Consider the following 72,089-nt stretch of genomic DNA (forward strand, 5'->3'; position numbering starts at 1 on the left):
GAGCACCGCAAGATTGAACCCAAAGCTAAGCACTTCTCCCATTGCAAGAAAGATCAATTTAGTAGGCCAAACCAAACTGATAATTCGAAGAGACTTGCAAAGATAATAAATCATACATGTAAGAATTCAGAGGAGAACCAAATATTGTTCATAGATAAACTTGATCATAAACTCACAATTCATCGGATCTCGACAAACACACCGCAAAAGAAGATTGCATCGAATAGATCTCCAAGAGAATCGAGGACAACTTTGTATTGAGATCCAAAGAGAGAGAAGAAGCCATCTAGCTAATAACTATGGACCCGAAGGTCTGAGGTAAACTACTCACACATCATCTGAGAGGTTATGGTGTTGATGTAGAAGCCCTCCATGATCGACTCCCCCTCCGACGGAGCGCCGGAAAATGCCCCAAGATGGGATCTCACGGATACAGAGAGTTGCGGCGGTGGAAATAGGGTTTCGTGGTGCTCCTGGATGTTTTCGGGGTATATGAGTATATATAGGCGAAGGAAGTAGGTCGTCGGTGGAGCTATGAGGGGCCCATGAGGGTGAGGGCGCGCCTACCCCCTAGGCGCGCCCTCCTACCTCGTGGCCGCCTCGTTGCTTCCTTGACGTCCACTCCAAGTCTCGTGGATTGCGTTTATTCCAAAAATAACTCTCCCGAAGGTTTCATTCCGTTTGGTTCCGTTTGATATTTTCCTTTTCTGCGAAACACTGAAATAGGCAAAAAAACAGCAATTTGCACTGGGCCTTCGGTTAATAGGTTAGTCCCAAAAATAATATAAAATTATATAATAAAGCCCATTAAACATCCAAAACAGATAATATAATAGCATGGAACAATAAAAAATTATAGATACGTTGGAGACGTATCAAGCATCCCCAAGCTTAATTCCTGCTCGTCCTCGAGTAGGTAAATGATAAAAACAGAATTTTTGATGTGGAATGCTACCTAACATAATTTTCAATGTAATTTTCTTTATTGTGGCATGAATGTTCAGATCCGAAAGATTCAAGATAAAAGTTTAATATTGACATAAAAATAATAATACTTCAAGCATACTAACTAAGCAATCATGTCTTCTCAAAATAACATGGCCAAAGAAAGTACATCCCTACAAAATCATATAGTTTGGTCATACTTCATTTTCGTCACACAAGAATGCTCAAATCATGCACAACCCCGATGACAAGCCAAGCAATTGTTTCATACTTTAGTAGTCTCGAACTTTTTCAACCTCCACGCAATACATGAGCGTGAGCCATGGATATAGCACTATGGGTGGAATAGAATATAATGATGGGGGTCGTGTGGAGAAGACAAAAAAGGAGAAAGTCTCACATCAACGGGCTATGGAGATGCCCATCAGTTGATGTTAATGTGAGGAGTAGGGATTGCCATGCAACGGATGCACTAGAGCTATAAATGTATGAAAGCTCAACAAAAGAAACTAAGTGGGTGTGCATCCAACTTGCTTGCTCATGAAGACCTAGGGCATTTGAGGAAGCCCATTGTTGGAATATACAAGCCAAGTTCTATAATGAAAAATTCCCACTAGTATATGAAAGTGACAAAATAAGAGACTCTCTATCATAAAGATCATGGTGCTACTTTGAAGCACAAGTGTGGAAAAGGATAGTAGCATTGTCCCTTTTATTTTTCTTTTTTTCTTCTTTTTTTGGCCTTTCTCTTTTTTTATCTGGCCTTTCTTCCCTTTTTTTGGGACAATGCTCTAATAATGATGATCATCACACTTCTGTTTATTTACAACTTGAAGATTACAACTCGATACTAGAACAAAATATGACTCTATATGAATGCCTCCGACGGTGTACCGGTATGGCAATGAATCAAGAGTGACATGTATGATGAATTATGCATGGTGGCTTTGCCACAAATGCGATGTCAACTACATGATCATGCGAGGCAATATGAAATGATGAAACGTGTTATAATAAATGAAACGGTGGTAAGTTGCATGGTAATATATCTCGGAATGGCTGTGGAAATGCCATGATAGGTAGGTATGGTGGCTGTTTTGAGGAAGATATAAGGAGGTTTATGTGTGATAGAGCGTATCGTATCACGGAGTTTGGATGCACCGGCGAAGTTTGCACCAACTCTCAAGGTGAGAAAGGGCAATGCACGGTACCGAAGAGGCTAGCAATGATGGAAGGGTGAGAGTGCGTATAATCCATGGACTCAACATTAGTCATAAATAACTCACATACTTATTGCAAAAAATCTACAAGTCATCAAAAACCAAGTATTACGCGCATGCTCCTAGGGGGGTAGATTGGTAGGAAAAGACCATCGCTCGTCCCCGATCGCCACTGATAAGGAAGACAATCAAATAAACATCTCATGCTTCAAATTTGTTACACAATGGTTACCATATGTGCATGCTACGGGACTTGCAAACTTTAACACAAGTATTTCTCAAATTCACAATTACTCAACTAGCACAACTTTGATATCACCATCTTCATATCTCAAAACGATCATCAAGTATCAAACTTCTCATAGTATTCAATGCACTTTTTATGGAAGTTTTTATTATACCCATCTTGGATGCCTATCATATTAGGACTATTTTTATAACCAAAGCAAATTACCATGCTGTTTAAGACTCTCAAAATAATATAAGTGAAGTATGAGAGATCAATATTTTCCATAAAATAAAACCACCACTGTGCTCTAAAAAGATATAAGCGAAGCACTAGAGCAAAAATTATTTATCTCAAAAGATATAAGTGAAGCACATAGAGTATTCTAATAAATTCCGATTCATGCATGTCTCTCCAAAAGGTGTATTCAGCGAGGATGATTTTGGTAAATTAAAAAGCAAAGACTCAAATCATACAAGACGCTCCAAGCAAAACACATATCATGTGGTGAATAAAAATATAGCCTCAAGTAAAGTTACCAATGGACGAAGACGAAAGAGGGGATGCCTTCCGGGGCATCCCCAAGCTTAGGCTTTTGGTTGTCCTTGAATTTTACCTTGGGGTGCCTTGGGAATCCCCAAGCTTAGGCTCTTGCCACTCCTTATTCCAAAATCCATCAAATCTTTACCCAAAAACTTGAAAACTTCACAACACAAAACTCAAACAGAAAATCTCGTGAGCTCCGTTAGTATAAGAAAACAAAGTACCACTTTAAGGTACTGTATTGAACTCATTCTTTATTTATATAGGTGTTAAACTTGCTGTATTCCAACTTTTCTATGATTCATACCCCCCAATACTACTCATAGGTTCATCAAAATAAGCAAACAACACACGAAAAACAGAAACTGTCAAAAACAGAACAGTCTGTAGTAATCTGTAACTTTCGAATACTTATGTAACTCCAAAAATTATGAAATAAATTGGTGGACGTGAGGAATTTGTCTATTAATCAGGTGCAAAAATAATTAACTCAAAATAACTCTCTGGTAAAATATGGCAGCTAATCTCGTGAGCGCAAAAGTTTCTGTTTTTTACAGCAAGGTCGTATAGACTTTAGCCAAGTCTTCCCAAAGGTTCTACTTGGCACAAACACTAGCTAAAATATAAAATCACATCTAATCAGAGGCTATTTTAATTATTTATTCAAAAACATAAAGGAAATATATTGGGTTGTCTCCCAACAAGCGCTTTTCTTTAAAGCCTTTTAGCTAGGCATTGATAATTTTAATGATGCTCACATGAAAGACAAGAATTGAAGCACAAAAGGAGCATCATATAGCATGTGACAAACACATCTAAGTCTAACATACTTCCTATGAATAGGCATTTTATAAGCAAACAAATTATCATAGCAAGCAAAAATTAGCATATGCAAGGAAGGAGAAAGAGACGATAGCAATCTCAACATGACGAGAGTTAATTTAGTAACATGAAAATTTCTACAACCATATTTTCCTCTCTCATAATAATTACATGTAGGATCATCGGCAAATTCAACAAAATAGCTATCACATAACATATTCTCAACACGATCCACATGCATGCGAAGTTGACACTCTTCCAAAATAGTGGGAGTAACATAAACTAAAGTCATGACCTCTCCAAACCCACTTTTATCAAAAACTTCATAAGATTGATCAAAATCCAAATATGTGGGATCTAAAGTTGACACTCTTCCAAACCCACTTTCAATATTATTGCAAACATTATTATCAATCTCATATTCATCATGGGGCTTAAATAAATTTTCAAGATCATAAGAAGAATCACCCCAATCATGATCATTGCAATAAGTAGTAGACATAGCAAAATTAGCATGCCCAAGCTTAGGGTTTTGCATATCATTAACACAATTTACATTAATATAATTTGTAGTAACATCATTGCAATCATGCTTTTTATTCAAAGATCTGTCATGAATCACTTCATAAGGTACTTCATCACAATTTTCAGATTCACGAATTTCAAGCAAAACTTCATAAAGATAATCTAGTGCACAAAACTCACTAGCAATTGGTTCATCATAATTGGATCTCTTAAAAAGATTAGCAAGCGGATGAGGATCCATAGATCTTAGGTTCTCTGTTTAGCAATAAATAAACAATTATTCCAACCAAACGAGCAAACGAGCCAAGTAAGACATCAAGACAAACGAAAAGACGAACAGAAGAAGGGCGAAGAAAAGGCAAGGGTGAAGTGGGGGAGAGGAAAACGAGAGGCAAATGGCAAATAATGTAATGCGAGGGATAAGAGTTTGTGATGGGTACTTGGTATGACTTGGCTTAGCGTAAGCCTCCCCGGCAACGGCGCCGGAAATCCTTCTTGCTACCTCTTGAGCATGCGTTAGTTTTCCCTTGAAGAGGAAAGGGTGATGCAGCAAAGTAGGGTAAGTATTTCCATCAGTTTTGAGAACCAAGGTATCAATCCAGTAGGAGGTTACACGCAAGTCGCCTTGTACCTAGACAAACAAATAAGAACCTTGCAACCAACGCGATAAAGGGGTTGTCAATCCCTTCACGGCCACTTGCAAAAGTGAGATCTGATAGAGATAATAAAATAAATATTTTTGGTATTTTTATGATATAGATTGGAAAGTAAAGATTGCAAAATAAAATAGATTGGAAACTTATAATGGAAAATAGACCTGGGGGCCATAGGTTTCACTAGTGGCTTCTCTCAAGATAGCATATTCTACGGTGGGTGAACAAATTACTGTCGAGCAATTGATAGAAAAGCGCATAGTTATGAGAATATCTAGGCATGATCATGTATATAGGCATCACGTCCGCAACAAGTAGACTGAAACGATTCTCCATCTACTACTATTACTCCACACATCGACCGCTATCCAGCATGCATCTAGAGTATTAAGGGATAATTGATTTTATGCCCCTAGTTGGGTCACACTCGGCAGGTTTACCACTAGTTTCTGAAAACCCTTGTTCTTGCCCAAACCACTTTGCTCCTCTTATGCTTTGCCCTTTGACTGTTTGACCATCACTTTGAAAACTTCATAAAAAATTCATACTAACTCAGAAAAATTCAAATAAGATATCAAAATGTTGAGAAAAGCATCACCTATATGTGCATGTCATTGGCATTCATGAAAAAAGTGCTGGCCAGTACCCATCTTAGTTTTAGCTCATATGATCTTAGCATCAACAGTAAAATCTAAAACAATTCTAAAAATGCTAAAAAAGTTGGTGGCAAACTTTGACCAATGTTTTGAGTGCTTGCCAAGTTTCATAAGGGAATGACATTCGTGGAAGTCGTGGCAAAAAAACAAAAATCAATGCTCCAAAATTTCATTTCTTTACCACGGCTTCCACGAATGCCATTCCCATATGAAACTTGGCAAGCACTCAAAATATTGGTCAAAGTTTGCCACCAGTTTTTTTAGAATTTTTTGAATTGTTTTAGATTTTACTGTTCATGCTAAGATCGTATGAGCTAAAACTGAGATGGGGACTGGCCAACACTTTTTTCTTGAATGAAAATGACATGCACATATAGGTGATGCTTTTCTGAACATTTTGATATCTTATTTGAATTTTTCTGAGTTAGTATGAATTTTTTATGAAGTTTTCAAAGTTATGGTCAAACGGTTAAAGGGCAAAAGCATAAGAGGAGCAAAGTGGTTTGGGCAGGAACAAGTGTTTTCAGAAACTAGGGGTAAACCTGCCGAGTGGGACACAACTAAGGGCACCAAATTAATTATCCCTATTAAGTTCATAAGAATAGAGTAACGCATTAGGCAAGATGACATGATGTAGAGGGATAAACTCAAGCAATATGATATAAACCCCATCTTTTTATCCTCGATGGAAACAATACAATACGTGTCGTTTCCCCTTCTGTCACTTGGATTGAGCACCGCAAGATTGAACCCAAAGCTAAGCACTTCTCCCATTGCAAGAAAGATCAATCTAGTAGGCCAAACCAAAATGATAATTCGAAGAGACTTGCAAAGATATATTAAATCATACATATAAGAATTCAGAGGAGAACCAAATATTGTTCATAGATAAACTTGATCATAAACCCACAATTCATCGGATCTCGACAAACACACTGCAAAAGAAGATTACATCGAATAGATCTCCAAGAGAATCGAGGAGAACTTTGTATTGTGATCCAAAGAGAGAGAAGAAGCCATCTAGCTAATAACTATGGAGGTCTTAGGTAAACTACTCACACATCATCCGAGAGGTTATGGTGTTGATGTAGAAGCCCTCCATGATCGATTCCCCCTCCGGCGGAGCGCCGGAAAAGGCCCCAAGATGGGATCTCACGGATACGAGAGTTGCGGCAGTGGAAATAGGGTTTCGTGGTGCTCCTGGATGTTTTCGGGGTATATGAGTTTATATAGGCGAAGGAAGTAGGTCGGTGGAGCTACGAGGGCCCCACGAGGGTGGGGGCGCGCCTACCCCCCTGGGCGCGCCCTCCTACCTCGTGGCCGCCTCGTTGCTTCCTTGGCGTCCACTCCAAGTCTCCTGGATTGCGTTTGTTCCAAAAATAACTCGCCCGAAGGTTTCATTCCGTTCGGATTCCGTCTGATATTCCTTTTCTGCGAAACACTGAAATAGGCCAAAAAACAGCAATTTGCACTGGGCCTTCGGTTAATAAAGCCCATTAAACATCCAAAACAGATAATATAATAGCATGGAACAATCAAAATTATAGATACGTTGGAGACGTATCAGATGTCAAAACTGCATTCCTTAATGGATATCTTAAAGAAGAGTTATATATGATGCAACCAGAAGGTTTTGTCAATCCAGAAGGTGCTAACAAAGTGTGCAAACTCCAGCGATCCATTTATGGACTGGTGCAAGCATCTCGGAGTTGGAATATACGCTTTGATAGTGTGATCAAAGCATATGGTTTTATACAGACTTTTGGAGAAGCCTGTATTTACAAGAAAGTGAGTGGGAGCTCTGTAGCATTTCTGATATTATATGTGGATGACATGTTGTTGATTGAAAATGATACGGAATTTCTGAATAGCATAAAAGGATACTTGAATAAGAATTTTCAATGAAAGACCTCGGTGAAGCTGCTTATATATTGGGCATCAAGATCTATAGAGATAGATCAAGGCGCTTAATTGGACTTTCACAAAGCACATACCTTGATAAAGTTTTGAAGAAGTTCAAAATGGATCAAGCAAAGAAAGGGTTCTTGCCTGTGTTACAAGGTGTGAAGTCGAGTCAGACTCAATGCCCGACCACTGCAGAAGATAGAGAGAAAATGAAAGTCATTGCCTATGCTTCAGCAATAGGTTCTATCATGTATGCAATGCTGTGTACCAGACCTGATGTGTGCCTTGCTATTAGTTTAGTAGGGAGGTACCAAAGTAATCCAGGAGTGGATCACTGGACAACAGTCAAGAACATCCTGAAATACCTGAAGAGGACTAAGGATATGTTTCTCGTCTATGGAGGTGACAAAGAGCTCGTCGTAAATGGTTACGTCGATGCAAGCTTTGACACTGATCCGGATGACTCTAAGTCACAAACCGGATACGTATTTATATTGAACGGTGGAGCTGTTAGTTGGTGCAGTTCTAAGCAAAGCGTCATGGTGGGATCTACGTGTGAAGTGGAGTACATAGCTGCTTCGGAAGCAGCAAATGAAGGAGTCTGGATGAAGGAGTTCATATCCGATCTAGGTGTCATACCTAGTGCATCGGGTCCAATGAGAATCTTTTGTGACAATACTGGAGAAATAACCTTGGCAAAGGAATCCAGATTTCACAAGAGAACCAAAGACATCAAGAGACGCTTCAATTCCATCCGCGATCAAGTCAAGGAGGGAGACATAGAGATTTGCAAAATACATACGGATCTGAATATTGCAGACCCATTGCCTAAGCCTCTCTCACGAGCAAAACATGATCAGCACCAAGACTCCATGGGTGTTAGAATCATTACTATGCAATCTAGATTATTGACTCTAGTGCAAGTGGGAGACTGAAGGAAATATGCCCTAGAGGCAATAATAAAGTTGTTATTTATATTTCCTTATATCATGATAAATATTTATTATTCATGCTAGAATTGTATTAACCGGAAACTTAGTACATGTGTGGATACATAGACAAACAGAGTGTCCCTAGTATGCCTCTACTTGACTAGCTCGTTAATCAAAGATGGTTAAGTTTCCTAGCCATAGATATGTGTTGTCATTTGATGAACAGGATCACATCATTAGAGAATGATGTGATGGACAAGACCAATCCGTTAGCTTAGCACTATGATCGTTTAGTTTGTTGCTATTGCTTTCTTCATGACTTATACATGTTCCTATTACTATGAGATTATGCAACTCCCGAATACCGGAGGAACACTTAGTGTGCTATCAAACGTCACAACGTAACTGGGTGATTATAAAGATGCTCTACAGGTGTCTCTGATGGTGTTTGTTGAGTTGGCATAGATCGAGATTAGGATTTGTCACTCCGAGTATCGGAGAGGTATCTCTGGGCCCTCTCGGTAATGCACATCCCTATAAGCCTTGCAAGCAATGTGACTAATGAGTTAGTTGCGGGATGATGCATTACGGAACGAGTAAAGAGACTTGCCGGTAACGATATTGAACTAGGTATGAGGATACCGACGATCGAATCTCGGGCAAGTAACACACCAATGACAAAGGGAACAACGTATGTTGTTGTGCGGTTTCACCGATAAAGATCTTCGTAGAATATGTAGGAGCCAATATGAGCATCCAGGTTCCTCTATTGGTTATTGACCGGAGATGTGTCTCGGTCATGTCTACATAGTTCTCGAACCCGTAGGGTCCGCACGCTTAACGTTCGATGACAATTTGTATTATGAGTTATGTGATTTGATGACCGAAGGTTGTTCGGAGTCCCGGATAAGATCACGGACATGACGAGGAGTCTGGAAATGGTCGAGACGTAAAGATTCATATGTTGTACGATGTTACTCGGACACCGGATGAGTTCCGGGGGTTACCGGATAAATATCGGAGTGCTGGAGGGTTATCGGAACCCCCGGGGGAACTAATGGGCCTCTATGGGCCTTAGTGGGAAGAGAGGAAGGGCCAGGAGGGGCTGGCCGTGCGCCCTCCCCTTGGGTCCGAATTGGACTAGGGGAAGGGGGCGGCACCCCCGTTTCCTTCCCTCCCCCCTCTTCCTTCCTTCTTCCCCCTCTTCCTTAGGTGGAAACCTACTACGACTTGGAGTCCTAGTAGGATTCCCCTCTCCTGGCGCGCCCTAGGAGGGTCGGCCGGCCTCCCCCTCCCTCTTTTATATACGTGGGAAGGGGGCACCCTAGAACACACAAGTTGATCTTTTAGCCGTGTGCGGTGCCCCCCTCCACAGTTACACACCTCGGTCATATCATCGTAGTGCTTAGGCGAAGCCCTGCGCCGGTAACTTCATCATCACCGTCGCCACGCCATTGTGCTGACGGAACTCTCCCTCGGCCTCAACTGGATCAAGAGTACGAGGGACGTCATCGAGCTGAACGTGTGCTGAACACGGAGGTGCCGTACGTTTGGTGCTAGGATCGGTCTGATCGTGAAGACGTACGACTACATCAACCGTGTTGATAAAACGCTTCTGCTTTCGGTCTACGAGGGTATGTGGAGACACTCTCCCCGCTCATTGCTATGCATCTCCTAGTGATAGATCTTGCGTGATCGTAGGATTTTTTTTTTGAAATACTGCGTTCCCCAACATCGTCAGAGTTAACGGTCAAGTCATTGACCCAACGGCAACGTCCGTTGTGACCTGTTCTGAGGGTTTCGGGCAAGGGAGTGGGGAAAACTGAGCAAAAGTTAAGGGCGCGGGGATGAATGAGTAGAGGTAAGGAACCAGGGGGCACAGCTGTAAAAATCCCTATTTTACAACTTTGGGGATAATTTTCATGACGTACCGCAAGAAGCAATAGCCCTTTAATTACTAGGTATAGATTTAGGGCATATAAATAAGGTAACTTTCGGCTCCTGCCATTGCAATGGCATACCAGTGCAATATGGCATGATTTCTTGCTTGGATAGACAATATAATGCTTGACCTACCTAGAACATAATTGGTTTGATGCCAACATTTGGCATTGCCAATATTTGGCAAAATCAAAAGTTGCCAAATGTTGACTACTTTTTGTGAGGTTGAGAAGAAAAATTGATAGCCAACCAATCACTAGCCAATATTTGGCATTTGCCAAATATTGGCATGCCAACTTTTGGCATCGAACCAATCATGCGGTTGGCCACAATGCACTTTTGACATATCTAGCCCACGCTTAGGCACGCCTAGGCAATGGCCAACTCGTGAACATATTCAAAAATATGAACATTTTTTAAATTCATGAACACATTTACAAATTTTAGAACCTTTTTTAAATGATTTTTGAAATTCATCAACAATTTCATTATTTGCAAACATTTGGTAAATTTTTGAAAACTTTTTTAACAATTTTCGTGAATCAGCGAACATCTCTAGAATGGGCGAATACTATTTCGGAAATTGGTGGAACAATTTTGGAAATTCAAGAACATTTTTTGATTTAACGAATAATTTTTGAAATGCATGATAATTTCTTGAATCAGCAACAAATTTATGAATGAATAAACTATTTTGTAAGTCTTGAACAGTGTTTGAAATTTTTCTAGGATATTTTCCCATTCATTAACATTTTTTGAATTGGCGAAATTTTGTTTAATTCATTAAAAGTTTTTAAAACATGAGCTTTTTTTAAAAATAATGAACATTTTTTAATTTCCTAAACATTTGCTGTCCAATTTCGAACATTTACTGAATAAGAAAATTGTTTTTATGAACTCATGAACAGTTTTAAATCCTCAATTATTTATGAAATAATTTATTTCATATTTCTCATTTTAATTTCGGAAATTTTTTAAGTCCTAAATTATTTAAAGTAAAAATCAAAATAAAAATTATAAAACAGACCGCCCGAACATGGGCCGGCCCAAACGGGCGCACTGTGTCTTCTGCCAGCCGTAGAGCGCAGTATAGGAGGTCCCTACTGCATTTGCCGGCCCATGCGGGAGATTGCCCTGTGTGAATCATTTTTTTGTCATTTATAGGTGGCATTGGTATGCAATATTTTACAACTTTGGGGACAATTTTCATGATGTACCGCAAGAAGCAATAGCCCTTTAATTACTAGGTATAGATTTAGGGCATATAAATAAGTTAACTTCCCGCTACTACCATTGCAATATGGCTCGTTTGGCATATCAATGCAATATGGTATGCATGATTTCCTGCTTGGATAGACAATATCTTGCTTGACCTGCCTAGACTTCCACTTATGCCCTAGGCGATGCGTTTGGTTGTTGCCTAGTGCCTAGGCATGCCTAAGCGCCTCCTAGGCACTGCCTTTTTCCAACAGAGGTGGGAGGCTCCCACTGACTTATATTACTATTATTACTATGAGTTAAAATAAGTTACAATTGTACATATGGATGGAGGAGGGAGAGGAGAGTAGCAAATCTAATATACAAACTAAGCGTAGTCAAAAAATTGCTAGCAAGACAATCACAGAGACGCTACAAAATTATTAACGAAGGGATGGAGGCTATCCTTTGTCCCTTACACCATCATGGACAAATCATCCTTGAATCTTTGCTACCGGTTCACTTGGACGACCTCATGGAGCCATCCATGACGGGCGAGAGATCTCACTGGACAGAGGACAAAGAGAGTGAAGAAAGAAGATAGTTTGGTCGGGGAGAGCCCACGAAAAGGGAAGACAGTGTGTGGACAGGTGTCAAACGCCGGATGCGGTTGTCGTCGCGAGCGTCTAAATCCGGCTGCAAGGAATCACTTTCCTTTTTTTTTAAATTGTCACAAACATTCTGTTGAATGGTATGAACCATTGTTAAAGTTGTGCAAAGAAATTATCACATTTCATGAATGTTTTTTAAAACTGAGTAAATTATTTTTTGGAAAATACGCGCTAACGTACGCCATCAATTGCAGATTTTTTTTGGAATGTTTCTTGTAAATAATATATAATTATATGAAATATAAAAATAGAAATGAAACTAACGCACGCTGTCGATCGAAGAAAAAAAATCAAACGAAATAACAGAAGCGATATCGACCGAAAGAAGAAGCAAACAAGATAGGCCAACTTGAGCGACTTTTGAGGCAAGATGTCCTTCTATTTCGCTGCAAGCGAGACATAAACCTGTATGGAGTTTAGCCAAACCCTGTATAACGCTTATGACGCTTGAAACAGTGTTAGCATTACGCAACGCGTACACACGTTTTGTACGGGTTGGTCCATGTAAGCTCCAAGTATCTTTTCCTAACCAGTCCGATTTAGGAAAAATTTCAGAAGTTTTTGGCCAGTTCTTTCTCTTTGTTTATTTATCTATTATTACTCGGTTTCACTTTGTTTTTCATTTGTTTTTTATTTTGGCTTTGTATTGTTGTTGATTTATGTTTTGAATTCGCGAACTTTATTTTTTCAAGTTTGCAACTATTTCATATTTGTGAACTTTATTTTTTCATATTCACGAACTTTTTCTAATTACTGATTTTATTTTCAAATTTGTGCATTTTTTCAAAGTCCATGAAATAGTTTTTAAATTTTTGAAACTGGTTTTCGAATCCATGAAACTCTTTGTCAAATGCTTAAACATTTTTCATATTTTCGAACATTTTTTTTGAAATTTTCATACCATTTTATTGAAATTTTCAAGATTTTTCAAATTCATACTTTTTGGTATCTATGAAATTTCAGAAAGTTGCAAGCTAATTTTCAAAAATTAAACTTTTTCGAAATTCATAATTTTTTTGAAATCATTAACTTTTTCCTTATGATTTTTTAAAATTCATCGACATTTTACAAATGTATAAAATTTTGCAAATTCATATTTGAAATTTTTGAATATGCGAATATTTTAAGATATATACTAATGACAGGAATATATTAATATATATATATATATATATATATATATATATATATATATATATATATATATATATATATATATATATATGTTTCTTTCGGCACGAACCAGTACATGTGTGAGCTATCTGTGCGAGCGAGCGAGCCGTTCGAGGGATTAATCGGCGGCATCCCGCCAAGGAAGCGCTCCAGCTTTGGACGCTTTAAGCGCTTAGGAGGTGCTCTCTGGAGTTTAGATACCTAACAAACTCCAAAAACAAAGGTGCAGGCCGAATTGATCTGGGCTTATGGTGTGATGTGAAATTCTCGTTCGACCCAGCCCAACCAAAGCCCGTTTGGCGAACTGGGTCAGCTACGGACACCCACCTTTTCTCTTGTACGTACTAGAAATTTTTCAGCGTGGCGAGTCATGTAGCTTAGCTTTATCATTTACTACATCATCGAACAGTTTCCTGTTCCTCGCCAAGCAACACCATTAATCGCATTGGTGAGAAGGAGAAGGACCTCGAGGCTCGAGCATTGAGGTAGTACAGTTTCTCTCTCTGCACATCCGACGGGTGCTCAAGTGTGTACTACCTACTCACTCCGTCCTAAAATAAGTGTCGCAACCTTAGTACAACTTTGTACTAAAGTTAATATAAAGTTAAGACACTTATTTTGGGACGGAGGGAGTACATGACAATATTTCTAAAAAAATGAGCAGTCTGTAGTGCTAACTGACCAGTTGGTGATAATTCTAGCTCGGTGCAGTTGGGGAGCTCTTTTTCTATCAGCATCAGATACTTGTATGGAAAAAAAATTGAAAAGGAGAAAAATCTCCGGCCTCTGCATCAATCGATGCATACAGTCATATTATTAAGATACTTCCATGAAAATACCAGCATCATATACGTATTCCGCAAAGAATGTCAGCATCATATGGGAAAAATTTATGTGGACTAGATTTTTTTGTTCTGTATGCGAACACTTGATGCTTGGAAGTAGTGCATCCACTAGCTGTAGAACCACTGTATCTAGCTAGCTAGAATGATTGGGCGAGTCATTCATGCATGTTCGTTGTCATCTCCTTGATTCATGCATGCCGTCCATATCATCCTTGGTGAATGGACGACCAAGCATTCATATCTTGTGGAGGCAAGCACAGGGAGAAAGGTCTGAGATTCCATCTAGAGTACGACGGGAACATGGGACCAAATGGCAAAATCGCATTCACTCCCCACTACTAGAACCTTAAATTTGTTAAAAAAATAAAAAAAAAACCAATATTTCACGACTCTTCTCATTCCAGCGCAGAATAGCAGCCGCACAACAGGTGTGGGCCTTATCTCACCTTATCTACATTCATAGGGTGCTGAAATGTGTAATTTCTTCATGAAATGAATTCTGAAAATATAAGGGACCGTGTTGCAACCAGCTGATCGGCTGGTAATAATTCTGGAAAGTTTGGGGTGTGGATGTGTAACCTTGCAGATATCGAGTGAAGTGTGTTTGAGAAGGGAAGAGAAGCCAGGAGGAGACTGGACGCCGCAGGGGTGGAGAGCAGAGGAGATGGATGCTGTGTGGTCGAGGGAGAGAGTGGTGAGGATGGGAAGATGAAGCCGAGACGTAAGGCCTACATCCACCTTAGCGAGCTGTCCACATGTGCTGCCCTGTCATCTTTGATAGATTTTCTCTTTTGAGAAAAGTATCGAATCTATTATAAAAGTTCATCAAAGTACAAAACATCTTAAACGTAATAAAAATTACATTAATATTTTAAGACCACCGGACAACCACCACTGTCGCCAAAATGAACAGCCGACGCCCCACCATCGCCGCTCCTCTGCCAGAGCCGGCATGACCTTGTCGATAAAAGCCGGGAAGTCTTCATACACGTGCTACCACCGCAACCGTCGTCGTTAAACCCATGCATATATCTAAAAAACCTGACACCACATCTGAAATCTCGTCACATGATGAGAAGCGGTTTATCTCTTGATCAACCTGGATCAAAGAAATCCAACTCACATAGTTTTACAACCCTATCGAGTCCAGAACACAACCAGAATATACCTTCAATTGCGACAGTTTTGTGCAATCAACTAGTATTATCTTCAATTGTCCTCGTCCCCAAGCCCCGATGCTGTTTTTTTTAGTACTGTATATATATGGTTTAGAACGATATGATATAACACTGGCATGTTTTTATTCCGGTTCACATGTATGTACACAGTATAGGATTTTTATTTCTGGAATACGCATATGCATTCATAACATTGTATTAGAGATGAAGCGGCAAAGAAGCCGGATACATCACCTTCTGGCCATTACAATGCTAATCATTAGGATTAGCAGCCACACAACATGCATCACCTAGATCAACCCCATACCAATGGTAATGTCGCAAAGGACAGAGCTACCAACCCGCATCCCAACCAACGCCGAAATCCTTTACCACATGACCAAGACCCGAGGACAACACAAACCAACATACCCCTACCCATTTGCACCAAGAGGAAGTCGGTCGGTGGATTGCAGGGTCGGGGAAGACCTAGAGAATGTATCATCGAGAGATCGCCTGCCATGATGTCCACTGTGCCTTGGAGGCTCTCACCCAAAGCAATTGTCGACGCCGACTCGAGCCACACCATCAGGACTCCTCGAGCAACAAGACGATGCCACCAAGGAGGGAACAGCACCATGATGCCACCATCGCATATCTGGAGGTCGAAGGGAGGGAGTTGGATTGGGGCCATGACAACGTCTCCAGGGACGGGACGACACATGCGGGCGTCGCCGTTGTCAGCCTCGGACATCGCGAATCAGGGATTTCTCCCAACCCCAGACCACAAATCCCCAAGTCCATCAAAGCTTCTCGAACGAGCCAACCACTGCAACTGAAGGCCACCGTATCTCCTAGCACAACATCCACCACCACCATATGAACCAGATCGAGAACAAGGGAACACAACCCCACCCAAACCAATCCCGCAACCACAACCACAACCACCACCTCCACCGTGCCCACAGGATACCACCACCGTCGCCGCATGAGAAATCACAGAGACCAAGCCCAGTCTGGACAGATCCTCGGCCACCGCGTTGCGCTGCCATGCCCAACCACACCAGCTGTCGGACAAAGCCGTCCCCGAACACCGATGGCACCAGATTTGGGCCATGCCCAGACCCACCATGCTCCCGCATCTCTGGTCTTCCCCCAACCACACAGGTGGTCAGAGCCACTGTTGGGTTCTACGGTAGGGTGCGTCGACTTCAAATTAAAAATTCCTACCCGCAAAACATCTAGGAACATGCTACTAGAGATGGATCACGGATCTTTACCACTAGATGCTACTTCTTGAGCTTGCGTTGGTTTTTACCTTGAAGAGGAAAGGGTGATGCAGCACAGTAGAGATAAGTATTTCCCTCAATTAAGAACCAAGGTATTGATGACCCACAAGTATATGGAATCAATTGTAGCCTTTTCAATAAGTAAGAGTGTCGAACCCAACGAGGAGCTGAAGGAAATGACAAGTGGTTTTCAGCAAGGTAATATCTGTAAATACTGAAATTGTAAGTAACAGAGTAGTTTGATAGCAAGATAATTTGTAACGAGCAAGTAACGGTAACGACAACAAAAGTTCAGCAAGGTAGCCCATCCTTTTGAGGCAAAGGACAAACCAAAACGGTCTCTTATAATAAGCAAAGTGTTCTTGAGGGTACACGGGAATTTCATCTAGTCACTTTCATCATGTTGATTCGATTCGTGTTTGCTACTTTGATAATTTGATATGTGGGTGGACCGGTGCTTAGGTGCTGCTCTTACTTGAACAAGCCTCCTACTTATGATTAACCCCCTCGCAAGCATCCGCAACTACGAGAAAAGTATTAAGAATAAATTCTAACCATAGCATTAAACTTTTGAATCTAATCGGTGTTGGGGAACCGGCGTTAGAGTATCACAAACAAGGTCGATGGAATGAGAGGTCTGAAGCCCCAAAAGGGATCAGATCTAAGACACGCATGGGCCAAGGATGGTGAGGTCCGTCACATTCTCCAATGTGAAGTCACACCAAGGGAAAGAAGAGTCAAAGGAGATGTTCTTGCGATGTAAGTTCGGCTTCATGGTCAATCTGTCACGACACAGAAGCCAACGGAAGATCTTAGCCTTGATAGGTGCCTTGGAACTTCGGGTGTACCCGGCATTGAGATCAATCTCATCATCGAAGGATAGCAGCGAGTGGGCGCACTTCGAGGAGAACAAGGAGCCATGGGTGAGGTACCTGTCGTCGGGCGCGTCGGTGGCGGTAACATCCTGTAACAAGGACAAAATGGAAACAAGGTCGACACAAGCAACGTTGGTTAGGCGGTTCCGTGGAGTAGTGAGTAAACCATTATGCATGACTTGAGATACCAAGAAAGAGGGGGACATGAAGTGGGAGAAAATGTGGGGGTAAGTGTGTGTGAGCGACGTGGGAAGTAGCCAACGTCGAGCCAGGCAAAGGTGGAAGTACCACTATTAGTAAGGACAAAAGAGGTTTGCGAAGGGGGCGAAGTTGGTCGTTTACAATTTTTCAGTGGAAGGAGATTGTGTGGTTTGTTTGCGGAGTCAAGAGAGTAGTATTGGAAGAACCAGTTAACCCAAGGCAAGTATGGTTTTTGTAGAAGCTTGAAAGCAAATTTCACGAGGAGGTAGTTTTTTTTTGAGAAGCAGGTTTTTGATGCCTAGACCACCAGTAGTTTTAGGTTTGCAAACATTTTTCCAGGCGATAAGAGAATTTGCATCAGAACAGATTTCCTCACAGCTGAGAACAAGGATCTATGAATAGCGTCTAACCTTTTAATAATCTTCTTAGGTGGCCTAAAAACAGACAAGAAATGAGTGGCGCGGGCATCGAGAGTAGAGATAAGAGTGAGTTTAGTGCCGCGAGAGAGAAGTTTGGCCGACCAACAGGAGAGATATTTTAGTAAACGTTGAATGATAATTTAAAATGTGGAGGACGGAAGGCCTAGATAGATTTGGGGGAAGGATGAGAGGTCGCATCCGAAGGTGAAGGCGACGTTCTGGCTAGTGGTGGAATATGTGTTGATGGGTACGAAGGTAGTTTTGTGAAAGTTGATGGTGAGACTGGTAGCAAGGGCAAACCTGTCGAAGGTATCTTTGAGGGTAGCCGTGTCCTCGAGAGATGCATGGATCGTAATTAGGGCGTCGTCGGTGTATTGAAGAACCATTGGGGATGATCTCGATAGATCTGGTGGCAGAGCTGGCTGGGTGAGAAAGCATAGATGACTAATCATTGAAGAAAGTAGGCAACAATTATGAAGAGATAGGTGGGTAGGGGGTCACCCTGCAGGAGACCATCTTATAGTTGATCTAGGGGCGGGGTCCTGTTTAGGAGGATTGTCCTCTTGCTTGAGACTAGCAACATTCTTATCCATCTTATAGTGTTGTTTGGGAAACCCCTAGTGAGCAAAATGAGAAGGAGGGAATGCCAACAGATTGAGGCAAAGGCTTTAAGGAAGTCAATTTTGAACAACATAGCGGCAGCTTTCCCAATATGAGAGGCACTGAGCAGGACGGTGGCGTAGATAAACTTCTAAGAAATGCATCTCCTCGTAATTCCTCCGCTCCCGCGAGTGCCCCAGGGGGAACCTAATCCGCCGCCACTCTTCCCCCTCCTCTTCCCTCCTTGCTCGTTGTCGCTCGTTGCCGCCAGGTGGAGCCCGGCTAGCAGGGGAGGCGGCGGGGCCTTCTCTTCTACGCCGCTCGTGCTCCACGGCTGGCGCGGGGGGGCGGGGGGCGGTCGAGTGGTGCCGCTAGACTGTGGCGGGGCCCAGCGGCATGGCGGCCCGTCCTCAGGGCTGCGGTGGAGGGCCTGGTGGCAGCTCATCATCAACTTAGGCGGCGCTGGTGGTGCGGCGGCTGCGGTGGGCTCAGACGAGGCAGCGTCGTGCTCGCGCTTCCCCGACTAGATTTGCTCGCTTTTGGCTGTGAACAGACATCCAGCGTCGTAGGGTGGTGCAGTGTTCTAGCGAGGCGGTGCGTGGTGGTGGTCTGCAGTTCCGTGGCTACGACCACTGTGGCCGCTTGGGTCTTGTCGCGGTGACGACGGGATGTTTTCCCGCGGTGATTCGTTTGTGGCATCTTCCTCCTTTGCTGATATAGGTAATTGGCTCGGCTGGCTGGCGCGGGACCTAGCTTGTGCGAATCTGGTGGTGGTGATCATGGCTTGAGGGGTTGGCCGAAGGTGCACAGGATCTTGACGGTGGGAGGCATATGTCGCCATGGGTTGAGTTGGGCGGCTGAAGCCTGCGGTCACCGAATCTCGCTTGCCCTGCTCTGGCCATCGAGGCCGCCAATCTTGCCAAGGTGTCCACTTTGGGCCGGAAGGGGGGTCTTCTCCTTTCTGGTCGACAAGTTTAGTATGGTGTGCCAATGGCCGAGGGATGCTCTCAGATGCCGGGGCGGCGACCCTGGAGGTGGGAGGTGGTGTGCTCGTGGGCAGATCACGTGGCTCAGACACGGTCTGGTGACCATGGTCGTGTGGGCGGCGTGGTGACCGGGTTGTGATGTTGGGTGACGGTGGTGCGGTTGTTCGCACCACAACTCGGCGGTGGTGAGTGCTAACCGGGGTGAAAACCCGTTCTGACTTGCTAGGCCGGTGATGATGGCGTCACTACCGGAATCGCACCCTACGCCGACGGCCAGGGCCGTCGGCATAGCCCTGATTTGCCGTCGGGACAGGCCTATGCCGACGGCCCCCGTCGGCATACGGCCGTCGGCAACATATCCGTCGGCGTAGCCCGGGAGGCCGTCGGCATAGAAAGGCCGTCGGCATAGGATCTATCCCGACGGTGTCCATACATCTATGCCGACGGCCAGGGCCGTCGGCAACGTTCCCGTCTAACGGCGGCCGCCGTCAAGTGACGACCAACCGCTGCTCGCCACGTGGCTCATCTATGCCGACGGCTTAGTTTAGATCTATGCCGACGGCCTTGCCGTCGGCATAGGCTTACCCAAGGAGCGCCCAGTTGCTGACACGTGGCATCTATGCCGACGGCCTGGCCGTCGGCTTAGTTTAAATCTATGCCGACGGCGAGACCGTCGGCATAGGCTTACCCAAGGAGCGCCCAGTTGCTGACGCGTGGCATCTATGCCGACGGCCTGGCCGTCGGCTTAGTTTAAATCTATGCCGACGGCCTAGATGCCACGTGTGAGCAACTGGGCACTCAGGCCAGCCCACCTACAAGTATTGGTTGTCGGTACTTTGAAGAACTTGTGAATGAGTCATTCTTTCAAGAAGTCTCTGGCTCATACGTAATCCCTCATTTGCTGCATGATATGGCACGACTAGTTTCAAGGAAAGACTGCTTCATCATAAGAGAAAAGGCTGACTTTGGAAAAGTTCCTCTGGATGTTCGTCATCTCTCAATACACTCTTGCCAAGACATTGACCATGCCAGCTTGTTGAGCCTGTGCAAGCACACAAAGCTGCGTACCCTACTTTTTGGGACTAAAGATATATCTGCTGTAATAGACCAGTTGTGCAGCGGCCTTCATCGTTTGCGTGTGATGTGTTGTGGCTCTACAAATGAGTTACCAGATAGCATTGGCAACTTGAAGCATCTTCGGTACCTTGAAATCACCGGAGGTTGTTCTTTGAACAGCGTTCCTTTGGCATTCTGTTACCTCTATAGTCTGCAGATTGTATATGCCAGGAATTGCAGGCTTGAAACCATGCGCGGCGACTTGAGTAATTTGATCAGTTTAAGGAGATTTAAATCGCATGGATTTGACTATTCTCCAGGATGTGTCCTAGAGATTGATTTGGCATATTGGCAAGGACTAGGACTTGGATTCATAAAGAATGTGTCGTCAGATGTTAAAGGTTTGCGCTTATGTAATCTTGGCAACATAAGCAAGAATCAGGCAGCAGAGCTGGAATTGAAGAATAAGCAACGTCTCAACAGCCTGGAACTGAACTGGGGTTGGTACCCAGGTGAGGAAGACAATGATAGAGATAGAGAAGTGCTTCAAGCTTTACAACCTCCCACTAGTCTCATGTCTCTGCACCTCGAGCGCTACGAAGGTGTGTTTCTTCCAATAAGCTGGTTTGGTCCACAGAACTTGCAAAGCTCGACATCACTTACAGTTGATACTAGGTGTGATGGACTAGAGAGCAAGTTGTTGGCAGAGGGCACATCATTTTCAAGGGTCTCACAGCGGATAGATGACCTAAACGAGATGCTAGTTGACAGCAACCAAGACACCACTTGTATTTTCCCGTCCATGACAGAGCTCACCATATCTGAGTGCGGAAAGTTATCTAGCCTCGAACATCTCATACAGCCAGCTTATATTCCAGCCATCAACAAGATAACAATAGAGAATTGTAAATCTCTTACAAGTATTGGGCACAACCTTTTGGGCAGCAGCACTAGAGGACCACCATTCTCATCCCTTACTTCCCTAATAGTATGCTCATGTGAAGAGCTGTCAACCATTGATAACCTCCTATCACAAGAATATCTACCTGTCATTCACAAGATAAAGGTTGAATGGTGCTATAAGTTAATGTCGCTGCCTGTTGGAATTGGGAGTTTATCTTCTCTGCGTCAGTTGGAGATCAGCGGATGCCCCAGCATCAGATGGCCAAGCGGATTGGTGTTCCCATCTTCCCTCGAGTCGCTCAACTTAGATGAATGTGGGGATATGTCTGCATGTGTTCCCAGCTGCCTAGAGAACCTTACATCCCTCGTCTCACTGAGTCTCAAGAAATGTGTGGGTATACAAGTCATTCCAGAAAAGGTATGGAGCAAATCACTCCAGCAACTATGGATTACAGACTGTCCAGACCTTGTGTCAATAGGTGGAGCAAGGGCAATCGCACAACTGAGGGTGGTGATTATTAAAGAATGTCCAAAGATGGAGGACAAGATAAAGCAGCCTCACACGAGAGGCTGCTTTATTAACTAGGACCTGATCTGGGAAGGAAAATCGATATGGTAACTGCTATTCCCAACTTATTATATTTTTTAATAAATAATATGTCGATTTCCAGGTTGTATTCTTTTCATGCGCTCTTCTGAAAATTTGGTAAAGCACGTCTGCAAGGCGACATGTTGATGATAACTGAATTAATGTGCACACTGTTTGTTTACAAAAACAAATAAATTAAGCCATCCTGTCCTGTACCTGCAGTTACCCCCGCGCTAACCAGTGCTTAATTTCCTTCTTCTTTTTTGTATGTAGATCGTCGTCGTCCAACGGGCTGAATCAATTTCACTGCATGCATGCATGGCAGATTCTTGGTGTTTTACTCCATCCAACCTCGATCGTACCCTTTTTTTTTATGGTAGGTACTCCCTCTGTAAACTAATATAAGAGTGTTTACATAACTAAAGTAGTGATCTAAACACTCTTATATTAGTTTATGGAGGGAGTATCAGTTGCTACTGAAGAAGGTAACCCGTCATACGTGTCAAATGCTTAGCTTCATCGCACGGCTGGGTAGCAAACAAGTGAGGATAAAAACGGTGTATGCTATAATGATTGTATCTTGACATTTGTTTTGGCTCAAATGATTGTATTGCAATTTTAATCTGAATATCCTCCTGCGGGAGGGAGCCTCATTTGTGAATGACTTGTTTCCATAGTAAAAATAGCATGGCATGTCAATTCTAGCTACCTAGCGCATCTAACTCAACTTAAATAAGTAATACTGTAGTACGACTCATCATAATAATAATAAGGGAAGCAAAAGAGAGTGCAGAGTACCTAGTAGTAGGTACGAGCAGTGGCCGGCGGCGGAGCAGAGGCCCGGCCCCTATGAATCTTTCCTCCGGCGGACGTGCAGTTCATGGCGGCTGGCGGGCGCTCCTCACTCCTTAATGTGAGGGCTGCGTGAGGCACACGGGGAAAGGAGTTTGAGTTGGTGAGCTCTGTCATGACTATTTTCTTTTTACTGCCAATTTTCATTCCATTACGAAACTTGCACAGCTATATAGCTGCCTACAAAAACTTGTGCCAAAGATGATCGTGACCTGGCCACACGACTTTGCATCAAAACTTCTTTTTAACACATTGCAATCGCAGATACTGACACACACGCACATACGTTCAAGTCATGTGGTTGATGGGACGTGTCCTCCCACTGAACAAACATCGTTGCAAAAGCTTGAAATAGATCCATTTTTTTTAAGTTTCGTAAAAATGTTCCACAATTTCAAAAAAAAAACTACTTCTGGCTTTTCTCAAAAAATATTCTCATTTTCAAAAAATGTTTGCGATATAAAAAAAAGTATTCTCAATTTAAAAAATGTTTCTGTTTTCCAAATTTGTTCAAACAAGTTGAAAAAATTATAGTTTTACAAAAATTATTTAAATTAAAATGATGTTTGCATTTTCCAAATTTTGTTTGAAATTTTTAGAAAAGGTTTGTGTTTCCAAAAGATGTTCGTACATCTGAAAAAAATGTTCAATCATTTGAAAAGGTGCATGTGTTTTCTAAAAATGTTTGTGTTTTCAAAGAATGCTTCAGTTTTAGATTTTTTTTTTCCTTTTTCTTCAAAGCTGACCAAAACCCCCCAACAGCGAGGCCAGAGAGAATCAACACATGGCAGCAGTGAACATGTTACGATGGCATCCTTTCCTTGGAAGCTTCCGTGGCATGCAGCCTTTGCTTCAGGCACAAGCTCAACATCTTTCTTCTTCCCGCTAGCGCTAGCATATTGGATTGCATTCAATATGCACGGACTAATCTTGTCTTGTACATACTGAAGCACCTTTTCCCTAGTAATGGATGATAACGGCAGTCGCTGCAGGTGCGATAACAGCAATGCCCACATTAACCTATATAACAGCAATGCACCTTTTCCCTTGTTTGGGACTCAAAGCACAAACAAAACCCAATGTTAGCACATGAATATTAGTTCAACTAATAATAACACAGATGAAACACAAATATATTAATTATTATTACCCTGTCTCGTTCAATCAGATCTGTTTTGGCAACTTCACAAGTATAGGGCCTTCCTGAATCAGGCATCCCTGAGGTATAGGGCCTTCTCTGAATCAGGCATCGACTCAGTACTTAATTTGTTGACCCGTGTGAGACTTGTGAGGGTTTTCTCTGAAATACCAGAAGCCAAGAACACACACGCGCTCTACCAACTGAGCTAGATGAGCGAGTGATTCCACATATGAGCCCCTACACCATCTTTCTGTACCTGTACGAACTCACCACGGTGCACCAAAAGTACAGAGCACCTGCAGAAAGAGGGGAAAAAGAGATTATGATGGATCAGCTTGAGGGGAAGGAGTTTGAGCTGGGCAACGAGCAGAAAAACAAAAATGATCGAACATTATCTACCAGCAAGCTCTCGTATGGGCCTGGCAACCAACCCGTCCCTACTGACTGACTTGCGGTCCAGTTTCTCTTCTCTCTCTCGAAAGAAAAAGACTTGCGCGCGGTACAGTCAGTTCGCAAACGGACCGATAGCAAGGAGTTCGTCGATCCAGGCTACAACTACCAACTCGAACAATAACCCTTTGCTCAACTAAGTAGAATGAAGATGGATCCAGGCTGAGTTTCAAAAAAAAAAAGATGGATCCAGGCTGCAGACTCTTAGTTTATGCATGCGAAATACACGGACGACCTCCCTCCTTTTGCGCGCGCGTGCACACACACCTATATATAGGGATTGACTATTCGTTAACCTGGGTGAGGAATATCTATTCTTCAACCCCCCCCCCCCCCCCTCCTCCTTTTTAGCATCAGTGAGCTGTAGTTTTACATTTCGTAAATTTTGTCTTATTTCAGACGTAAAAAGAGAATTTAAGAACATATATAATTGTTGTAAAAAATATTTTACGTTACATAAAATTTCAAACGTAAAAACATAGTTTAGAATATCACATTGAGGACTGTGATAGGGCGGAACTGTCTAATGTCCGCAGCTCCCGGCACCTTGGGAATCAGGGAGATGATCCCGTAGTTAAGCCGGGACATGTCTAATGTTCCCCTAGAGAACTCACGGAATAGGCCAAGGATGATCTCCTTGACCATCGGCCAGAAAGCCTGGAAAAAACGGACCGGCAATCCATCAGGACCTGGGGCCGAGGCCGGGTTCATGGCTTTGATAAAGGCCTCCACCTCCGCGGCATCAAATGGGGCGAGTAGGGTCGTGTTCTCCTCCAGGGAGATTTGTTGGTCAGGCGACCAAATATGGCCGGCAAGGGCGATACCACCCCAAGGGCGCCCCACAAATAACGACTTGTAGAAGTCGTCGACCAACAAGCGGATAGCCTGAGGGTCTTGAAACAGCTGACCTCCTTCCCATAAAAGGGGAATGGAGCATCGTCGCCTACGGCCATTAGCAATGGCCTGGAAGTAAGCTGTGTTGGCGTCACCAAACAACACCCAATTGATAGAGCCTCGCTGCCGCCAAAATTCCTCCTCCTTGGAATAGATCTCCATGAGAGAGTCTTCCAGATTGTATCTATGAGCCCACTCTTCAGCGGAGATCCCTGAAATATCTGCACGAAGGTCAAGGGCCCGGATCTCCTCGAGGAGGGAAGCCTTCTGGATCCGAAGGTTCCTCCAAATATTAGCACCCCCACCTTTCATGAACTGCCTGGACTGCTTGGACAGGTGATGCCATTCGTCCAGGATCGACATCTGCCTATGGGGCTCGGCTAACGCCGAGACCCAGTGAGCCTGGACGGCTGCCATCCCCGCAGGTTTTTACTCTATTAGCGGGACGGGATGGGCGGCTTTCTATCCCCGTGGGGCTACTGGTGGATACATTATAAAACCTGGCATGTTTTGCGGGTTTGAACCCGTTTCAGTAGTACCCGAACCCGAAACCCAATAATACCCGTCAAAATATGTTTATTACTACTTATTTGATTCTTATAGATGCTGACAATGAACAAGGACAAAGCTTTTGGAGTTGTCTTCAAGACATTCAAGAGGGAATGCAGGTGAAGTACAAGTACTTGCACATTTCATATGCCAATCTGCATATTTTTCATGTTTAGCTTTAGCTAGAGCAAATTTTCATCTTCTCTAGGACTTAGCACTTTGATTTAGCATTGGAAGCTTTGAAGATAGTCTTTTGGCTGCTTAAGTACTTGCACATTATGTACGGTGATTTACTTGCACTTTGATTTACTACTTATTGTACTTCCCTGTTATGTTGTTGTTTTCATTGATTGCTCATAGGGATGGGTTCCCCGTGGGTTTAGAAAACTCGACGCATTTAGGGGACAGGTAAAAAACTAGCCCCACGCACGGCAATGGGGATGGGGACGGGCTTGCGGTTTTCTCACGGGGATGGGTTTGGTCAAGCAAAACCCGGTGGCTTTCATCCCCGTTGCCATCTTGGTATAAAGGTAGTATTTATTAAGGAAAAAATAGACTGTACAAAAGAAGGACAAGTTGATATAAAACGACTGATAAATAAATAAAATAAAAATTATATAGCACATCTTTTTGGTCGTCTTCTTCCTTGATTATTCACGGACCACCGGATCTTAAAAAATTCACCATAAAGACAGTAAAGGAAAATAACACCTGCAAACTTCCTCGCCACACAAGGATTAATTTGAAGACCACAACAATCACTCGCTGCTAGCAACCAGATCTAGGGCCAGTTCTTTTGGTGGCTTCTAGAATAAGCTGCAAAAAGCTGCTCCCTACCCAGCTTATTCTAGAAGCCCAACCAAATTTATTTTTTTAGAAGCCTAGTAGTTAAGACTTGACTAGTAGGCTTCTAAAAAGGAAATTTTGGTTGGGCTTTTAGAATAAGCTGGGTAGGGAGCAGCTTATTCTGAAAGCCCAAAAAAGCTAGCAAAAGAACTGGCCCTAGCTAGTAGGGAAACTGGAAAACTCCACGGGCGTTCATGGTACTGCCTTCACCGATGTCAGTCTTGGAAACATATCCATAGTTGTCATCAGTAGAGTTGGCATTTGAATTTTCCAGCTTCTCATTGTAGATAAAATCCCAGCTTCCAACACTTGGGTAGTGGTCTTCCTCACGGATTTCAGTGTACACCTGAATACATACATAAAATATACTCCCTCCGTTCCTAAATATTTGTCTTTCTAGAGATTTCAAATGGTCACCACATATGGATGTATATAGACATATTTTAGAGTGTAGATTCACTCATTTTGTTCCGTATGTAGTCACCATTTGAAACCTCTAGAAAGACAAATATTTAGGAACGGAGGGAGTATAAGAATATGCATGCACTACGCGCGTACGTAGTAGAGTTTTGAGATAAGTGCGTGCATGCATGCATGCAGTATTTACCCCGTTGCTACCAGAGTAGGGGACGGTCCAAGAGAACAACCAATCGCAGGAGCCGTCGTCGGTGGAGGGGAGCTTGGTACGATACACAACGGCACCAGCTGAACCAGCCGCAGCCAGATGTGTGTGACATGGCCTATCCTATCCACTAGTTGCAGGCGGTTTTGCCATGCTGTGGGCCACTAATTCTTTGGTTGGAGGGTTTCCCTCTCTTTCTTTCTTTATAAACACCAACAAGCAAGAGCATTCATTCTTCCTTGCCTTGCCTTGCCTTTCCTTGCTTGCTGCTCTGGTTGCCGTGGAACCCCAAGCAGAGCTAGCTAGCTAACCCAAGGTGAGTGCTTCTTCAATTCAATTCCTATGCATGTATGTATGTATGTATGTATGTATGTACATCGAATTCGAGCTGGAGTTTGACTAGTACCATACCATTTCGGCTGCTGGTCTGGCGTACCTTTATTCTTCTTTAAGAAAAGTATGTTTTCGGTCCCTCAAGTTTCCCAAAAGTATAGGCTTGGTCTCTCAAGATTTTTTTGGTATACATTTGGTCTTTCAATTCTCAAAACCGGATAAGCTTGGTCCAACACCAGATTTTAAGCACGTTGACTGGGTTTGATCAGGTTTGACCGATGAACATTTAAAATCTGGTTTTGGACCAAACTTATCTGGTTTTGAGACTTGAAGGACAAAATGTATACCAAAAAATCTTGAGGGGCCAAGTCTATACTTTTGGGGAACTTGAGGGTCCAAAAAACATACTTTTCTCTTTTTCTTTTAGTTCTTGTGTGTGCAATCAAAATCAAACCCATCCATTGCTTTCTTGTAACATCATCTAGCTAGCTAGCTAGTATATTGGAGACTGACTTTAGTGAGTGGGTATATATGATATGACTAACTAGAACTATATATTTTCAGGCTTGCATCATGCCTCGTGACCAAGTTGACTTAAGTCCAGGGCAGCTGCATAAGCTAGCCGATTTGATCCATCGACAAGAAGTCCAGAAGCTTCAAGAGCTCGAGTTCGAGTCTTATGCAGAGCAAGAAAAGTAGCTCAGTGACGCCAAAGACGCCCGTGATATGGTGTACCACATCCTTGATAGTACACAGGACATGATAGCGCAGGCCGAGGCGCCGATGACGACGCAACCAAGCAAGATATTGCCAAGGATGTGTATGGGTATTGCACCATGGCCATCGGAACATCCCTCAAATTCGTCCGTAGTTACAACACCCGGATCACCTACCTTGACAAGCTCAAGACCCACAGTGACGATCTCATCAAGCAGCTAAAGTGGCTTGATGCAGCCACCCAGCTGGATGAAGCTGAGCGCCTTGCTATTGAGGCCAGCACGTATAGGAAAGCTGCGCTTGACACTGCCAAAAAGTTTCAGGATTTTATACCAACTCAATTCTCAAGATTGCTCAAGGAAAACAACATCTTGTTTGATGATCTTGTCATATATATAAAGTGTGTGGTACAGCAGTGCGAACAAAAGGTCTAATTAGAAAGGAAAGAAGTCAGGACTTAAAAATTATACAGAAAGGATTTAGGCCGTGTTCTTAAGAGCTACAATTTGTTGAACTTAACTGAAGTGAACTGAACTACCATCTAAACTGTATGTAACGCATAGCAAAATCATAATCAAAATGAAATTGTATAACAAAAACTATCCAATTGTACTTGACACGGATAAGAGTTATCGAGCTTCTTTAATTTGGAGTTTTCGAGCTGAACTAAACTTAAATAATTTCATGACCAAAGGAAAGGGCCTTACTTTAATCTTCGAACTGGGCATAGTGAGGAGTCATTTCTTCATAAAATGGTTCCTCAGTTAAAATCGGTTTGAAAATTTTCAAACGTTGGATCAAGATTATTTCAGTTTTGGGTTTTAATAAATTTAATCTGAATATATGTATATATACATATATATATATATATATATATATATATATATATATATATATATATATATATTGTATGGAAAAGAGAAAAGTAATACACTAAAGAGGAGTCATTTCTTCATAAAATGGTTCCTCCGTTAAAATCGGTTTGAACTTTTTCAAACGTTGGATTGAGATCAGTTTTGGGTTTTAATGAATTTTAATCTTAATATGGCGCAAAATTAGGAGCTATATATATTGTATGGTAAAAGTAATACTGAATATCACTGCAATGTACTAACTATCATGTTTGTGGCAGGTATATGAGAACATTATTGCGGATGCGGGACATGGAAAACCTGTGGTGACTTACACATTTGAAGCTCTGGGAAAAGTGGGGGTGGCAGTTTTGGTTTTTACAGCAGCTGCAATGGTGTGGGACATATACACAGGAGAGGACATGCTGGAGGAAGGTGTTAGGGATTCAGTGAATGCGTTAACTGCAGTGGTTAACCTGGAGGTGGAAGGAATAGTTAGTGCCGCTGTACGTAGAAGCTGGATTCGCAACGCTTGACATCGAGATCGCTTCTGTAGCCGTGACGGTGATCGGAGCAGTCGCCGGGATCGGAGTTGGTGTGGTCATTGGGATGGCTGCAGGTGCGCTGCTTGACTTGGTTTTCAGCAGTGGAACCACCAGCATGGTGGACATCACAGACGGCCTTACTGTTTGCCGTGTGGCTCCTATGCCCGATGGTCTCAAGCTCGCTCGTCTAGTTAAGCACAATTACCCTGACCTGTAGTAAACTCGATCATTATGCTACTACTCCTACTATGCTATGCTATGCTATGCTATCTTTCCTTAAATAATATATATCCCCGCCCCGGCGAGGTACCTGTTGTATTCCATGGTGACATGATCTTATACTTGATGAATGAATGTACTCATGCTTTCTTATGCTATTATCAAGCTGATATATACTTGTATACATCACATAATATAAGTCGATTTTGTACCTAAGTGCACTTATACAATAATACCCGGCCCCTTGTTCACCAAAGAAAGAAAAGCAAAACCCACTTGGTTGTATGTATATTATAAGGATAATGTAGCTAGTCTAATGATGAAGAAAAGGAATGTCTCCTCACCCATGGACGCATCATCCTTAATTTGGTTTCCTGTTGGCTGGCACCTCCTTTTCCTTTTATCACTCTTTTTTTTTGCAGGGGATTCCTTTTATCACTCTACTTGTTAAAATTTGGATCTAGACTGGCATAAAAGGCATGAGACTGGACCTCGTGATTTATGAAACGTAAATAATCCGTTGCTCTAAAATCATAAATTATGTATAAATAACGTACGTAACGTAACGTAATGAATGGAAATTGATCTCTGATACCTCTGGCGTGAATGTTGTCGACGCTGAGGTGACAAGCGAAGTATGTGCATTGCGTGAAGACAAGAGACTGATAGTTAAGCAAGAAACTAATGAGAAAGTGTTTTTGGTTGTGTTACAAAATGGCAAGCCTAGCTATGATCCTCCTGCTTCTGAACAAGTACTGTGATGCCTCTTTCCGACAAGAAACTAAAGAAGCCGGCCGGCCATGGGAAGGATGAAGAGAAAGAAGCTCCATGCATGGATGGACACTCGGTTCCTATCGGCCATGCCCATCTTCCAAATGATTGCCATGGACATGCCCGATCAAGCCCATTGACATGCTATCACGTGGCTTCCTATGGGCTGGAAGGCGGCCTGCAAGCCCGAACAATTGAAAGCTAGCTGTTGCTTTTGTCCATCGGTACAATAGGGAAGTTCCATAGTTCAATCCCCTTGTGGCCCAAATTTTTTGCTGCATGCCCGTCCGACAGAAAAAGAAATATCTGATAGGCCTAGTTCGGCGCACCCGGGGGACAAACGAAAAAAAGGGAACCACGTGCGGAACGAATGAAACAAAATCCATACATATTTTAATTGGAGGACCGGTCGTTTTTATGTAACAAAACTTACCTAGCCCAGTTAGCATCCGCTCGAGGAACTAGATGGGCCGTCGTAAGTTTGGTTCCTTACGGCCGCAAAATATTTTTTGCCTCCCTCGGCGAGGATCGGTAGTTCGGATGAGGAGGTGGCCCAGTAAGGGAGTGCGGTTGAGGCCCAATACAGCTTGGGGGACAGAGCAATTAGCTCGCTTTTCTTGGGCTAGCTCTCCCATGGGCTACTATATAACGCTAGTAGCATCAAATAGCGTGTGGAACACACAACAGTTCGGGTCTGGGCCAGAATGCTGGTGGGCACCGAAACGACCTTTGCTTGTAATGCGCGAGTAAAAATCCAAAAGAGAGACGAGTTGGAGAATCAAACTCACGACTTCAAAGACCCGACCACGTGCTTCTAGCCACTCGAACAAATGCGTCCTTCGAACCCAAGGGCAGTGCGAATATTTATGAACATACTGTAGTGTAAGATTGATACATTTTTTATTGATTCTTTTATAACTTTTCTAAAAAAATTAATAATTATGAATTGCCAAATATTCTATGAAAGCTGAAGAATCTTTGAAATCCCGAACATTTTTACAAAATGAGAATATTTTTTTTTGGAAATTCCATACATTTGGACAAAACGAACAAAATGAACATTTTTTGAAATTTGTAAACATTTCCTGAAAACATGGTACTTTTATAAAAATATGATTTTTTTTTGAATTTTTGAATAATTATTGAAAAGAGGAACATGTTTAAACATTTAAAACATATTAGAAAATCTGTTTTTTAAACATGAACATTATTTGGAACTATTCAAAATTCCACTAAAACAGAATATTTTTCGAATATGAAAAATATGCATTTTATAAATCTTGAACAATTATGCATAACCAAAGTATTTTTGGAAAAATTGGGAACATTTTTTGAATTTTTAAAAAATTGGAACGAGGGACAATATATTTAAAGATCCGAATAGTTTTTGAAACGGGATTTATTTTGGAATTATGAATATTTTCGAAAATGTGAAAAAAAAGAAATTCTTAACATTTTACAAAATATATTGAATTTCCAAAAATAAGAACTGGGAATGCAAAAAAGGAGAAAAAGGAACCGAAAACTAAAAAAGAAATATAACACACACAAAAAAACAGTCTGGCCCAGTCTTGCTCGCATGTGTGAAGCTCCCACTATTTACATATTGTGCGGCAAATAGGGTTTTCCCAACTGCATGGGCAGAAAAATAAGTGTGTTGGTTCGCTGAAAAATTGAACTCACGACTTCAAAGACCCAACCACGTGCTGGTAGGCAGTCGAACAAATGCGTCCTTCGAACACAAGGCCAGTGCGAATATTTAAGAACATACTGCAGTCTAAGATTTGAAAGATTTTTTATTGATTCTTTTTAAAAAAATCAATAACAGTAATAATTATGAATTGCCGAATATTCTTGGAAACGAACAATTTGGGATTCCCTAATATTTTAGAAAATGCAAAAAAAATTTGAAAATTCATGCATTTTTTGGAAAAACATGAACAAAATTCGAAATAGGAATAAACACGCTTCATTTGTTATTCCTATTTTCACAACTTACAGGGCAATGTGAGCTTCGTCAGTTTGTTATTCCTTCCCAATGCATGCACTTGGTCGGTCATGCCGGTCCATAAGAAGCAAATCTCACAAGGGAATAGAAACGTCAACAATCACAAATTTTAACCAAATTTCTAATAGCTCACAAATTCCTAATACTAGCTCCTGACTAGCAGCGAAAACAGAAATTGAAATTTGAACAATCACAAATTTCTAACGCAAACTTCTACCAGCAGCAGAGCACAATTCCTAAAAAGGCACAAACGACACATAATACACACATCCATACACCAGCAACCATATACTCCTATATACATATGCAGGCTCCACACAAACAAACAATTAATCTTTCTCAGCGAGGGTTGATGCTGGGCACCACGCCGCTCAGCAGGTTGCTGCCGGACACGTCCGACGTCGACATGTCGTACTGCTCGTTGCCCATCCGAGACCCGGTTGCTGTCGACGACGATGCTGGCGTGTGGGTGGGATCCATGGCCACCGACTCCGAGGGCACGCCGTCCGTGTCGGGCGTCATCTGCCAGATGGTCTCCAGCTCCCTGACCACCTCCGCCATGGACGGCCGCGCGTCCGTCTCGTCCCGGCAGCACCGCAGCCCCAGCGCGGCGAACCGCTCCACGCACTCCCCCGGCACTGACCCCATCCGCAGATCCACCACCGACAGGATCATCCCCGACTGGTTCGCCGCCACCACCTCCCTCACCAAGTTCTTTCCATGAGAAATAGGCTGCATCCCCGTCAGCAGCTCCAGGAACACCACGCCCAGGCTGTACACGTCGCTCTTGTCCGTGAGCTTGTGTGTCAGGAAATACTCCGGGTCAAGATAACCCTGCCAATTGTACACAAAACCAACTCAGTCAATCAATAATGCAGCTAGCTAGTAGATGGTGGACAACATATATATGTGAAAAAATGATGGTACAAGAGAAGAGCCTGCTCACCGGGGTGCCCTTGACGACGGTGGACACGTGGCCAGGGGCGCTCCCCTCTGTATCCGGCAGCGGAGCAAGGCGCGACAGGCCGAAATCGGCAACCTTGGCTACAAACTTGGAGTCGAGTAAAATGTTGCTGGCCTTGATGTCGCGATGGAATATCGGAGGGTCCGCTTCCGTGTGCAGATACAGGATGCCCCGTGATGATCCCAGTGCGATTCGTAGCCTCATGGGAAAACTTGGAGACTCTCTAGCTTTAGCTGTTAGTATTACGTAAGTGAACCACCGGCTAGTTAGAGCAACTTTCGACACAGGACAGGCAAAAATAGTTTGCAAGCAACCAAAAAAGAATGATAAATTTTGAGGTGGCTAGCTACAGATCGAAAACAAGTCCTAACCTGAAAGATGATCACGTAGAGTACCGTTTGGCATGTACTCGTACACCAGCATCTGCAATATATACATGCATGGTTCACAGCATGAGTTTGTATTTTTGATTATTAGTTTAATTATAGAAAAACAAAAGTTGCAGGGGGAATAAAAACCTGCTCATCCTCTTCGTCGCAATAGCCAAGCAAAGAGACGAGGTTTCGGTGATGCAGCCTGGACAGCAACTCTATCTCTGTGAAGAACTCCCTTGAACCCTGAAGAGATCCCTCTTGTGCACGTTTTATTGCTGCTACTTTTCCATCAGCCAACACCCCCCTGTATACTTTTCCATACCCTCCTTGACCAATTAGTGCCGACTCACTGAAATCATTTGTACAGTTTGATAATTCTTCGAAAGTGAAGTCTTTCACGCCATCAATTTTCATCGGAATCCTTTTCGCTGCAAAATCAGTAGAATATTGTCATCGTGTAGCCATAACTATTTCTTCACAACTGTAAAGCAGCAACTCATATTGAAAAGTCAAAAGAACAATATATTCAGTGCTGCAACTCTGTACTAACAAAATCAGAAGCAAAAGAAGTGTGTTCTAATAAATAAATAAATAAAAATGGACGACTGAAACATTATTATTACACTTTATTGAATACGAGATTGAATCATCTAACAGTTTTAGACCAAAGAAGGTAGAAATGAGGGGCTTATATACCGGTGCGTTTCTTTGAAAACTGTCTTGAACGCCTTCTCAATATGATGAGAGTAATGAGTGATGAAAGAACTGCCGCTGCAGCAAAGGCTGCGATCACAATACCAACAATGGCACCTGTACTGAGACTTTTCTTTGTACGACCCGGCAGTACTGAAAAGAAAGCATCATGGGGAAATGTTGAATAATTGCTACAGCTGCTGGATATACCAAGACAAAAGATTGCAACGAAACGAAGTATGGAGCGGAGTGGAGATAAAATAGCATACCCTTCTCATACCACCCTGGGTCGAAGTTGATAAGCTCATAGGGCCCAAATATATCCGAGTCCGCGATGAGCCACCCTGTGAACATGTATCTCAGTCTCTGCACTTCACCCGAATTAAAAAGAATGGTGTTGTTTGGGAACAGCTTCAGCGTCATCTTGAGCCTTGGGCCTTCTTCCCACATGAAAGTGGTAACTTCCAGCTGGTACGAGTTGAGAAAGAGCCCCGACGACAGGTACTCCTGAAACTGCGCTTCATAGGGAACAAAATCCCAGAATCCTGGACTCTTGAGCCGGTAATCCACGTAGAGTGGAACACCACACGAGCATGGATTTGGTGCCTTGAGTACGCTTTCTAAAGGAAGGTCGGTTGCGCATGGCGCACAAAGTGTGCTGTTATCTATGGAGCCTCCTCCAGGATTAAGTTCTGGAGTTGATTGACAATACTGAGCTATGTTCAGTTGGTTCTGGGACTGACATACGGGGTTTCCAGATAACCTGAACATGCCATGTGAAAAAAGGAAAGATATATATATATATATATATATATATATGAGAGATACTGGAAATGGAAAGTACGTAAATGGGTCTGAAAACTCCAACACGAATGATACTCTTTTTTCAAACTGTAAGTTTGAGGAATTTCACAAGCAAAGGAAAAACTAGGTTGAATATATTCTAAGACGAAGAAACCAAGGTTGGTAGCTGCAGCATATATATATTCTTCATAGATGACACTGCTATTCAACTATAGTACCAGTCAACATAACATCAGTTTATTTATTAAACAAAGATTGTGAGACCAATTCCTGGGTGTGAACATAGAATCCTTCTAACGGACCGGTACAAGAAGGTCAAGGTTGGTTTTCCTAATTTAAAATTAACAGAGCAATTGTTCAACAGAAATGCGTACATGATGGTAACATTAGCAGGGGGTGTAAGAGGATTTGACAGATTCGTGAGGGCGTTGTTCTGGAAATCCCTGCAAAAATATTCAACAGAGGATATAAGACTATCAGTTGCAAAGCTCGAGAGTCAAAGAGTTGAAAAGAAAGGTTCAACTTGTGATGGCCTTACAATATCAGGCTTCTGTTTCCACTGAAATCGATGTTTCGCCAGACATCAGATGGGACAGAGCCATCCAAGTTATTATTGTCCAATGACCTGAATCAAGACCCCCCAAAAAGAAAAAAAGGTAAGCTGTCTGATTCGACTCATCATTCATGAACAGTCCTCCTCTTGAGGGAAGGATTAACAATGATTAGGTACTCAATGTGCAAATTAACAATGAGTTAGTCAACTTGTCTGTTAGACTGATATTAACTATATGAGCAGATATACCTATATTATATATAAGGAGGCATATTGTACAGATCTATCCCCTATCAAATATTAAAGGACATAATACCATGGAGAAGGCACTGTCAGACTTACAGTCTTTGCAGATTAGGAAGGCCGGAGAAACTTGCAGGAATAGAACCGTTAAGACGATTGTGGGAAAAATCTCTGCACAAGTTGCAAAAGTGAGTGTAAACTTAAATCAGGAGTTCCCTTAACTTGGGGGGAAAAGGGATCAGATCAATAAATGATACTACTTAAGAAACAAAATGACCGTAAGGGATTTATTTGTTGTATACATTGTAGTTATGTTGCTCGCTAGTTGGCCGGATGGTATGGGACCCGTCAACTGATTCCAACTAACATCCCTGAAAGAAACACCAACACAAGAAAGAAAGAGAGATCAGAGCAAGTATAAGATTGTTCCATATAAGGTACTGTAATATGCAGTTTCAGAATTCGATGCATACAAGTAGCCAAGTTGCGGTATTCCACTAACGTCAGGAGCAGGGCCTTCCAAGCTGCAGTTCCTCAAACTCCTGATGGAGGGACCATATCAATTAGTCATGTGAGCAGAGAGCTAAAAAAAAGCAGACAGATATACGACATACTTACAATTTCAGAAGTGTGGTGATATTGCCATAAGATGGAGGAATCGAGCTTCCCGAGAAGTTGTTATTGTCTAGCTGGCTGGAATCAACGTAATTAGACGGAAGTGAATGTATATATCTTAAAAATGTGATGTGTGAAGAAACTATGAAAGTGAAATGGAAGTTACTCAAATTGCTATAGGTCTTCTGTACAGTTAGTTTTGAATTACTCATGGTATATAAATAACAGAAAAATGCCCAAAAGACTAGCAGTTATATTGGTCCAGCAGCATATCAGCTTCCAGTGGTTTACTGATGGCAGGAAATAAAGCCATAGAGGTCAGGGTAAAATCATAATTAATCCCAAACAACTAAATAACTGAGCTAATGCCAGTTAAAGCAACTTCCCAGTATTACTATTGAGCAAGTTACCATAAAGAACACTAGTCCGATTAGTAACTACAGTATTAATTTAAGCTACAGAAAAAAAATACAGAGGAACTACTTCTCATGAGCTTCATCCAACACCTAGAAATTTAGTTTGATTCATGATCAAAGATTGAATAATATTCGAACTACTGCATAATAGTTAGTAGGCTTCGTACATGATGAGCAGTTTCGGTAGCTGCGCTAATTCTGGAGGAAGATAGCCCGATAGGTTATTGTTATCCAGCAACCTGCAAACGAATCAGACTGTCAGTAGGGTATAAATGAAAAACAATTATTATGGTGGGTGCAGTGGTCAGGTCAGGTACTTACATGTGAACAAGTGAAGGTAACCTTGACAATTCAGGTGGAATCTGACCACTCAATGAATTGTTGTTCATGTGACTGCACAGAAGTTGGAAATCCATTAGGGTAAGGATCACGATTACAAGTTAACAGAGAGGCAAAAATATATTCTACTTACAAGTGCTTGGTTTTGTTCAGGTTAGCGAATGATTTAGGTATGGGTCCGGATATATTGTTCTGATCAATCTGAATCCTATTCAGGTTAGGAAGGAAGCCAATTTCCTCTGGTAAAGAACCGGTCAGCTGGTTCCCATTTACGAGCCTGCAAACATAAGCAATGGACACATTGTTACATGAGCAAAATCAATTGTGCAATCATCTCAGAATGTCCAAGAGGAAGGATATGAAGGAAACTGATTCAGGTAGACCATGTTTGTTTGTAATCAGTGGTGTAGATTTGGAGCGACTTACAATAGTTCCAGAGAAGTAATGTTGCCGACCTCCTTAGGAATGCTCCCAGTGATTTTGTTCCACATGAAATCCCTTTGAAAGGAAATTAAAAGAAGTAGTCAGTCCCCCCTTCATTAATTGTGCAATCCATGTGATAATTAGGCAGCTGAACCGACTGCACTCACATAATTTTCATACGGGAGAGCTGGCCAAGCTCAGGAGCTAAAGTCCCGGATAAATCCAACCGTAGAAGCTGTCTGTAACCACATACACACAGCAGGAGGAATATATCAATCAGCAAGTGAAACATATTTGCATCACAGGAAGGATACATATGAGAGATGACATACAGTTCTTGCACATGGAAGTATCCATCATCTTTTGCTGTTACGTTGTAACAGATAACACGGGTCCAATTTGCGACGCATGGATCTCCACGGTTCCAGCTGTTGAGAAATCCATTTGGATCACTCAAGCTGCCTCTTATAGCTCTCAAAGCGTTGACTGCAGTTGAACCAAATTAAATGTAGAGCAACTAGTTAGTTATTCTCTAGCTCTCATAATAATGCAAGGAGGATTTATAGAAATAAATGTAAACATAAGAAGAAGAGGGTGGTGGTTAAGATGGATGGATGGATTTTACCTTCCCATGGTGCGGTGATCTGTGCGGCCGTCGGTTGCTGCACATGTGCGAAATATAATAGTGTGAAGAGAGCAGAGCAGATATAGAAGGGCAGCATGGCGCCGTTGCAGAGGAGAGGAGAAAATTCCCCCAAGTTGTTGGCAGTAATATTCAGGTTTCAGCAATGCAGGAGGCTCTCTCTGATGCCGGAGTTTATTTTCTGAAAGAAGGAAGAAGAGTTACTTGTCCAGATCCAGTAGCACAAAAATAAAAGAGATGGTCTTGTAAATGAAGTAACGGCGGTGTGGTGATGTTATACAGTAGTAATTAGTAGGAGTTTCTTAGTGCAAACAAAGAAACAGCATGCATACAGCTGTGAAGCAGAGCAGTAACAGTAAGCTGGAGGGATACGGTGAAGACAGCATATAGCCAGAATGGAGGCATAAACAAAGCAGAAAGGAGGCAGAAGAGAGAGATTTGGTGGAAAATTGGAAATCCTTTTGGTGATGCAAACAAGCAAGGTAGTGTAAGAAAGATAGAGAGCATGGAGGAAGGTAACATACATAGATTGATTGATGTATAGAGACAGAGCATGAAGGAGGGAAGTATGTATGTAGTGCAACTGCAAGCATAGAAAGTAATGAAGAGCAAGCTAACAAGGAAGGAAACGGACTGACTGACTCACCTGGTGTGGTCTGGTATGAAGCAACGCAGGACCGGCAAGCTGAGGAGCGGTTGATAGGGGGGGGAATCAGTAGGCCGCCACTGCTGCCGAGGATGCAACAGCAGAAAGGACAAGCAAGCAAAGGGTAGAAGAAGAAGAAGAAGAGGAGGAGGAGAGGGATGGTTGGGGATGCACCAAGAAGAAGAAGGATTGAAAAATGTGAGGAGTAAGTAAGCAACAAACACGGTGTCCAGTAGAGAGAGAATTGTCAAGTATTCTATTGCGATTGGTTGGGGAGCAGGGGATTGGATTGGATTAATGGGGAGGAAAGGGACGGCAAGCTGAACCCTTCCTTTTTTTCATTGATGTTTCTTCCTTTGTTGAATCCAATCCAATCCAATCCAATCCAAGTGAAGACCAGTTCTTCCTTGTACTTGCTTGCTTCCTTCCTTTTGCATCAATCAATCCAAACAACCACAAAGGAAAGGAGGAAGAGTTTAGTTGGTTCCTTTTTTCCTTGCTTTGAACAAATCAATCCTTTCTTAATTTCCACGCAAAAAGTAAAAAATCTTTTCTTGCTTTGTTGTTGCGTTGGCTATTGGTGATTGAAAATGAAGTTCGGAAAGCAAGAATTGAAAAGTGAGGCAGGGCAGGAGTCTCGCGTTGTGGGCAATTGTTGACTGACTAATTAATCGTGGTTGGTGGCCCGGCCGGCCATTTGTTCCCCTCACCACCCACCGCATACATTACATACGACTAGTACTAGTAGAGTAGAGTACATTTGGCTGGCAATTGAATCCATCCCTCCCTCCCATTATATTGATCCAATTCTGAGATGTCAACCTACCCACTGACTTGACACCTTCAATCAACAATACTAATAACAATAGGAAGGAAGGAGTCAACAATAGGGAGCAAGGAGCCGTCGATAGATAGATAGATAGATAGATAGGGCAACAATAGGGAGGAAGGAAATACCTGAAGCTGAAGGCCAGGCCCCCCATCCCGCCGTCTCCGTCTCCGTCTCCGTCTCCGTCTCGCCGCCGCTGGCCATGAACACATCATTGCCGTTGCCGCCGCCGCCGCAGTGTGTTGGTCTGGATGGGTAGGGGTGGGTGGACGGGAAAGAGGGAGGGGAAAAGGATGGATGGATGGATACTCTCACTAACACCTGGGTCCCTCCCTCCCGCACCACAATCATGTGTGTTGCTCACGTGAGTGACACAAATAACAACCATTCATTTAATTTAATTCAATGCTTCCTCCCTTCACCAAAACTACTAGTGTAGATAGATTAGAGTTTATTAGGCTAGCCATAGTGGGAGTAACTTCGGCAGTAACATCGACTCCAACTCAGCAAATTTGCTTATGTGACAATGATTTAATAAGGAGAGAGGTAGTTCCCAATGCAATATGAGTCTATAACCTAATAAATGAAGATTTGCATGTTACCACACTTATGTTACTACCCATTATGAAGGTAGTAACATAGTCTAGGGAGATGTGTATGTTACTTTCCATTGTGGCTAGTCTTAATCTACCATCACGAAGAAGAACGAGCATCCCGCTACTTTGTAATATTTTCCTTCCACGCGCTCTCATCAGTAAATAAAAAAAAGGTAATAAATGTGTGACAAGACAACGCGAAATAATTAAACCTTAATCCAACTTCACATCACATCAGCGTGATAATTAAGCGCGTCGGAGAAATGGAACCATTCTATTACTACTAGTGGCTGAGGCGAGATTCAGCGCGTCGTTTTCTCGTATGATTGTCTTTTTTTTTCTATAGCAGGTTTTTGGTTTATCTTTGTCTTGGATTTTAATTGTGTTTTGATGGAGAAATGAAACCATTCAATTACTACTAGTGGCTAACGCGAGATTCGTCGCGCCGTTCTTCACTCGTAGGATTGTCTTTTCTTTTTCTTTAGCAGGTTTTTTGGTTTATCTGCTTTGTCTTCGATTTTAATTATGTTATGGGGGAGAAATGGAACCATTCAACTACTACTAGTGGCTAACGCGAGATTCAGTGTGTCGTTTTCTCGTACGATTGTCTTTTTTTCCTATAGCAGGTTTTTGGTTTATCTTTGTCTTGGATTTTAATTGTGTTTTGATGGAGAAATGAAACCATTCAATTACTACTAGTGGCTAACGCGAGATTCGTCGCGCCGTTCTTCACTCGTAGGATTGTCTTTTCTTTTTCTTTAGCAGGTTTTTTGGTTTATCTGCTTTGTCTTCGATTTTAATTATGTTATGGGGGAGAAATGGAACCATTCAACTACTACTAGTGGCTAACGCGAGATTCAGTGTGTCGTTTTCTCGTACGATTGTCTTTTTTTTTCTATAGCAGGTTTTTGGTTTATCTTTGTCTTGGATTTTAATTGTGTTTTGATGGAGAAATGAAACCATTCAATTACTACTAGTGGCTAACGCGAGATTCGTCGCGCCGTTCTTCACTCGTAGGATTGTCTTTTCTTTTTCTTTAGCAGGTTTTTTGGTTTATCTGCTTTGTCTTCGATTTTAATTATGTTATGGGGGAGAAATGGAACCATTCAATTACTACTAGTGGCTAACGCGAGATTCGCCGCGCCGTTCTTTACTCGTAGGATTGCCTTTTCTTTTTCTCTAGCAGGTTTTTGGGTTTATCTGCTTTGTCTTGGATTTTAATTATGTTTTGGTGGAGAAATGAAACCATTCAATTACTACTAGTGGCTAACACGAGATTCGCCGCGCCGTTCTTCACTCGTAGGATTGCCTTTTCTTTTTCTCTAGCAGGCTTTTTGGTTTATCTGCTTTGTCTTGGATTTTAGTTATGTTATGGGGGAGAAATAGAACCATTCAATTACTACTAGAGGGTGAGGCGAGATTCGCCGCGCTGTTCTTTACTCGTAGGATTGCCTTTTCTTTTTCTCAAGCAGGTTTTTGGGTTTATCTGCTTTGTCTTGGATTTTAATTATGTTTTGGTGGAGAAATGAAACCATTCAATTACTACTAGTGGCTAACGCGAGATTCGTCGCGCCGTTCTTCACTCGTAGGATTGTCTTTTCTTTTTCTTTAGCAGGTTTTTTGGTTTATCTGCTTTGTCTTCGATTTTAATTATGTTATGGGGGAGAAATGGAACCATTCAACTACTACTAGTGGCTAACGCGAGATTCAGTGTGTCGTTTTCTCGTACGATTGTCTTTTTTTTTCTATAGCAGGTTTTTGGTTTATCTTTGTCTTGGATTTTAATTTTTTTTTTGGAGAAATGAAACCATTCAATTACTACTAGTGGCTAACGCGAGATTCGTCGCGCCGTTCTTCACTCGTAGGATTGTCTTTTCTTTTTCTTTAGCAGGTTTTTTGGTTTATCTGCTTTGTCTTCGATTTTAATTATGTTATGGGGGAGAAATGGAACCATTCAATTACTACTAGTGGCTAACGCGAGATTCGCCGCGCCGTTCTTTACTCGTAGGATTGCCTTTTCTTTTTCTCTAGCAGGTTTTTGGGTTTATCTGCTTTGTCTTGGATTTTAATTATGTTTTAGTGGAGAAATGAAACCATTCAATTACTACTAGTGGCTAACACGAGATTCGCCGCGCCGTTCTTCACTCGTAGGATTGCCTTTTCTTTTTCTCTAGCAGGCTTTTTGGTTTATCTGCTTTGTCTTGGATTTTAGTTATGTTATGGGGGAGAAATAGAACCATTCAATTACTACTAGAGGGTGAGGCGAGATTCGCCGCGCTGTTCTTTACTCGTAGGATTGCCTTTTCTTTTTCTCAAGCAGATTTTTGGGTTTATCTGCTTTGTCTTGGATTTTAATTATGTTTTGGTGGAGAAATGAAACCATTCAATTACTACTAGTGGCTAACACGAGATTCGCCGTGCCGTTCTTCACTCGTAGGATTGCCTTTTCTTTTTCTCTAGCAGGTTTTTTGGTTTATCTGCTTTGTCTTGGATTTTAGTTATGTTATGGGGGAGAAATAGAACCATTCAATTACTACTAGAGGGTGAGGCGAGATTCGCCGCGCCGTTCTTTACTTGTAGGATTGCCTTTTCTTTTTCTCTAGCAGGTTTTGGGTTTATCTGCTTTGTCTTGGATTTTAATTATGTTTTGGTGGAGAAATGAAACCATTCAATTACTACTAGTGGCTAACGCGAGATTCGTCGTGCCGTTCTTCACTAGTAGTTCTTTTTCTCTAGCAGGTTTTTGGGTTTATCTGTTTTGTCTTGGATTTTAATTATGTTTTGGTGGAGAAATGAAACCATTCAATTGCTACTAGTGGCTAACGCGAGATTCGCCGCGCCGTTCTTCACTCGTAGGATTGTCTTTTCTTTTTCTCTAGCAGGTTTTTTGGTTTATCTGCTTTTTCTTGGATTTTAATTGTGTTTTGGTGGTGTTTGCTTTCTGTCCGTGTATCGTGTTGGTATGTAGCTAGAGACACTTTGTTTTTAGAGGAGAGTGGAGTTGTTCAATGCGCCACATTTCAGCCTTGGTGTTAGTCCATAGTCCTTGCGTGGGCTCCTTGTGAGCTCATAGATACATCCTCTTCGGCGCCTTAAGCGCCGCTTAGCAAACGCAGCGCCTCCGCTTGTCGGCCGGTGCAAAACAACAGGGGAGTGCTCGCTCTGTGATGCACAATTTTTCTTGTAGCTCGGTCCATAGTACGCCGGTCGTGGTTGACCGGTCCATTGTTGACTGTTTAAAATAAAATGTGTCTTTTTTTAACTTCAAAAAAAAACATAGATTCAAAAGACGTTTGTGGATTTGAAAATTTTCATGAATTTGAAAAATAAATGTTCAAAAAAAATGAAAAGAAGTTTAGCAAATTTTAAAATAGCTCATGAAAATTAAAAAAATTCAATAAAAATTTAATTTGAAAATAAAAGTTCACAAATTTGAGAAAAGGTTCCAGAATTTGAAAGTTAAATACTTGGAAAGTCTGTGATTTGGAAAAAGTTCACAAAAATGGAAAAGGTTTTAAAATTGAAAATATTTCATAATTGTTTCTAATATAAATTGGAAAACAGTTTAGGAAATTTGGAAAAATAATTCACAATATTTAGGAACAACAAATTTGAAAAAGTTCATGAAAATTGACAAACAGGTTAAAAAATTGAAAAGTTCATGAAATTTGAAAAATAAAATCACAAATTTAGAAAAGTCATGGAAGTGTTGCTCTATCGTTCATATGGGCCGGCCACGAAACTCCCGCTCGTGTCCGTGCTCCGCTCGCTCGCTTAGCATTTTTTTCCGACTCGCTCTATTATTATCTTATAAAAAGTCGGCTATCTTAAAAAAAAGATCGCGAAATCAAATGATGTTCACTAGTTTTGAAGAAATCTTGAGTTTTTAAAAATGTTGCAAATAAAAAACATGAATTTTTAAACAATGTTTGAGAAATGGAAAAATATTCATGGATTTTAAACATATTCACAACTTTATTGAACCTGTAGATTTTAAAAATGTGTGTTAGCTGCTTCCAATTGATTCTTGTGGAGATGGATTGGGATAATTCAACATCAATTATTTTTTATTTACCCCCTGCAAAAAAAATATTTTATTTTACAACAAATGCCTTTAGTTTCATTCTATGAAGGGCATAATTCGGGCATCAACATTAATCATGAATGATTCTGCTACCGTGCAAATACATGAAACTACTCTGGATAGAGCGAGGAGATAGATACGCTTATGGCCCTACCTATTTATTCACAAAGTCCATGTGAATTCTGAAAGGCATTCCCTGCAGGTTGTAGTAGAAACATACATATGGAGGTTACAAAATATTAGGGAGATATTTGTAATAAGTACAAATTTAGAAATACATGCATGCGTGCATAAGATATATTTGTATTCGCTTGCTTTATTTAATAGAGATATTCCACCGTGACGTGCATAACATTTTGCTGGACTCGGAGTGGTCGTTTGCACGAATGTCCTTCCACCCATTCGAATGACCATACCGGGCGTCCATCTTCTTGATGACAATTCGAATGCCACCACTACCCTGAATGTGCACTTGCTGAGGCACCACGCGGCGATCGAGTTTTGGTTGCCAAACACAATTAGTCAAAGCAAAATAGTACGTATATAGTACATGTACGTATATCATGCATGCATGTAAGCAAACACTTTAATTGATTTAATTATTAAAACTTGAATATAATGCAATCTTATTAGGAGTGACTTGCTTGTTCTGCTTAATTAACATTGCTCTTGCTCAACATATATACGTGGACTAATGGCACAAAGGACCCGTTGGACGAGGCATTATACATACATAGGTTGTGGCCTTAGAATTAATACAAGCATCGACAAGTTACAACAAGGGAAAAAGAAGGACGAAGCAGCGCTTAGACGACGGACATATATATGTATGAAGGAGCGCAATTGGCACCATCAAAGGGTATCACAACACCCAAGTCTTGCAAACTGCCACAACATCGCCCACATGGTCATTGGTTATCACCACTATGTAATACTGGATCAGCTAATGCAAAAGTCTCCGCCACAAGGAGCGTACAGTACGATCACACATCCAAGTCATGCATGGGGCCAATGAAGAACACAAATCTTTACCACAAACTCCGCCACGGGGACAACCCAATCATTTTGCAAGGTGAGGTGCAAGTCATGCGCCATCAAACTAAGAGGGGAGATCTGCCAAGACCACATCATGGAGGAGACGAAACTCACTACAACACAAGCATGGGATGGGCCTGCGAGCTTGCACATCAACATTCGACGTCAACGGCACCACGTATGGATACGAGGAAGGTGCCACCACAAGACCTAGTTATGGTTTGAATTTGCGTCCATGCATGTGTCTAATTATTTGGTGATCATCTTTTCTTTTTTCCATAAATAAATAGTGAGTTCAATGTTGATGGACCCACATGCAAACATAACCACCACACACACAAAGTTACATGCATGGTGGCTACTAAAAACCGAGGCTGTGGAGCTTCACAACCGCCGAGTCAACATCGACATGAATGTCGCCTTCACCCAAAAAAATAATATATATTGCTTTCATGAGAAACATAGGTTTGTCAGATCCAGGGTTTAATCCTTGGCTGCAGGCTTGATACAATTAACCATCGATCATCCTAACCTTTCAACCACTGGTTGATTTTTGATTCTTTGACTCGGTGAGCATCTTGAACCCAAGGAAGAGATGATTTAAGCAAATGTCGTACGTACAATTGTGGATCAAAAGAGAAAGTACATGGACGTCGTCACAATTTCACAAGCAATGTAAGAAGTTATCACCACACATGATGTATATGGAGCATGAAACTCACATCATGGAGGACATGAAACTTACTGCAACACAACAATGGGATGGGCCTGAGAGCTTGCACATCAACATTCGTCGTCAACGGCACCACGTATGGATAGGAGGAGGGGCAACAAGGTGCCACCACAAGACCCAATTATGATTTGAATTTGCGCCCATGCATGTGTCTAATTACTTGGTGTTCAATGTTGATGCACCCACATACGAAGATAACCACCACACACACAAAGTTACATGCATGGTGGCTACTAAAAACCGAGGCTGTGGAGCTTCACAACCACCGAGTCAACATCGACACGAATGACGCCTCCACCCCAAAAAAATATAATATATATTGCTTTCATGAGAAACATAGGTTTGTCAGATCCAGGGTTTAATCCTTGGCTGCAGGCTTGAATACAAGTAACCATCGATCATCCTAACCTTTCAACCACTCGTTGATTTTTGATTCTTTGACTCGGTGAGCATCTTGAACCCAAGGAAGAGATGATTTAAGCAAATGTCGTACGTATAATTGTGGATGAAAAGAGAAAATACATGGATGTCGTCACAGTTTCGCAAGCAATGTAAGCAATTATCACCACTCATGATGTATATGGAGCATGAAACTCACATCATGTAGGACATGAAACTCACTGCAACACAACCATGGGATGGGCCTGAGAGCTTGCACATCAACATTCGTCGTCAACGGCACCACGTATGGATAGGAGGAGGGGCAACAAGGTGCCACCACAAGACCCAATTATGGTTTGAATTTGCGCCCATGCATGTGTCTAATTACTTGGTGTTCATCTTTTCTTTTATGAATAAATAGTGACTTCAATCTTGATGCAGCCACATCCGAAGATAACCACCACACACACAAAGTTACATGCATGGCGGCTACTAAAAACCGAGGCTGTGGAGCTTCACAATCGCCGAGTCAACATCGACACGAATGTCTCCTCCACCCAAAAAAATATATATATTGCTTTCATGAGAAACATAGGTTTGTCAGATCCAGGGTTTAATCCTTGGCTGCAAGCTTGAATACAATTAACCATCGATCATCCCAACCTTTCAACCATTGGTTGATTTTTGATTCTTTGACTCGGTGAGCATCTTGAACCCAAGAAAGAGATGATTTAAGCAAATGCCGTACGTATAATTGTGGATCAAAAGAGAAAGTACATGGACGCCCTCATAGTTTCGCAAGCAATTTACGCAGTTATCACCACACATGATGTATATGGAGCATGAAACTCACATCATGGAGGACATGAAACTCACTGCAACACAACCATGGGATGGGCCTGAGAGCTTGCACATCAACATTCGTCGTCAACGGCACCACGTATGGGTAGGAGGAGAGGCAACGAGGTGCCACCATAAGACCCAATTATGGTTTGAATTTGCGCCCATGCATGTGTCTAATTACTTGGTGTTCATCTTTTCTTTTTTGAATAAACAGTGACTTCAATGTTGATGCACCCACATACGAAGATAACCACCACACACACAACGTTACATGCATGGTGGCTACTAAAAACCGAGGACGTGGAGCTTCACAACCGCCGAGTCAACATCGACACGAATGTCGCCTCCACCCAAAAAAATAATATATATTGCTTTCATGAGAAACATAGGTTCGTCAGATCCAGGGTTTAATCCTTGGTTGCAGGCTTGGATACAATTAACCATCGATCATCCTAACCTTTCAACCACTAGTTGATTTTTGATTCTTTGACTCGGTGAGCACCTTGAACCCAAGGAAGAGATGATTTAAGCAAATGCCGTACGTACAATTGTGGATCAAAAGAGAAAGTACATGGACGTTGTCACAGTTTCGCAAGCAATGTAAGCAGTTATCACCACACATGATGTATATGGAGCATGAAACTCACATCATGGAGGACATGAAACTCACTGCAACACAACCATGGGATGGGCCTGAGAGCTTGCACATCAACATTCGTCGTCAACGGCACCACGTATGGATTGGAGGAGGGGCAACAAGGTGCCACCACAAGACCCAATTATGGTTTGAATTTGCGCCCATGCATGTGTCTAATTACTTGGTGTTCATCTTTTCTTTTTTGAATAAATAGTGAGTTCAATGTGGATGCACCCACATACGAAGATAACCACCACACACACAAAGTTAGATGCATGGTGGCTACTAAAAACCGAGGCTGTGGAGCATCACAACCGCCGAGTCAACATCGACACGAATGTCGCCTCCACCCAAAAAAATAATATATATTGCTTTCATGAGAAACGTAGGTTTCTCAGATACAGGGTTTAATCCTTGGCTGCAGGCTTGGATACAACTAACCATCGATCATCCTAACCTTTCAACCACTGGTTGATTTTTGATTCTTTGACTCGGTGAGCATCTTGAACCCAAGGAAGAGATGATTTAAGCAAATGCCGTACGTACAATTGTGGATCAAAAGAGAAAGTACATGGACATCGTCACAGTTTCGCAAGCAATGTATGCAGTTATCACCACACATGATTTATATGGAGCATGAAACTCACATCATGGAGGACATGAAACTCACTGCAACACAACCATGGTATGGGCCTAAGAGCTTGCACATCAACATTCGTCGTCAATGGCACCACGTATGGATAGGAGGAGGGGCAACAAGGTGCCACCACAAGACCCAATTATGGTTTGAATCTGCGCCCATGCATGTGTCTAATTACTTGGTGTTCATCTTTTCTTTTATGAATAAATAGTGAGTTCAATGTGGATGCACCCACATACGAAGATAACCACCACACACACAAAGTTACATGCATGATGGCTACTAAAAACCGAGGCTGTGGATCTTCAGAACCGCCGAGTCAACATTGACACGAATGTCGCCTCCACCCAAAAATAATAATATATATTGCTTTCATGAGAAACATAGGTTTGTCAGATCCCGGGTTTAATCCTTGGCTGCAGGCTTGGATACAATTAACCATCGATCATCCTGACCTTTCAACCACTGGTTGATTTTTGATTCTTTGACTCGGTGAGCATCTTGAACCCAAGGAAGAGATGATTTAAGCAAATGCCGTACGTACAATTGTGGATCAAAAGAGAAAGTACATGGACGTTGTCACAGTTTCGCAAGCAATGTAAGCAGTTATCACCACACATGATGTATATGGAGCATGAAACTCACATCATGGAGGACATGAAACTCACTGCAACACAACCATGGGATGGGCCTGAGAGCTTGCACATCAACATTCGTCGTCAACGGCACCACGTATGGATTGGAGGAGGGGCAACAAGGTGCCACCACAAGACCCAATTATGGTTTGAATTTGCGCCCATGCATGTGTCTAATTACTTGGTGTTCATCTTTTCTTTTTTGAATAAATAGTGAGTTCAATGTGGATGCACCCACATACGAAGATAACCACCACACACACAAAGTTAGATGCATGGTGGCTACTAAAAACCGAGGCTGTGGAGCATCACAACCGCCGAGTCAACATCGACACGAATGTCGCCTCCACCCAAAAAAATAATATATATTGCTTTCATGAGAAACGTAGGTTTGTCAGATACAGGGTTTAATCCTTGGCTGCAGGCTTGGATACAACTAACCATCGATCATCCTAACCTTTCAACCACTGGTTGATTTTTGATTCTTTGACTCGGTGAGCATCTTGAACCCAAGGAAGAGATGATTTAAGCAAATGCCGTACGTACAATTGTGGATCAAAAGAGAAAGTACATGGACATCGTCACAGTTTCGCAAGCAATGTATGCAGTTATCACCACACATGATTTATATGGAGCATGAAACTCACATCATGGAGGACATGAAACTCACTGCAACACAACCATGGGATGGGCCTGAGAGCTTGCACATCAACATTCGTCGTCAACGGCACCACGTATGGATTGGAGGAGGGGCAACAAGGTGCCACCACAAGACCCAATTATGGTTTGAATTTGCGCCCATGCATGTGTCTAATTACTTGGTGTTCATCTTTTCTTTTTTGAATAAATAGTGAGTTCAATGTGGATGCACCCACATACGAAGATAACCACCACACACACAAAGTTAGATGCATGGTGGCTACTAAAAACCGAGGCTGTGGAGCATCACAACCGCCGAGTCAACATCGACACGAATGTCGCCTCCACCCAAAAATAATAATATATATTGCTTTCATGAGAAACATAGGTTTGTCAGATCCAGGGTTTAATCCTTGGCTGCAGGCTTGGATACAACTAACCATCGATCATCCTAACCTTTCAATCACTGGTTGATTTTTGATTCTTTGACTCGGTGAGCATCTTGAACCCAAGGAAGAGATGATTTAAGCAAATGCCGTACGTACAATTGTGGATCAAAAGAGAAAGTACATGGACATCGTCACAGTTTCGCAAGCAATGTATGCAGTTATCACCACACATGATTTATATGGAGCATGAAACTCACATCATGGAGGACATGAAACTCACTGCAACACAACCATGGGATGGGCCTAAGAGCTTGCACATCAACATTCGTCGTCAATGGCACCACGTATGGATAGGAGGAGGGGCAACAAGGTGCCACCACAAGACCCAATTATGGTTTGAATCTGCGCCCATGCATGTGTCTAATTACTTGTTGTTCATCTTTTCTTTTATGAATAAATAGTGAGTTCAATGTGGATGCACCCACATATGAAGATAACCACCACACACACAAAGTTACATGCATGATGGCTACTAAAAACCGAGGCTGTGGATCTTCAGAACCGGCGAGTCAACATTGACACGAATGTCGCCTCCACCCAAAAATAATAATATATATTGCTTTTCATGAGAAACATAGGTTTGTCAGATCCCGGGTTTAATCCTTGGCTGCAGGCTTGGATACAATTAACCATCGATCATCCTGACCTTTCAACCACTGGTTGATTTTTGATTCTTTGACTCGGTGAGCATCTTGAACCCAAGGAAGAGATGATTTAAGCAAATGCCGTACGTACAATTGTGGATCAAAAGAGAAAGTACATGGACGTACTCACAATTTTGCAAGCAATATATGCAGTTATCACCACACATGATGTATATGGAGCATGAAACTCACATCATAGAGGACATGAAACTCACTGCAACACAACCATGGGATGGGCCTGAGAGCTTGCTGATGTCTACTACACAACCTTCTTCTTGTAGACGTTGTTGGGCCTCCAAGTGCAGAGGTTTGTAGGACAATAGCAAATTTCCCTCAAGTGGATGACCTAAGATTTATCAATCCGTGGGAGGCGTAGGATGAAGATGGTCTCTCTCAAGCAACCCTGCAACCAAATAACAAAGAGTCTCTTGTGTCCCCAACACACCCAATACAATGGTAAATTGTATAGGTGCACTAGTTCGGCAAAGAGATGGTGATACAAGTGCAATATGGATGGTAGATATAGGTTTTTGTAATCTGAAAATATAAAAACAGCAAGGTAGCAAGTGGTAAAAGTGAGCGTAAACGGTATTGCAATGCTAGGAAACAAGGCCTGAGGTTCATACTTTCACTAGTGCAAGTTCTCTCAACAATAATAACATAATTGGATCATATAACTATCCCTCAACATGCAACAAAGAGTCACTCCAAAGTCACTAATAGCGGAGAACAAACGAAGAGATTATTGTAGGGTACGAAACCACCTCAAAGTTATTCTTTCGGATCGATCTATTCAAGAGTTCGTACTAGAATAACACCTTAAGACACATATCAACCAAAACCCTAATGTCACCTAGATACTCCAATGTCACCTCAAGTATCCGTGGGCATGATTATACGATATGCATCACACAATCTCAGATTCATCTATTCAAACCAACATAAAGTACTTCAAAGAGTGCCCCAAAGTTTCTACCGGAGAGTCAAGACGAAAACTTGTGCCAACCCCTATGCATAAGTTCACAATGTTACGGAACCCGCAAGTTGATCGCCAAAACATACATCAAGTAGATCACGTGAATATCCCATTGTCACCACAGATAAGCACATGCAAGACATACATCAAGTGTTCTCAAATCCTTAAAGACTCAATCTGATAAGATAACTTCAAAGGGAAAACTCAATCTATTACAAGAGAGTAGAGGGGGAGAAACATCATAAGATCCAACTATAATAGCAAAGCTCGCGATACATCAAGATCGTGCTGAATCAAGAACACGAGGGAGAGATCAAACACATAGCTACTGGTACATACCCTCAGCCCCGAGGGTGAACTACTCCCTCCTCGTCATGGAGAACGCCGAGATGATGAAGATGGCCACCGGTGAGGGATCCCCCCTCCGGCAGGGTGCCGGAACAGGGTCCCGATTGGTTTTTGGTGGCTACAGAGCCTTGCGGCGGTGGAACTCTCGATCTATGGTGCTCCTGGATGTTTTCGGGTGAAAGATCGTGGATGTCGCCTAGAGGGGGGGGGTGAATAGGCGCTTTAAAATAGTTACGGTTTAGGCTTGAACAAATGCGGAATAAACCTACCGGTTAATTTGACAAGCACAAAACCTACAACAACTAGGCTCACCTATGTGCACCAACAACTTATGCTAAGCAAGATAAACTACTAAGTGATAGCAAGATATATGACAAGAAACAATATGGCTATCACAAAGTAAAGTGCGTAAGTAAAGGGTTCGGGTAAGAGAGAACCGAGGCACGCTCATACGACGATGTATCCGGAAGTTCACACCCTTGCGGATGCTAATCTCCGTTTGGAGCGGTGTGGAGGCACAATGCTCCCCAAGAAGCCACTAGGGCCACCGTAATCTCCTCACGCCCTCGCACAATGCAAGATGCCGTGATTCCACTAAGGGACCCTTGAGGGCGGTCACCGAACCCGTACAAATGGCAACCCTTGGGGGCGGTCACCGAACCCGTACACTTTGGCAACCCTTGGGGGCGGTCACCGGTACCCGTCAAATTGCTCGGGGCGATCTCCACAACCTAATTGGAGACCCCGACGCTTGCCCGGAGCTTTACACCACAATGATTGAGCTCCGAACACCACCAACCGTCTAGGGCGCCCAAGCACCCAAGAGGAACAAGCTCAAGGGCACCAAGCACCCAAGAGTAATAAGCTTCTCAACTTGTAACTTCCACGTATCACCGTGGAGAACTCAAACCGATGCACCAAATGCAATGGCAAGGGCACACGGAGTGCCCAAGTCCTTCTCTCTCAAATCCCACCGAAGCAACTAATGCTAGGGAAGAAAATGAGAGGAAGAACAAGAAGGAGAACACCAAGAACTCCAAGATCTAGATCCAAGGGGTTCCCCTCACAAAGAGGAGAAAGTGATTGGTGGAAATGTGGATCTAGATCTCCTCTCTCTTTTCCCTCAAAAACTAGCAAGAATCCATGGAGGGATTGAGAGTTAGCAAGCTCGAAGAAGGTCAACAATGGGGGAAGAACACGAGCTCAAAGGATAAGGTTCAATGGGGAAGAAGACCCCCTTTTATAGAAGGGGAAAAATCCAACCGTTATGTGCTCAGCCCGCACACGAGCGGTACTACCGCTCCACGAGCGGTACTACCGCTCTGGCGGAAGAAGCAGGGAAAAGGAGCAACCAAACATGAACCTTGGGGCGGTAGTACCGCTTATAAGCGGTACTACCGCGCACCCCAGCGGTACTACCGCTGGAGGAGCAGAACACGGGACCAAAAATGCAGCAGCGGTACTACCGCCCGACCGGAGCGGTACTACCGCTTATAGGCGGTACTACCGCCCATCAGGGCGGTACTACCGCTTATAGGTGGAACTGCCGTGCCTTACTGCCGTGCAACTACTGCAAAACTCGACACGAAAAATGCAAGACCCAAAATCGAGGCGGTACCAGCGCGGAACCGTAGCCGTACTACCGCTTATGGCCATAGGCGGTACTACCGCTTTGGACAGCGGTACTACCGCTTGGGGTGATAAGCGGTACTGCCGCTCTGGCCGCGGTACTACCGCTAGGAAACCAAAACTGCCATAACTTCTGCATATGAGCTCCGAATTGAGCAAACTCAAGCTTGTTGGATTGAGAAAGACGAGTAGCATCAAAACAGCGACTGGTTATAGTAAGAAGAGGCAGGGGAGGTATGCCAAAAAAATAGAGGAGTGAAACCTCCAACCGAGAAGAACCGGCATAACTTCCAACATCGAAAACATCATAGAAGATGCGAGTGAACTCCGTTTTCGATGAACTCGAGCTTGTCATCAAGATGACCATAAGCTCCAAAACTCACAAAGAGAAGAACCAAACAAGAACCAACAAAGATGATGCAAGGATGCAATGGTTTGAGCTCTCTATGAACGATACGATCAAGCTACTCATCGAGAGCCCCCCTTGATAGTACGGCAATCGATCCTATAACCCGGTCTCCCAACTACCATCATGAGACCGGTAAAATAGAAAACCTATCAAGAGCAAACCTTTGCCTTGCACATGGTCCACTTGAGCTAGATGATGACGATCTTGACTCCCTCAAGTTGGACCACCTTTCTTGGTTGTGTTGGCTCGATGAAGACTAGTTGATTGCTCCCCCATACTCCACTATGGGTGAGCCACTCTTCCGCACATCTTCACTAGTCCATTGTCACCACGATGGACGGCAAGCTTCAAGCATTTGATCTCTTCATGATGCTTCACTTGAACTTGCGCACCGCAACATCTTCATAAGTCCATTGTCGCCACAATGGACGGCAAGCTTCAAGCATTTGATCTCTTCATGATGCTTCACTTGAACTTGCACACCGCAACCTAACCCCACAAAGAACTCTCACAAAGATCATGGGTTAGTACACAAAGCGTAATCGACAATGCTTACCACACCATGGGATCGCTTGATCCCTCTCGGTACATCTTGTGCGCTTTGTGTGTTGATCAACTTGATTCACTCTTGACTTAGTCTTGATCAACCTTGACTCTTTCCAACTCTCTTCATTTGGATGATGTCTTGAAGGTAAACATGAATGATCACACAATCTTCTTCTTCAAGACATGCTTGCAATAAGTTCTACTCTCACATGACCAATCTTTGGATAATTCCTTAATAACACCTTGGTCACCACATAAACTCATGACCAATCTTTGGATAATTCCTTAATAACACCTTGGTCACCACATAAACTCCTTGAAACCAACACATGGACTTCAAGAAAAGCCTATGGACAAATCCTTCAAATATAACTCAAGGCAACCATTAGTCCATAGAGATTGTCATCAATTACCAAAACCAAACATGGGGGCACCGCATGTTCTTTCATCGGGGTATATGGGTATATATAGGAGGAAAAAGTAGGTCGGTGGAGCTGCGAGGGGCCCACGAGGGTGGGGGCACGCCGAGGGGGGCAGGCGCGCCTCCCTGCCTCGTGGCCTCCTTGCTTCTTTCTTGACATCCACTCCAAGTCCTCTGGATCATGTTCGTTCCAAAAATCACTCTCCCGAAGATTTCATTCCGTTTGGACTCCGTTTGATATTCCTTTTCTGCGAAACATTGAAATAGGCAAAAAAACAGCAATTTGCACTGGGCCTCCGGTTAATAGGTTAGTCCCAAAAATAATTAAAAGTGCATAGTAAAGCCCATTAAACATCCAAAACAGATAATATAATAGCATGGAACAATAAAAAATTATAGATACGTTGGAGACGTATCAAGCATCCCCAAGCTTAATTCCTGCAAGTCCTCGAGTAGGTAAATGATTAAAATATAATTTTTGATGTGGAATGCTATGAAGTACACAAGTTTGATCAATGATAATTTCAATCACTTTTTTCTAGCATCATTGTATATCATAACAATAGCTCATATCATAAAGCTTCTCTTGATCAAGTAACAAGTTATTCACATGTTAAAGCATAGATCATAAACTTTCTTGAAAACTAACAAACTGAGTTCTCGGTCATCAAACAATTGCAATTCATCTTATTTTCAAGAAGGTTCTATGTAAGAGCTTTGATTAGCAAATCCCACATACTCAACTATCATATAGTCTTCCATGATTGCTACCACTCAAAGCATATTTTTAGAACAAATAGGATCCATCAAACACAGAGAAAGATAGGGGCTTAATGTTTCTCCTCCCAACTTACTTATCATATAGATAATTGTCAACAATAATAACTCATGGTCAAATATATTTGAATGGCCATATATGCTTAGATCTTTCCCCGTCACATGATGCTCGCCAACTAAAGAGTGGGATGGAATGAGAAGGAATACTACAGACTCTTGCATAAAAAGTAAAAGATAGGCCCTTCGCAGAGGGAAGCAGGGATTTGTAGAGGTGCCAGAGCTCGAAGCAAAAAACAGAGATGAAAATAATTTTGAGAGGTATGCTTTCATTGTCAAAATAACAACCAAGAGTTCCCAATATCTTCCATACTAGATACATTATAGGTAGTTCCCACGCAGAAAGGTAAAGTTTTTACTCCCCCTCCACCAACATTCACACTCCACGGCTTGTCCGAAACAATGGGTGCCGTCCAACTATCAACATTCCTGGGGGAGTTTTGTTTAAATTATTTGCGATTTTGTTTTCGATCTTTTGATCATAGGACTGGGCATCCCAGTTACCAGCCATTTTCTCGTGAATGATGAGCGGAGTCCACTCATCGTCAGAATAACCCACCTAGCATGGAAGATACTGACAGCCCCTAGTCGCCACATGAGCGATTCGGGCATACAAAACAGATTATTATTTGAAGGTTTAGAGTTTCGCACATGCAAATTTACTTGGAACGGCAGGTAAATACCGCATATAGGTAGATATGATGGACACTCATGGAAGAAACTTGGTTCAAGGATTTTGGATGCACAAGTAGTATTCCCGCTTAGTACAGAGATTTTGGCTAGCACAAGATTCTAAAAAGCAAGCACCACATGTTGGAGGATCCATAACAATATAGCTTCTATACAAATATACCCAACCATAACTCATTAAGTTGTCTTCCTTGTCCTACTTCAACTAATTTGATCAAGTAAAATAATTAATGGGGCTCACGATCATAAAAGATGTCCAAGATAGTATATTTATATGTGAAACCTCTCTTCCTTCAATATTCTTTCATGAATTGTTCAAGTGACCAATACTATGTTTGCTAACTTTCAATAAATTTACCACCTCTACTTCTTATATGTGAAGTCATTACTCCCCATGGTATAAGCATATGAAACATATATAAATTCAGATTTATTATAATCAATTCATTCAACCATTTACTCATAGGATATAAATGAAGCACGTGAGTAATGACAAACTACAACAAAAGATATAAGTGAAGATCAATGATTAGTTGAATAATTATTTAGCTATGTGAAGACTCTCCCATCTAATAATTTCAGATCCTAAGTACCTTATTCAAACAAAATAAAATGACACTCCAAGGATAGCACGAATCATGTGAAGAAGCAAAAACTTAGGTTCAACCGATACTAACCGATAATTGTTGAAGAAGAAAGGTGGGATGCCAACCGGGGCATCCCCAAGCTTAGACGCTTGACACTTCTTGAAATATGGATTGGGGATGCCTTGGGAATCCCCAATCTTGAGCTTTTGTGTCTCCTTAATTCCTCTCATATCACGGTCTTCCTAAATCTCAAAATCTTCATCCACACAAAACTCAACAAGAACTCGTGAGATAAGTTAGTATAAACCAATGCAAAAACCTTATCATACTCTACTGTAGAAAATCACTAAAATTATTATTCAACATTGCCTACTAAATTCCTATGCATATTTGATACTCCTATCCTCAAATAGGATCATTAAACAAGCAAACATATGCAAACAATGCAAACATAACAGCAATCTGCCAAACCAGTGCAGTCTGTAAAGAATGCAGCAAGATCCATACTTAATTAACTCCAAAAATTATGAAAGAATATTCCCACTTTAGAAAATTTATCAGAGCTTATTATGCAAAAGGTTTCAACATTTTATCACATTCTGACTTTTCTGTGGAATTTTTGCAACAGCGGTAAACTTTCTATTTTCAAACAGCAACATGTATACTTGCAAATTAAGCATAGTAAAGGCTATCAATGCCACTTTTATTGAAATAAAAGATGCAAAACATTGTTCTAAATAACATCAAGAAAATACTAATAAAGGAAAATGACGCTCCAAGCAAAAAACATATCATGTGGTGAATAAAAATATAGCTCCAAGTAAAGTTACCGTTGAACGGAGATGAAAGAGGGGATGCCATCCGGGGCATCCCCAAGCTTAGGCTCTTGGTTGTCCTTGAATATTACCTTGGGGTGCCTTGGGCATCCCCAAGCTTAGGCTCTTGCCACTCCTTATTCCATAGTCCATCGAATCTTTACCCAAAACTTGAAAACTTCACAACACAAAACTTAACAGAAAATCTCATGAGCTCCGTTAGTATAAGAAAATAAAATCACCACTTTTGGTACTGTTGTGAACTCATTATTTATTTATATTGGTGTAATATCTACTGTATTCCAACTTCTCTATGGTTCATACCCTCCGATACTACTCATAGATTCATCAAAATAACCAAACAACACACGAAAAACAGAATCTGTCAAAAACAGAACAGTCCGTAGAAATCTGTAACTTACGAATACTTATGTAACTGCAAAAATTCTGAAATAAATTGGTGGACGTGAGGAATTTGTCAATTAATCATCTGCAAAAATAATCAACTCAAAATCACTATCTGGTAAAAAATGGCAGCTAATCTCGTGAGCGCAAAAGTTTCTGTTTTTTACAGCATGATCGCAAAGACTTCACCCAAGTCTTCCCAAAGGTTCAACTTGGCACAAACACTAATTAAAATATAAAACCACATATAACCAGAGGCTAGATAGATTATTTATTACTAAACAGGAGCAAAAGGCAAAGAACAAAAATAAAATTGGGTTGCCTCCCAACAAGCGCTATTGTTTAACGCCCCTAGCTAGGCATGATGATTTCAATGATGCTCACATAAAAGATAAGAATTGAAACATAAAGAGAGCATCATGAAGAATATGATTAGCACATTTAAGTCTAACCCACTTCCTATGCATAGGATTTTTTGAGCAAACAACTTATGGGAGCAATAATCAACTAGCATAGAAAGGCAAAACAAGCATAACTTTAAAATTTTCAACACATAGAGAGGAAACTTGATATTATTGCAATAAGTAGAAGCATATGATCCTCTCTCATAATAATTTTTCAGTAGCATCCTGAATAAATTCAACAATATAACCAGCACCTAAGGCATTCTTTTCATGATCTACAAGCATAGAATTTTTATTACTCTCCACATAAGCAAATTTCTTCTCATGAATAGTAGTGGGAGCAAACTCAACAAAATAACTATCATGTGAGGAATAATCCAATTGAAAATTAAAATCATTATGACAAGTTTAATGGTTATCATTATTCATTATAGCATACATGTCATCACAATAATCATCATAGATAGGAGGCATGCTATCATCATAATAAATTTGCATATCAAAACTTGGGGGACAAAAAATATCATCTTCATCAAACATAGCTTCCCCAAGCTTGTGGCTTTGCATATCATTAGCATCATGGATATTCAAGGAATTCATACTAACATCATTGCAATCATGCTCATCATTCAAATATTTAGTGCCAAACACTCTAATGCATTCTTCACCAGTGCAATCATGCTCATGATGTCTACTACACAACCTTCTTCTTGTAGACGTTGTTGGGCCTCCAAGTGCAGAGGTTTGTAGGACAATAGCAAATTTCCCTCAAGTGGATGACCTAAGATTTATCAATCCGTGGGAGGCGTAGGATGAAGATGGTCTCTCTCAAGCAACCCTGCAACCAAATAACAAAGAGTCTCTTGTGTCCCCAACACACCCAATACAATGGTAAATTGTATAGGTGCACTAGTTCGGCGAAGAGATGGTGATACAAGTGCAATATGGATGGTAGATATAGGTTTTTGTAATCTGAAAATATAAAAACAGCAAGGTAGCAAGTGGTAAAAGTGAGCGTAAACGGTATTGCAATGCTAGGAAACAAGGCCTAAGGTTCATACTTTCACTAGTGCAAGTTCTCTCAACAATAATAACATAATTGGATCATATAACTATCCCTCAACATGCAACAAAGAGTCACTCCAAAGTCACTAATAGCGGAGAACAAACGAAGAGATTATTGTAGGGTATGAAACCACCTCAAAGTTATTCTTTCGGATCGATCTATTCAAGAGTTCGTACTAGAATAACACCTTAAGACACATATCAACCAAAACCCTAATGTCACCTAGATACTCCAATGTCACCTCAAGTATCCGTGGGCATGATTATACGATATGCATCACACAATCTAAGATTCATCTATTCAAACGAACATAAAGTACTTCAAAGAGTGCCCCAAAGTTTCTACCGGAGAGTCAAGACGAAAACGTGTGCCAACCCCTATGCATAAGTTCACAATGTTACGGAACCCGCAAGTTGATCACCAAAACATACATCAAGTAGATCACGTGAATATCCCATTGTCACCATAGATAAGCACATGCAAGACATACATCAAGTGTTCTCAAATCCTTAAAGACTCAATCCGATAAGATAACTTCAAAGGGAAAACTCAATCTATTACAAGAGAGTAGAGGGGGAGAAACATCATAAGATCCAACTATAATAGCAAAGCTCGCGATACATCAAGATCGTGCCGAATCAAGAACACGAGAGAGAGATCAAACACATAGCTACTGGTACATACCCTCAGCCCCGAGTGTGAACTACTCCCTCCTCGTCATGGAGAGCGCCGAGATGATGAAGATGGCCACCGGTGAGGGATCCCCCCTCCGGCAGGGTGCCGGAACAGGGTCCCGATTGGTTTTTGGTGGCTACAGAGGCCTGTGGCGGCGGAACTCCCGATCTATGGTGCTCTTGGATGTTTTCGGGGTATATGGGTATATATAGGAGGAAGAAGTAGGTCGGTGGAGCTGCGAGGGGCCCACGAGGGTGGGGGCGTGCCCAGGGGGGCAGGCGCGCCTCCCTGCCTCGTGGCCTCCTTGCTTCTTCCTTGACGTCCACTCCAAGTCCTCTGGATCACGTTCGTTCCAAAAATCACTCTCCCGAAGGTTTCATTCCGTTTGGACTCCGTTTGATATTCCTTTTCTGCGAAACACTGAAATAGGCAAAAAAACAGCAATTTGCACTGGGCCTCCGGTTAATAGGTTAGTCCCAAAAATAATATAAAAGTGCATAGTAAAGCCCATTAAACATCCAAAACAGATAATATAATAGCATGGAACAATCAAAAATTATAGATACGTTGGAGACGTATCACTTGCACATCAACATTCGACGTCAACGGCACCACATATGGATAGGAGGAGGGGCAACAAGGTGCCACCACAAGACTCAATTATGGTTGAATTTGCGTTCATGCATGTGTCCAATTACTTGGTGTTGATCTTTTCTTTTTTGAATAAATAGTGAGTTCAATGTTGATTGACCCACATACGAAGATAACCACCACACACATAAAGTTACATGCATGGTGGCTACTAAAAACCGAGGCTGTGGAGCTTCACAACTGCCGAGTCAACATCAACACGAATGTCGCCTCCACTGAGAAAATAATATTTTGCCTTGATGAGAAACATAGGTTGTCAGATCCAAGGTTTAGTCCTTGGCTGCAGGCTTGGATACAATTAACAATTGATCATCCTAACCTTTGAACCACTGGTTGATTTTTGATTCTTGACTCGGCGATCATCTTGAACCAGAGAAAGAGGGATTTAAGCAACGCCACAATTTTGGATCGAAAGAGAAGAGTACATTGATGTTTTCACAATTTCACAAGCAATCTAAGTACTTCCTCCGTCCCATAATATAAGACATTATTACATCGAAAATGCATGAGTGCACATGGCGGCACGCGAGGTCTATATCTCACCGTCCATTATGTCATGATTCATTCTGTATTCATACCACTCGTCAGGTATATGCATTTCTCAGGATGTGGTATTCCTATATAGACAATGTATTCCTAGTGTCAATTAGTGACCCTGGCCCACTGGGATGACAAGAGGAGATAATCTCTCATTTATTTTAGTAGATGTCTGACGGCACCCTGCACATATTATCTGTTCCCCCTCTCCATCCCGCAGCTCCTCCCTTAATTATCCTCCCTAATTCTTGCAGTTTCTTCCTCCTGTTTATCCCACATTTGGTTCATCGCTCTACCCATGGACAGCTGCTACCAATGATAACATGCACCAAACTTCTTTTTTTTACTCATCCTCTCACCAGCAAGTGCTCATCCCCTCGCATTCGTCCACCTCGTTGACTCTATTTGTGTTCAACTTCTGGCCTTCCCTGCTTTGTGCTCTATCATGTGCTCCTCCATGTTCTAGTCTAGTTCATTAGTTCCTCCAACACGTATTCATTCAGACTAGGTAGCTCCCATTCTGTTCATCTGATGGCATGAATGGATTAGTTCGTGAGCTCCTTCAACGCACCTTCTAATGGTCTAATCCACCATGTGTCATTCGGTGCTCTCATCAACTCTGGGTATGCAACTTGTTTAGAATCAGCTGGTGGACATTTCAAGCTCCTCTTTTTGCAAGGGACAATGCAAGCTCCTGTACTAGGTTCCCAACGAGCCTAGAAAATCAATAACAAAACCTCGCCTAAGCACATATTTTGAGCATAGCAACGGTATTCCTATAGTAGGAACATTAACAAACGGCTACCCTTCCGCTGCCACTTGAGCTTGATACATTGGTCACCTTATCATTTTGTCTTCTCCCAACTGGCAGGTTGAAGAAGGTTGCACAGTGTAGGAGTATTATTGTTGCCTTCCCATGAAATTTGTTATTAACATAACACATACTTCCTCCGTTCCAAAATAGATGACCCAACTTTAAATTAAAGTTAGTACAAAGTTGGGTCATCTATTTTGGAACGGAGGTTGGGTCATCTATTTTGGAATGGAGGGAGTACATGTTATTTACATTCATTCTTATGGGGATATCCCATCATCCACGAGGTAATACTGCAGCATTAACATGAATAGTGGCAGTGCTTTGATGAACTGATACAACAGTACCCTCAATAATACACACGAAAAATGAAGTTGGGCAACACAAACCAAAACAAAATCGGCAGCTCCAGACTTGTTAAATGCCATTCAAGGCATACAGGTTTGAGACAGCCACATTTAAACGTTGCAGACCAGTGTTTTAAATGGCCTGCACCACATTAACATGGCAGAACGGTCAAGACCGTATTTTGCATGCATATTCGCTTGTATCTAATTCCATTTAAGATGGCTAGCCACCAACCCATGTACACGTATTTGCTGAATTAACCTCGCGTATTGTTTGGGTATTCATTTAATCACTATATTAATTGCTAATCTTATAGCATAGATGGACCGTCCAGATTTCATCCTCGCGCGCCACCATGTCCCAAAAATCCGCGTCCATTATTACATCCAATATAATGTCTTACTCCCTCCTTTCCGGTTTATAGGGCTTATCTCAAAATTTTAGTTTTTCCATTTTATAAGGCTCAATTTGGTTGTTTTCATCACATGTTCAGACTCCAAGATGCATTAAATCATTGCATGCAAGTATTAAGAGAAAATTGACCAATGCATGTACTTTATGCATGCATGATTGCAATTAATGCATTGATAAACATAATTTTTTGAGGAAAACAAAAGTATTAATTAGGTGCTTTTGCAAACTACAAAAAGTATTTCACCACTCACCATCTACCTTGGTTGGTGAGATTTTTGAATTGAGCCCTATAAACTGGAAAGGAGGGAGTATATTATGGGGCGGAGGGAGTAGTTATTACTACATGGCAGAGCATACATGTGTTGGAAAATTAATGTTGCAAGCAAAACCGGCCGGTGGAATCAACTGTTGGCAACAGAAAAGAAAATCGAATAAATGGAATTGTATCACATAGCAGAGCAGAGTATTTATTACTATTAAGCAGCTCAAGTCCTAGCTAGCTAGAGACTTAGAGAGGGAAGGCGTGCGGGTTGGCGGTGCGGGAGAAGGATGCAGGCGGTGGCGCGACGACGACGACGTTGCTGTTCCTGTGGCCGTGCCCGTTGCTGTTGCTGGCGCCGCTGTTGATGCTCATCATGGTCATGCTCATGGACGCCGAGTATCCCCCGCCGCCACCCGCGGCCGTGCTGTAGGACGCGGAGATGGAGGTGGTGGAAGAAGACGTGGAGGGCCGGCGGCGCGGCGCGGGGCCCTTCTCGGCCCAGAGCAGCTCCTCGGCCCTGACGGAGGAGGAAGAGCCCCAGGCGTGGAGCGCGCAGCAGCAGAGGCAGAGGAGGCCCGCGGCGGCGGTGGCGCCCCGGCCGGCGCGGTGGATGTAGCGGTGGCTGTACTTGCGGCCGAGGCAGCCGAGGCACTTGCGGCCCTCGGTCATGTCGCCCATGCCGGCGCCCACGCAGCGGCGGCAGTAGGCGCGGCCGCAGACGAGGCAGCGGTGGCGGAAGACGTGCATGTAGCGGCTGCACGTGGCGCAGAGGTTGGAGTGCGGGATGCCGGCCCGGCGCATCTGCCGGCTTCTGCCGCTGCCGGCGTGGGCGTGGGCGTGGGCGGGAGGAGGGTGCTGCTGTCCGGCTGCTGCTGTGCTGCTTCTGGTGGTGGTGGTGCGGCCGGCTGGAGGAGGGGATGGGGAGAGCTGGAAGCCTGCTGTGGCGGCGTCTTGCTGCTTCACAGTCTGGCTCTGGCCGTCGTCGTCGGAAGAGGAGGCGGACTCGATCTTGTAGGTGAAGATATTGGTGGAGGTCCTGCTGAGCAGTGCCTTGTTGCTGCGCTCGGTGGGATCGTCTTCATCTGGTTGCTCCAGCTCGTGGATGGGGGCCAAGGTGGGAGCAGGCGCTACGGAGGAGGCGGTGGGCGCAGGTAGAGGTGGCGGGGCGACGACGAAGTCTCGGAAGGTGAGGTCGACGGAGCCGTCGGGGACGGCGAGGTAGAGGTCCTCCAGCTCCTGCTGCGCCATGCGCACCGCCTTCTTACTGTTCTTCTCCGCCATCCTCACTCTCCCTAGCTATATTTCTTTCTTTCTTTCTTTTCCCTATATTAGCTTGGTTTCTTGCTCTCAATCTGTATGGGTTTAGGGTCGGTGGTGATGTGGAGGTTTATATATGTAGCATATACAAGAAGATGTGATGATCCATTCCATGGCTGGCTTGGGCTGGGCTGGGCTGGGCTGGAGATACGACGCACCCATGGCCGGCTGATGCATACGTACGTGCGTGCATCCCTTCCGATTCCAGCTACCCACCTAGCTCTGTTTGCTTGTGTCCGGCCGGCCGGCAGTGCTAATTCCGAGGTGAAGAAGGTGATGGCCGGCCTTGCTGCCTTGCAGGTGCAGGCAGGTTGCAGCAGCTAAGATAATACTCTGTCTCCGTCTCTGTCTCCGTCTCCGTCTCCGTCGACAAACTCATCGCCAGATAGCCAGCCAGCAGGCCAGAGAGAGAGAGAGACAAATAATCAAGGATGGGAGAGGCGATTCCATCCATGGCATGGCTAGCTGCTTTGGTTTGCATCCTTGTTCCGTCGATGAATCCCATGGAATAATGATCCGATTCACACGTACGGCCGGCCGGCCATCCGCGCGCGTACACATATTTTCCGCATCCTCTTAATTTCCCACCATCATTTTGTCATTATAGTATAGTATAACTAGACAGACAGACTAGAAACAAAAACATGCTTTCAAAAAGAAAAAAACTAGTAGAAACAATAACTAGCATTAATTCTTCTACCTACTTAATATTACATACATGCATGCATGTCATGTCATGTGTGAAACAAAAACCTAGGAGTAATAGATACTAGATAGATGGACGACATGCATGTCATCATGGATGAAGCTAGGAGACATCGCTAAAGTACGTACACACACATATATAGGTAAAATGTTTGGGGCACCTAGGTGCCCGGGCACCTAGCTGGTTTTTCATTAATGCCTCGCGGATTCAAACTCATTAAATTTTGCATGCAAGATTTTCCATATGTGACACTAGCACGCATGCATTTGTTTCCAAACAATACATCCATCCATAACTTCCCTTGCATGCATGATCGTCCTTTGATTCTGTCCAAAATAAAAATATATACCTTAATAGAGCCGACATGCTTGATATAACCAAGGTACGGTAGATGGAAATGATATACCAAAGAAATATACAAAATCAAAGGGCATACGTATGGAGAACTGATGGAGATACATGGTACGTTGGGCTCAAAGGATATACGTAGGTGTGACATACTCTCCACTATCTATGAAGAACTGATGGAGATATACATGATGTTGGGCTCGATGAAAAAAAAATACCTACATACGTCTGGTCTCATACTGTGGGTATATAATACCTGTAATTTTCTTAAACGTCTTAAACATCTGTGGGTATATGATACCTTCAATTCTTAAAATATTTACATTGAGTCGCAAGTTTTTGTATGGATGTTATATTCTATTCCCGCAAAAAAATGGACGTTATATCCTAATTACTAGATAGCCATTTTTGTATGATATATTCATCGTACGTATCACATACTCTCTACTGTGTATAAAGAACTGATGGTCATATCATTTTTTATTTATTGTGTTGTTTAATAATTTCTAGGCATGTCGATAGTTTTGCTAGTTTTCTTGTTATATCATTTTTATATAATAATTTCTATTTTTACCTTATCATTTTAAATGCAATCGAATGGTGGAAAGGCAAGGAGCCTGGGCACCTAGGTATATATATATTGATGGTAAAATAGAGGGGGGTGAAGAATAACTATTCCTCACCCTGGATGAGGAATAGTTGTGAGGAATAGTTATTCTTCACCCCCCTCTATTTTACCATCAATGCATCGTAATTTTACGTTTCATAAGTTTTGTCTTATTTCTGACGTAAAAAGAGACAATAAGAAAATATATAATCATCGTAAAAAATATTTTATGTTATGTAAAATTACAAACGTAAAAACATAGTGTAAAATACACATAAACTGCAAATTTTCTTGTCGCAGGCTACCATGAGACAAAAGATCCTCTTTCTAAAGAGATTCGATTCGGAACTCTTATATGTCCAAGGTCAATATGGAAATTCTTTCAGAGGTTTTCCCTTACTTTGTCCGTGTCAACAAACAATTCGAAATACCTCGACTTTTTCAGAACAGGTCCGAGTCAAATAGCAATGATTCGAAGCACTTCTTTTTCCATTACACTATTTCGGAAACCTAAGGACTCGATCGTATGGATATGGAAAATACAGGATTTCCGATCCTAGCGGGAAAAGGAGGGAAACGGATACTCAATTTAAAGTGAGTAAACAGAATTCCATACTCGATCTCATAGATCCCTATAGTATTTTTATTTTTTATGCCAAATTTTACGTAGTGAATCAATAAGAATGTAACTATTTGAATTCCAAACGTAATTTAATTATGAAATGATCGTAAGATTACCTCGGGTGAATAATAATTTATTCTGCACCATGGATGATGAATAGTAACACTATATATATATATATATATATATATATATCGTCACCCAGGGTGAGGAATAGTTGTTCTTCACGCCCCTCTATTTTAATAGCAATGCACCATAATTTTATGTTCCGTAAATTTTGTCTTATTTTATACATAAAAATAGATCGTAAGCAAGTATATAGTCGCCGTAAAAAAAATTATGTTACGTAAAATTACAAACGTAAAAACATAGTGTAAAATATACATAAAATGCATTTTTTCTGATCTTATGACCTATAATTTTGTTTTCTTATGCCAAATTTTACGTAGGTGAATCAAGATGAATGTAAATATTTTTATTTCAAACGTAATTTATTTATAAAACAATCGTAAAATTACCTCGGGTGAAGAATAACTTATTCTGCACCCTGGGTGATGAATAGTAACACTATAATATATATACATATACATATATATATATGTACATGAGAAAAACTTTCAATCTATTCATCTTCAATCATGACAATACAACGAACACCAGAAATAATAAAAATTACATCTAGATCCGTAGACCACCTAGCGACGACTACAAGCACTGAAGCGAGCCGAAGGCGTGCCGCCGTCATCGCCACTCTCTCGCTGAAGCCGGGCAAAACTTGTTGTACTAGACAGTCGGAAAGTTATTGTGCTAAGGCCCCATAGGACTAGCGCAGCAGAACAGCAACTGCCGTCGATGAAGAGTAGCGTAGATCGGAAGGATCCAACATGCAAAAATACAAACGTAGACGAACTACGACCAAATCCGAGCAAATCCACCAAGGATAGATCCGCCGAAGATACACCTCCACACGCCCACCAACAATGCTAGGCACATCACAGAAAACGGAGGATAGGCGGGGAAGACCTTATTCCATCTTCAGAGAGTCGCCGCCATCTCGTCTTCTTGAGCAGGACACAAATTCTAACAAAACTTAAAAAAACATCTAAAAACGGAGCCCTCTCATCGGCAAGGGCTGGGATCCACCCTGCCGCCATAGCCCTAAGGCCACCAGAGACGGGACATATATATCAAGACTTGTAGTCATGCATGACATACTAGACCACGTAGTTGCACCAAAACTTAGCAAATTACTGTAGTAATTAAATGTGTTTTTTTCTTCTAATTTCCAAACCAAACCAGACCAGACCAAAACCAACAAGGCAAGCACACGAACATGCATATATATACGCCACACCACACCAATCGTTTTCTTCATTCCCCCGGCCCAGGTCATATATCTATTCTATACCGCTAATAAAGCAAACTGCGTTTCTTCATTTTTTTTCATCCATTCATCATCAAAAAGATTTTTTTTCTATTCAAGGTGGTACTAAATTTTAGTGCGTCTATCCGCTAGAAATGAAATAGGATTGCCCAGAAGTCCGTATCTGGGCACGCGCGCTTCGGCCCAACAAAGCCAGCCAACTTATTATTGCCCATGCAGTTGGAAAGATATTATTTGTCGCCTGGAGCAATAAATAGTTGAAACTTCCCACAGTGAGCCGACTGGGCCGGCCCGTTTCCTCTTTTTCGTTGTACTATTTTTATTTTCATTTTTCTATTTCTTTCTCTTTCTCTTTTATATTTAACTTTCATTTTTTCCTTTTATTTTTTCTGTGAAGTAAAAATTAATAAAAACATTCATGATTTCAAATTTTGTTCAAATGTTCAAAAAATGGTCAGAATTCCAAAATTATATTCCTCTTCTGAAAAATGTGCGACACTTTTAAAAAATTATGTTCGACATTTTCCCAACATAAAAATGTTCTCATTTAAAAAAATCGGTTTTTAAAATACTTCGAGATTTTTTTAAAAAAATTACATTTTCTAAAATGTTCTATATTTGAAAATATAATTGTGTTAGTGAATTGTTCACAAATTCAAAATAATATTTGAGTCTGAGAAAACATTTTCTAAAATTGCCTTGAATGTTCCCCTTTAATAAAATAAATTTTTAAAAAATAATTGTATATTTATAAAATTTTCATGTTTTCAAAATATATTTTGTGAATTTTAAAAACTATTCATGTTTCTAATTTTGTTCGTGTTTTTCCAAAAATGTTGGAATTTTTAGAAAATATTTCAGGATTTAAAAAATTGTTCACGTTTCCAAGAATATTCACCAATTCATATTTTTTTAATGTTTCTTAATCTGACGGTATAATATTTTTTAAATATTGGCGTTGACCATTGGTTAGCGGTGCACATTCGTTCTATGCTGGTTGACTATAAATGAAACAAATTGTGGGCACGTGCCAATAAAAGAGAATATGTTGTTTGGATTTAATTAGAGCAAAATTATGGACACTTAAGCACTAAAATAATAAAAACAAAATAACCCTTAAAAAGAAGGGATAGTCATGCCCGATTATGCTAATGAAACGTGATTTATGTGCTGTAATTAATAGTCCATCCAGTTACACTGTAGTAGGATATAGTGGTCGAATCAACTGTGTCCCGAAGGTCGCCGCGCAGCCACCAAATGAGGAGGCAGGCACACCCCCGAGATGGAGGCAGACCTGGAGGAAAAAAAGGCATGAGTTGGTTGCTCACCACCACGCTGACCAACCCCACCACTATCACAATTTAGTATGTGAAGCATGTCCAGCGAGAAGACCATGACTCCTTGCTGTGTGGCCTATCATTCTGGAGACCTATTTCGAATGATACATCAATTATCTTTCCCGTTGCTTCTCGCAAAAAATAATAATCTCTTCGGTTGCAACACATGAGCATATGTGCTCCCGGAGAGTGTTATACCATACCAACACCTACTAAAATGTACTTTATCTCAAAACAAAAACCTACTAAAATGTACTTTGTCTCAAAACAAAAACCTACTAAAATGAATGTTCTTCTCCTACAGTAGCTAAACCATGCATCTTGACTCAGTGCTTACTACTCCCTCTATAAAGAAATATAACACCTACTAAAATATATTTCTTTACGAAGAGAGTACCAAAGTAGAGTAGGATGGCATGTCAGCAGGCAGAGGCAGAGGAATTACCAAAGCAGGCAGCAATCAATCTTCACAACTTGCTGCTACGTACTGGTTCGCATCTCACACAAATTAACAACTGACAACACCATGGATGGATGGATGGCACTACAATTAACAAAACAAACTCCGCTAATCTCTACCTACCTGCATACTACCCGTGCCTCTTTCCTCCTCTCCTTCCTTCCTTCCTTCCTGTCTAGTAAGTATCTCATAGATCACCCACCCTTACCTTATCGACTTTCTAGTATCTAGGAGTATAATCAGCAAGCAACAAGAAGCAGCAAACATGATGGACATCCTCTACTCTGCATCTGCATCGCTCCCCGACAAAACAAACTCCTCAACAAGCTCCAACGCATCAATCTCTGCAAAGTAGGCCCTCCGCTCCGCTCCATGATGAAATCCTCACCCGGTACCGGGGACGACTCCTCATCACAGCTCATCTCCTCCATTATGGCTGCCTTCTCTTTTCTTCCCTGCCCCTTTGGGCGACCTTTGTTTCCAACTGACTTA

General features: G+C 42.0%; 2 protein-coding genes and 1 pseudogene across 3 annotated transcripts; 2 read left to right on the forward strand and 1 right to left on the reverse strand.

Moving 5' to 3' along the window:
- The first annotated feature begins 20,691 nt into the window (after positions 1-20,691).
- Positions 20,692-23,303, forward strand: LOC123076707 (disease resistance protein RGA2). The gene is made up of 2 exons (XM_044498820.1): positions 20,692-22,355; positions 22,603-23,303. Exon 1 carries the CDS (start codon positions 20,692-20,694, stop codon positions 22,324-22,326), a length of 1,635 nt encoding a protein of 544 aa, XP_044354755.1. The 3' UTR covers positions 22,327-22,355; positions 22,603-23,303.
- Positions 23,304-28,589: 5,286 nt separating this feature from the next.
- Positions 28,590-30,506, forward strand: LOC123081068 (uncharacterized; annotated as a pseudogene).
- Positions 30,507-33,201: 2,695 nt separating this feature from the next.
- On the reverse strand, positions 33,202-40,965 carry LOC123081069 (probable LRR receptor-like serine/threonine-protein kinase At1g06840). Of its 2 annotated transcripts, none has more exons than XM_044504040.1 (20): positions 40,798-40,965; positions 39,177-39,375; positions 38,884-39,037; positions 38,719-38,790; positions 38,555-38,626; positions 38,262-38,405; positions 38,111-38,182; positions 37,957-38,028; positions 37,377-37,451; positions 37,232-37,300; positions 37,061-37,129; positions 36,858-36,929; positions 36,501-36,587; positions 36,337-36,405; positions 35,428-35,921; positions 35,162-35,311; positions 34,610-34,893; positions 34,463-34,514; positions 34,074-34,324; positions 33,202-33,961 (listed from the first exon to the last, which is right to left on the reverse strand). In XM_044504040.1, exons 2-20 carry the CDS (start codon positions 39,271-39,273, stop codon positions 33,467-33,469), a joined length of 2,850 nt encoding a protein of 949 aa, XP_044359975.1. In that variant the 5' UTR covers positions 39,274-39,375; positions 40,798-40,965; the 3' UTR covers positions 33,202-33,466. The 2 variants fall into 2 exon arrangements, with proteins under 2 accessions (XP_044359975.1, XP_044359974.1); XM_044504039.1 differs by lacking the exon at positions 40,798-40,965 and adding an exon at positions 39,841-40,204.
- Between the last annotated feature and the right edge of the window lie 31,124 nt (positions 40,966-72,089).

The sequence above is a fragment of the Triticum aestivum genome, chromosome 3D (genome assembly GCF_018294505.1).
Source record: "Triticum aestivum cultivar Chinese Spring chromosome 3D, IWGSC CS RefSeq v2.1, whole genome shotgun sequence".
Lineage (NCBI taxonomy): Eukaryota > Viridiplantae > Streptophyta > Magnoliopsida > Poales > Poaceae > Triticum > Triticum aestivum.

What these genes read in the sequence shown, in the direction of transcription:
- LOC123076707 (XM_044498820.1), top strand. Translation starts at nt 20,692, where the DNA reads ATGGCACGACTAGTTTCAAGGAAAGACTGCTTCATCATAAGAGAAAAG.
- LOC123081069 (XM_044504040.1), bottom strand. Translation starts at nt 39,273, where the DNA reads ATGCTGCCCTTCTATATCTGCTCTGCTCTCTTCACACTATTATATTTC. An exon ending in TTACCTTCACTTGTTCACAT is followed by an intron (nt 38,029 to 38,110) that starts GTAAGTACCTGA and finishes ATTCGTTTGCAG; the next exon opens with GTTGCTGGATAACAATAACC. An exon ending in GCGAGCAACATAACTACAAT is followed by an intron (nt 36,930 to 37,060) that starts GTATACAACAAA and finishes CAACTTGTGCAG; the next exon opens with AGATTTTTCCCACAATCGTC.